This window comes from Sabethes cyaneus, chromosome 1 (assembly GCF_943734655.1).
Source record: "Sabethes cyaneus chromosome 1, idSabCyanKW18_F2, whole genome shotgun sequence".
Lineage (NCBI taxonomy): Eukaryota > Metazoa > Arthropoda > Insecta > Diptera > Culicidae > Sabethes > Sabethes cyaneus.
In genome coordinates, this window is record NC_071353.1 from 117330793 (window position 1) to 117390058 (window position 59266).

At 41.4% G+C, this 59266-nt stretch overlaps 3 protein-coding genes across 3 annotated transcripts; 1 reads left to right on the forward strand and 2 right to left on the reverse strand.

Annotated features, from left to right (window-relative positions):
- The first annotated feature begins 9391 nt into the window (after positions 1-9391).
- LOC128737529 (syndetin) lies at positions 9392-19558 on the forward strand. Its single transcript, XM_053832198.1, has 5 exons — positions 9392-9811; positions 9883-10179; positions 10244-12448; positions 12514-12629; positions 19079-19558. The coding sequence occupies exons 1-5, from the start codon at positions 9758-9760 to the stop codon at positions 19422-19424; spliced, it is 3018 nt and encodes a 1005-aa protein (XP_053688173.1). The 5' UTR covers positions 9392-9757; the 3' UTR covers positions 19425-19558.
- Positions 19559-19675: 117 nt separating this feature from the next.
- On the reverse strand, positions 19676-38772 carry LOC128746152 (doublesex- and mab-3-related transcription factor 2). Its single transcript, XM_053843197.1, has 2 exons — positions 38343-38772; positions 19676-19998 (listed from the first exon to the last, which is right to left on the reverse strand). The coding sequence occupies exons 1-2, from the start codon at positions 38770-38772 to the stop codon at positions 19676-19678; spliced, it is 753 nt and encodes a 250-aa protein (XP_053699172.1).
- A 901-nt stretch (positions 38773-39673) lies between these two features.
- Positions 39674-44238, reverse strand: LOC128746153 (uncharacterized). Its single transcript, XM_053843198.1, has 8 exons — positions 44068-44238; positions 43789-44015; positions 43512-43731; positions 42496-43478; positions 42291-42432; positions 40585-40711; positions 40217-40518; positions 39674-40159 (listed from the first exon to the last, which is right to left on the reverse strand). The coding sequence occupies exons 1-8, from the start codon at positions 44236-44238 to the stop codon at positions 39674-39676; spliced, it is 2658 nt and encodes an 885-aa protein (XP_053699173.1).
- Between the last annotated feature and the right edge of the window lie 15028 nt (positions 44239-59266).

A 59266-nucleotide genomic window follows, 5' to 3' on the forward strand; every position in this document is an offset into this window, starting at 1 on the left:
CGTCAACGCGAATAGACCAAATCAAGGTGACGTCATCTGGCAGATACTGGCGCCCTTGTTTACAAACAGACCACAGAGTCCAAAAAAGTTTCAGCTGGTAAACGGCAAGTTTGTTGTTTTAAACAGCATTAGGATAAATTTAAAACGCCATTATGCCTTTAAAGTGTTAAAACACGCGCTACATTCGCTATAAACCAAAAGGAAAATTTTCCAAAATGTAAACAAGGGCGCCAGTATCTGTCAATTGACGGTATGATGATTGGTCTTGGAGACCAAAAATCATCATACCGTCAATTGACAGATACTGGCGCCCTTGTTTACATTTTGGAAAACTTTCTTTTCCGTTTATAGCGAATGTAGCTTGTGTTTTAACATTTTACAGGCATAATAGCTTTTAAATTTAGTCCTAATGCTGTTTAAACTCGGTTTAAACAACAAACTTGCCGTTTAAACAGCTGAAACTTTTTTGGGCTCTGCGGTCTGTTTGTAAACAAGGGCGCCAGTATCTGCCAGATGACGTCACCTTGATTTGGTCTATAGACCAAATCATCATACCGTCAATTGACAGATACTGGCGCCCTTGTTTACATTTTGGAAAATTTTCCTTTTGGTTTATAGCGAATGTAGCGCGTGTTTTAACACTTTAAAGGCATAATGGCGTTTTAAATTTATCCTAATGCTGTTTAAAACAACAAACTTGCCGTTTACCAGCTGAAACTTTTTTGGACTCTGTGGTCTGTTTGTAAACAAGGGCGCCAGTATCTGCCAGATGACGTCACCTTGATTTGGTCTATAGACCAAATCATAATACCGTCAATTGACTGATACTGACGCCTTTGTTTACATTTTGGAGTATTTTCTTTTTCGTTTATATCGAATGTAGCATGTGTATTTCGTATTTTATAGGCATAATGGCTTTTATAATTTAGTCATATTGCTATTTAAACAACAAACTTGCCGTTTAAACAACTGAATCTTTGATGGATGCTGCGTTTGTTATGTAAACAAGGGCGCCAGTATCTGCCAAATGACGTCACCTTGATTTGGTCTATTGCAAAATATCGATACCATTGGCATCCCTATATGAATTGTCAATGCCATATTCCCAGCGGGGTGCTATCCGTTTCTTAACGAACGGTGTTTGACAGTCCACTTAACGAAGGGCGCTATCAAGGTTTGTCAAGAGAGGTTTTCTGATGTTCAAATTTGTTTTTCACCCCCGCTGGTTACCCTTGACGATCACCGAAATTTTCAATGCGAAAACTGTTGAATGTATAAACAACGTCGATGGTTGCTAACCAATCGTTCCGCGCACTTCTGCTCTACAAACTGTGAAAACTAGATCACCTATTTTAACTCACCTTGGGCGCTATTTCAAAAAATGCAAGAAATAGCGCCCGTCTGACAGGTAGATTTGCTGCCAACCTTTGTCGAGATTAGAGTGACTATATACAGAGTGGCGACAATGTCAAAATTGGAATGATAATTATCTGTCAGTGTCATTCCAATCGAGCAGACGACCTATCCGACGCGTATGCAGGAAAGAGAAAGAAAAACCTTGGAAAACCGCATTGCATACATTTGGGATGACTTGACGCCACTCTGTATATAGTCACTCTAGTCGAGATGTGCTGAGATCACGGGAATGACACTTCCAATACCAACCTATACAAAAAAAACGTAGCCAACATACACGCTTAGCCAGGGCTACTCAGTGACTGAGTTGAAACTACTCATTTTTTAATCGTTGTATGGGGCTGTCAAAAAATGAGTAGAATTGCATATTGTCACTGTGCAAAAACTACTCAAAATTGAGTGTTGCCGCAATCAGATTTTTTCGCGAAAATTTGTTGTTGATTTAACGCTTGTTCGCTCTCGTTTGTTTTTTTTTTAAATTTTTTAAAGTAGTTACTGGTTTATTTTTGTGAACAAAAGTGAACGCAAGATGCACGAGTCATCAAACTTTTTAAATACTGCTGGTGGATGTTCGGTGCAAATCGCGAGTTGGAGCGGTTAGAGCTGACTGTTTAATTACTGTTGGAGATGACCTTGACCTGCTTTGGACTGCAGCAAATTCATAGATGTGCTGCTGCTGATGAAACGGACAAGAGAACATATTGTAAGTGCCGGTGAGATTGTTTTGAACTTAATTATTTCACATAACTACGATGTTCTGCGTGCTAAACGCAGAATCGTAAATTGTATAGTTTTAAATTTGACTTTTTATGTTTTACTAATTTAATTTTGCAGAGGTGTGCACCGCTAATCAGCTAACCGCGAATTAGCTAACGAATAGTGTGTTCACTAGGTTTTAAATGGGTTAACGCTTCCAATTAGCTTCCACTAAATAAACTTTAGTTAAATAAGTACAGCAAAGTTTCGTTAATTGGTGGTTCGTTAATTGGGCGGTTCGTTAATTGGGTGTTCGCTAATTGGGCTATGTGACAACCTGAATGTCAAAATTGTATGGAATTTTCGAGTTTAGAAATTTCTAACAACTGTCAGTCGGCCCAATTAGCGAATCAGCTGGAGTGCAGTCGTGGCCCAATTAACGAATTCAGGCTGTATAGGATTTTTTTTGGAAATAATGCAACTATCTATTTATATCAATTATATTTACTCGCATCGCGACCGCCAATGGTCAATTTTATCATTTTTTCCATCTCATGCTTATTTTTGTTATTATTTTGAAAATATTTAATTTATCGGAGGCTTCCAGAACTTTCTTTTTTCTTTACCAGCCGAGAGCCGCGGTGGCACTTGCCGCATCAAGAATTCCTCTCCATTGTACTTAATCCTGCGCTACTCGTAGCCAATTAATTGTGCGTCTCGACACACGCAAGTCGGCTTCAGCCTGGCCAATTCACATTTCCGTTACTCATTTGACTTTCGGCAATGAATTTACCCAAGCGATATAAATGTAACAAGTTGCCTAACGGGAAGCTGACAAGATCGTTTCATAATCGAGAATGCCGAACAGAAGAAGAAAGCCGCTGTCGTATCGGTGGAGGGGAATGCTGAAGCAGCGAATTTTTTTGGCTAAATTGGCGATGACGGTTTTGTAGAAATGCGAAGAATTGAGGCTGCAGAGGATATCGCGAGGTGTTGCCTATATGCCAGTCGGCCAAACGACACTGCTTAATTTGACCCAGAACAGTGACGTCAGAGAGGAACCAGATGGAAAGCAATTCAGTTTTTGATTGATTTAAATGTTTTAAGATCTGTTTTGTCAAATTATCTCTTGTTTATTTAAGCGGTTTTCTTATTATCGTATCTATTTTATAATGATTACTAAAAACAGTTTTACTTATTTGGGTGTCTGGCAAACGATATTCGCTTACAAAGCCAATTAAACCGTGAAGGCTGCGCTTTGATTTTTGAGTGGCTTCTACGATAAAAATTAAATATGCATTTGTTGGTAATCTATACCTATAAAAATGGGTTTCTGTCTGCCCGTATGTTCCTTATAGAATCGGAAACTACTGAACCGATCGGAGTGAAAATTTGCATGTAAAGGTTTTTGGTGCCAGGGAAGGTTCTTATGATGGTTAGAGATCTCTTACCCCACTAAGAGGGGAGGGGGGGCTCCCATACAAATCTATACCTATAAAAATGGATTTCTGTCTGTCTGGCCGTATGTTCCTTATAGAATCGAAAACTACTGAATCGATCGACGTGAAAATTTGCATATAGGGGTTTTTGGGGCCGGGGAAGATTCTTATGATGGTTAGAGATCCCTCCCCCCATTAAGAGGAGTATCTGCTCCTAGACAAATGAAACACAAATTTCTGCATAACTCGAGAACTAATCAAGCAAATGGAACAAAATTTGACATGTGGGTGTTTTTGGAGACAAGGATATTTTCTATGGTGAATTGAGACCCCTCCCCTCTTTAGAAGGGGAATTATGACCTCTCTCCCCTTTAAGAGGGGGGGCTTCCATACAAATGAAATACAAATTTGCTCATAACTCGAGAGCTAATCAAGCAAATGGAACCAAATTTGGCATGTGAAGATTTTTGGAGGCAAGAATTTTTCCTATGGTGAATTGGGACCCCTCCCAACTTGAGGAGGGGTGGGGCTCCTATATAAATGAAATACAAATTTCCTCATAACTCAAGAACTAATCAAGCAAATGGAACCAAATTTGGCATTTGGGGGGTTTTGGAGGCAGGATTTTTTTATGATTGTTTGAGACCCCTTACCCCTGTGGTAGGGAGATAAGGACTCTCATACAAATAAAACAGAAATTTTTGCGTAACTCAACAACCAATCGAACTCGAGTAATTTTAGACTCTTTCAAATTTTTCGGGAATTCTCGGACAAAATTTCAAATTAAAACACCTAATATGCTACACGCTATGTCCGAAGGTACTTATTATTTAACCGGCATGCCCCACAGATTTCTCTTCACAGGATGTTAGTATTAGTCAAAACAATTAATTCAATGAAGGTCTTAAAATATTTTATCTTAGGTTTTTTGCAAAATTCAATTTTTAAGGTCATTTAGGGGTCACCCCCTCTCTAGTGATCATATCCGTTGTATTCCACCACCTCCGATTTCAACCAAATTTGGGATAATTGCTCATTTCGACCCCACATTCATTTTCTCAAAGTTTTGTACGGATTGATCAATCCCCCTTGCAGTGACGCTGCTCCATTTTTCTCAGATTTTCGAAAATACTCATTTTTCACTGCATGTCACTGCAAGGGGGATTGTGAATCCTGTGAAGAGAAATCTGAAGTGTATGTAAATTAAATAATAAGTACCTTCGGACATAGCGTGTGCTAACGTCACCACCACTATAGCACAGAGACTATAGTTTCCCAACTAAATGACTCTTTTGATTTGCACACTGATAACCTTTGGCTCCTCAGGCGCTAGTATATATAAGCGTGACAATAGCGCCAGAAGCTAGTTGTTGTGAGTTTATTGTAGAATTTTATGCGTCTTTAGCGACAAAATCTCTATAGTTTCTCAACTAATTTGACATAAGCTTTATCCTAGTGGGGATCTTTTGCTTGAATGTCTATTCTCTGTGTCTAAACATTGCTTCCTTGCCGACCTGGGCGTTCATATCCCCGATGACGATCTTGATGTCCCGTGGTGAGCAGCTCTCGTACGTTGCCTAGAGGTGCGTATAGAGCGCTTCCTTCTCGTCGTCGGGTCTACCTTCGTGTGGACAATACATGTTTATGATCCTCCATTTTGCCCATCACTACGAAGCCCGTTCCCAGCTCGTTGGTCGCTCCGACGCTCTGGTAAAATTGTACGTTGCCGCCACGGACCCTGCATACCTTTTCGCCTTTGCGACAGTCCTGCAGTGCCACGATGCTAAAATATCGGGGTTCTAACTGATCGAGTAGCACTCTGTCGCCACCGAACGAAATTTAGCGATCTGCAGTTCCAGTTGCAGTTGCAGTACCAAGATTCCATTGCATGTCCTTATTTCGTCGCCTTTGTCTATGCCGAATGTTCTGAGTACAATTTTCTTGACTCTTAGTTTTTTAGATTTAGACACTACTAGACGGTACTAAGGCCTACGCTACCAAGTCTCGTGATGGGGTTGCCATCTTAAAGTGTCGAGACAACACTGTGCCTCCTTCCCTGTTGGTATACGACCTCTGTTTCTACCGGGGTTGGTTACCGGATCTCCGCTGAGGTAGCTCGTATTTCGGCTGGTATCACGTGGACGTAGGGATAGGAGGCTAAGCACAAGTATGGGATCTGTTTTGCGCTTTATCCAACCATTTACCATCTTTTACCATTTACCTTATGCGTTCATAAGATTATAAAAACCTATTATACCAAGCTAACAAAACTACTAACCCATTTGAAACCTGACGAACGCACTATGCGCTAGCTAGTTCGCTGTTAGCTGATTAGTAGTGCCCACCTCTGTAATCTTGCATCAATTTCGAATACATCAATTATTGCACACGAATATCAATAATAATTTATATGCATTATTTATTAACCAAGCTTTGCAATGAATGCACTCTCATCATTTCTTTATGTATGTATTGGTTTATTAAGCAACTACTTTACTACTTTTGTTTTTTTATTCTTACACATCTTTAGTAGTTGGTACGTCTTTCTATTTTCAGGGAGCAGAATAAGATATTGTATCCTTGGCCTATTGCAGCCTGACCTTGGTTATTACCACAAATTTTGCCCGGAATTGTTTGGAATTGATCATTGGCGGAATTTGCGCTCATTTCTAGGGTCAGCAGCAGTCGAACCGATCGCCCTTTTTGTAGATGGAACAAACCATTCCTTCCATCCAGTCCTCTGGTAGCTTCTACTTCTCAAAAATCTTGGAATTTATCCAATCTATAGCCATTGCCAGCGTTTCTCCATGTTTATACGACACTACCGGTAGGTGGTCCTCATGTTCATGAGCATTATTCATTGGGGTGAAAACGACCCAAGTTTTGAGCTGGCTCTCATTCATCCATTTTCAATCCGAATTTTGTTTTACTTGCCTCGTTTAAAATATATGACCCAAAACTGGCGTCTAAAGTAAGTTGGGGAATATTTTGTTGATGTTGACTAATGGCGACTTCAGCGTCGATCCCGGAACAAATGATGAAATGAGACTGATGTACAATAGGAACATTTTGGAGTCGTATAATATACGGTTCCCGACGAGGGGCAAGACACTGTCGAAAATATATTACTTTTCCCTACGGAAATATTTTTCCAACCTTAATACCTTTCCCACCCATAATATAACCGAAAACCCTATAAAGTTACATTTATTTATACATTTATAGGGTTTTAATAGAGCCTAATATATTAATATTATGATAATATTATGAAGTGTCTTGCCCCTCGGTTCCCGAGTTTGGGATGATTTTAGGCTACATAAGTTATTTAATTTATTAATTTATTAATGAATCGTAAAACAACTGCTTGTTTCCAGGCATGATGGGGGGAGGGAGTTTAATCATTTCTTACGTAAGATTTTCATGCACGAAAAAATAATGAAATCACATCACATTTTTTAATAGCAACTCATACTCATACTTGTTGCAAAAATTATTAAATTGATAAGTTAAGTTGTGAAGTGACGAAATCCTCCATGCTGCAAGGAAATGCCTATAGCAACCTGCTGAGTATTTTAGCCTGGCCCTCTCAGGGAAAAGGCAGTCAGCCTACATGTTGCAGAGCCAGCTGATATCTTCGGTTTACGCTATCATTCCAACATATTTTGTTGCAATTGCTTATCCCATTCCCGCACGGCAGCCGCAAAATCACGTCACGAGAAACATTTTTGTTTACAAGTAGTTACAAGTAGTAGTAGTAGTTTACAAGTTCAACTAATGTATAGCATCTGACTACCAGTGCTACCAGTATAGTAAACAAAGACGTAGTCCTACGTCAAAAAGTATTGCCTCCTAAACCCCCCACAGGACAAATTTGTTTCCATTTGCTTGATTAGTCCTCAAGTTAAGAGCACAGACAAACAGACATAACACTCGTTTTCCATTCTTCGTACCGATTAAACCGTTATTTCAAATTTAGGTTAATTGGGAATGTCTCCGTTTTGGTCAAATTGGTGCTTTTTGACGAAAGAAGTGGAATTCCCCATAAAAAATACTTGCTACTTCGATGGATACCCATGTTGCTATTTGATATTTGGGAATGTCGATCATAGATGGTGCTAGTGTTCAGGCTATATGTTAGGTACGATAATTATTGTTGATTTTTCTTATAAGAGTTATGTCTGTGTTAAGAGGAAATTTGTATTTTATTAGTATGGGAGCCCCCTCTTAAAAAGATGAGGGGTCTCAATTCACCATAGAAAAATTTCTTGCCTCCAAAACCCCGCACATGTCATAGTTGGATCCATTTGCTTGATAAGTTCCCTAGTTATGCAAAAATTTGTGTTTCATTTGTATGAGAGCACCCCGGATTAGGAGAGATACGGTTCTCTAATTATCATAAGAACCTTTCTTGGCCCCAAGAACCCCTAAATGCAAATTTTCACGCCGAACGGCTTAGTAGTTTCCGAGTATATAAGGAACATACGAACAGACAGACAGATAGACAGAAATCCCGGTTCGGTTTCATTCAGTAGTTTAGTAGTTATTATTGTCAATTGCAAGGAAAATTGTACCATCTAAAGTGCGATATCGCTCATAAAAGTGCTATTTTAGCTTAAATCGTTTCGGTGTCTTCGGCGCACTTTTTCGTTATCTTCCAAGCAATAAGTGCGCCTAAGAGACTGAAACGATTTAAGCTAAAATAGCACTTTTATGAGCGATTGCGCACTGATTAATTGGACAATTTTCCTTGCAATTGACAATATCATTTGAAAGATTCATTAAAACGTTACACTTCTATTTTCGTTTTCACAAATTGCTACCCAGTATATGTAAACAAAGACGTAGTCCTACGTCAAAAATGTCACCCGAAACAGTTACCGGATGTTCCGAAACCGACGCTGAAGTGGCCATTAGTCAACAAAATATTCCTCAACTTACTTTAGGTGCCAGTTTTGGGTCATATCTTTGAAACGAGATAAAGAAAACGAAATTCGGATTGAAAACGGTAGAATGAGGGCAAACTCAAAACTTAAGTTCAAATAATGTGAAACTTTTTCCGATGTTCGTAATGCATTACATTAATTTACAAATTAATTACAAATAAATATTCATAATAATACATCATACTAAATTAGATATTTTAATTGAAATAACATATTCGAAATGAGTATTTTCTAACCATTTCCTTCAATAAAATGAGTAGTTTCCACCCATTATTCTAGTTAATTAAACTGAGTAGAAACTACTCTGTTTTGACAAAATGCCCGGTTACTCAAAAATGAGTAGTTTCCACCCATTTATCCAAGTAAATAAAACTGAGCAAAAACTACTCATTTTGGAGAAAATGTATGCCTACTCATTTTTGAGTGACAGCACCTTTACTCATTTTTGCGTACCCACGGTTTTTCCGAAACTGAGTAGTTTTTTACTCAATTTTGAGTAGCCGAGGTTGAGCGTGTAGAGCGGGCCCAAGCTGACAGCTTCATAGATGGGCTCAAGCTGACAACCGAGTCGGATGTATAAATTGTTAAATTTTGTTAGTTTTAGTTCGATTTTAGTCAAGGTTTTAGCATCACATAGCCAATTTCAGGCAGACAATTAATGCGAAATACGTGAAACTGTGAAAATGGTTAGATAAATTCGTTTTGTGAAATCGCTTTGCGTTTGCCGCCTTTTTCATGTGAGCAACGAAAATGTGACGTCATATCAGCCCCCTGGCTGAGATGTTGGCAACAAAAACATGGCACCCATCGCAAGCCCCTGCACATTCCAGTCCAGGGTCCAGCTGTAAATGTCAAATTGTCAACAAAGTCAGCTTCGCCCTTTAGCTTCATTCTGCGGTCCAAGAGCAGCATTGTGCAAAATAGTTTATTATATTCATTTTTTTCCTTGTGCATTCGTGGATTTGAAGTGAAGAATTTCCGTCAACATTGCCAATCCATGCGCGCTCGATGACGATGACGATGGTGTTATTTATTGGACTGTCTTGAAGCGACGTCAGACAAGCGCGACCTCGAAACTACTTCGTCAATCAGTCATCAGTGGTTAAAGTGCCAGAGGAAAGCTAGTCAGTGGTAGTGATTTATTCCAACAGAGCGTGAAAAATGTCTTTGTAACCGCAGGAGTTGCAGCAGTAGACACAAGTGTGATTCATTTTTGACTTTCTCCCCATTCCATTGGCCTACTCATCGAAGGGATTAGGAGCGATGGATAAAATGGAAGAGATTAAGTACAAGGTGCTTGATCTAATCAATAAAAAAGTAAGTTTGTTTTGTATTTTTCTGCGAGGGAATGAAAATAAAAATAATCGATTTGTTTATCCACAACGTAGAAAGACGTGAAAATTCCCAAGATGGGCTTCACCGATTATTATTCGCAACAGCAGCATCATCAGACACCACAACAAAAACATTCCTCTCTGTCAGGCAGAACAGCTGGTTCGTCCGGACGCAATTCGACGGCGTCTGCTTCCCAGCTAGAACTATACTGTCCGTTTGATGATGATGCGGATGATCGATCGAGCCGCGATGTTACCGATAAAAACAAACTGTCGGACCAGGAAGTTCTCGAGTCTACTGAGGCGATTTACTTCGATGGCGGCAGTAATACTGGCCTTCACGAGCTAAAGGTGAAAGTTTGCTGTTTTGCAACCTTTCTAAGGCAGTGCTTATGCTAATTCTTGTTTCTTTTAGAAATTATCTGAAGCGGATCAGTTGCTTAACTGTTCAAGCATTGAAGGAACAATGGGTGTATTGAAACAACAGCACAAGGTTATCTCGAAAAAGGTTTTGCAGTTGATCCTGGAACAACGACCGGCTTGTAATGCTGAATTCCAAAGAATACAAGAAACGGAAACTATGTTGCGTGATACGATTGATGTGTGCCGTACTACGAGGACATATTTGAACGGTTCAAGGAAGCTATTGACGGCAACTAACCTGGAGATATTGGCGGCCTACAAAAAACGCCAAACTCTTCAAAATCTCCTCAAAACTTTGAATGCTCTAAAAAGTATGCGTTCGATTGACCAGCGATTACAAAAGCGACTTTCCGATGCGGACTACGGAGGAGCGATCGCAATATTGCTGGAGAACAAAAATCTATCGGAGCGATTCCAGCAATATAAATGTGTTGAGTCGCTTGCGGCAAAGTTGCATGATACGCTTATGACCAGTGAAATTCAGTTGGAAGGTGTGCTGAGCGAAATTCCTACTGCATTCGATGCCAAACGTTACGCCAAGCTACAGGAAGCGTACAAATTACTGGAAAAGCAACTGTTGGCGATGGATCAGCTGCACATGAATTTTATCTCATCGATTCACACGGCTGCCTTTACCGTGCTTAAGCAGCACATGGAGGCGAGTCTGGAGCAGACGAAACTAACATTCGAACAAATGTGTGAGACCGTGCCAAGCGAAAAGTACATCCACTGCCTGACGGATTTATGTCGGGCATTTTGGAAGATTCTAGTTTCCTACTATCAGGTTCGAAGCTGGCATCAGAATCAAAAACTTTGCGAAAAAGCGCAACAGCCGGTGAATCCAGATGGAAACTTTCACGAAGAGTATATTCAGCAAAAGCTGGAGAGCGGACAATTTCGGTTATGGAATGATATCCAAGCTAAGATTTGCATGTTTATTGGTACAGCCAAGCTGAGCACGCTGAAGTACGAGTATTTTATTCAAATTTTGGCAATTGTTCAAAGGCTTAAAAAGGTTGGCATTGAGTTTTGTGACGATCCGTCTGCTAAACTGATGGAGCATATGCAGCGACAGAGTGTGGATTTTTTTCGTCGTTATCATACCACTTGTTTGGAGGAGATAGGCCTGTTTCTTGATCACGAAGTGTGGGTCCCTATTAACAGCTTCACAGACGTTAGTCAGCTACAGGAATACAAAAATTTTAAACACGCATTGCACAAAGGACAAAATGGTCACCCAACTTATCGCAGTGGTGGCAGATTGTCGAGTCAAGATAATAAACCTATTGATTCGCTCGCACTTACCAACGTCCAACCGGCCATAACTAGTACTTCTTCGTTGCACTCGCAGGACGAGAGTTCTCTGTATGGATCATGTGGGTACTTTTTGCGTTTCACCGAAATGAGTTCCCCGTTTGATGGTGGATTCGATTGTACAATGCTGGAAGAGGACATTCTCGCTGGGATTGCCGATGAATCGTCCTATTACTACTCGGAGGATAGCAGCGATAACAACGAGACAGAATTCGATGGCAGTCCGGAAGCCAAGAAAGTCGCCAAATCATCGCCCACGAGTTCGCCCAGCAATAGTTTAACCGTCACTAACTCCTCTCTGACCGTGCTCCGTTGTATTGGTCGCTATTTATATTTCTGCAAACTGCTGCATGCGATCGCTCCCCACATTGTTCTTTCCATGACCGAACTGATCGACTTCTACGTATACGCGGTACATGAGATTTTTTCCCGTGATCTACCCGTCCCGAGGGATAACCTGTATTCTTCAATGCTAAAATGTATTCTGTCCCGCATTCAATTAACAATCGTTCCCAAGCTTCGCAAGTGGCCCCCATCAGACGAAATGATTGCTGCAGATTTATCCGATCCGGACGCTATGTTCGGGCTACAGAAACGAATAGTCGCTGCTGAGAGCTGTCTCGGTCTGGTCGGACAGTTCCGGCTACTGGAGGAGTACTTGGGTGGATTGTTGCAGGTTACCGATCCGGCGGCATATGGACAATTGCGGCAGTATTTAACGGAAATGGTGCAAGCGGTGCCCGACATTAGGAAGCCGATTTTCATGTGCGTTACGGCACGTGTCGTCGATTTGCAGCTGGTTTTGCAGGCGATGAGTAAAGTCAAGTGGGACATTAATCACGTAAATGTGCAGCACAGTTCGTATGTCGATACGATGAACAGGGTAGGCCGTCCAGGCATATTATGATAGGACAAAACATTAAATTCAAGTGATTGTTTCGGTTTTAGGGAGTACAACACTTTGCTATGCGTATGGAGGACCTGTCTGCTCAGCAGATGAGCCTTCCGAAGGAGGCACTGTGGGATTGCTTTGCGCATGTACTTACGCATCTGCTTGTGGAAGGGTGAGTATTTTATAGTAAAAAATTTATAGAAATATTCCACCACATTTAGCTAACATTCATTGCTCAAAAGATAGGCGCGTTCGTCCTCCAGGAAGGGTGACTCAAATAGCGCCTGTATTGCAAAAAAATGTTAAAGAATGAGAGAACGGTTTCTCGCGCTGTTATATTTTCTACAACGCCTGTGCAATGTTGACTTTATCTCGGTATATCTCAGGATTCAGGCTGTCAGCTTATCTTGGCGCACATGTATATTGCATATAATTTCACTTGCAGAACGGTGGACCATTTTCCCAGTGAAATAGCTTCCTTTATTGCGCGACCGTAGACTCCGGAACCTGTGCACAGGGATGGTTCGATCACTTTGACTCAATTTTGATTCATTTGATATTACCGCCTTAACGGGGCTAAATTTGACAAAGTTATATATGGGACATTTGTAGAATAGCTTATTATCTATAATTTTGCTGCATCAAGTTTTACTGTATCTTTTGTAATTACAGCACTACAATGCTAGTATCTTATTAGTGACTAAATGAACGTTCATTTAGTCACTGATGAGTTACTAACGTTGTAGCACCGTAACTACAAAAGATACAGCAAAACTTTGTTCAGAAAAATTGTAGACCAGAACTAGTTCTACAAATGTTCTGTATATGACATTGTCATATTTGGCTCGGCTGAGACGGTACTGTTAAATGAATCAAAATTGAGTCAAAGTGATCGAACCATCCCTGCCTGTGCAAGCCCCAATTTTTGATCCATTTGTAAAAAATCAGATGGTATCGGATGGAAGAACGGGCCCTCCATTGTTCCATATAGCGCGATCTGTTTTAATTACACTGTATGGAACATCCATGTTAGGCTGTGCCAGACTGCCATCCAGTCAGAGATTGTCGCTACTAGGGGGACTGCCTTAGTACGCAAAGGTGGCCAATTCGCTCCCCTACAGCTACCGCTACCAATAGTAGCTACTATTCCCCTACCGTCCCTTCATCAATTGTAGAACCTTCGTTCCGAAAAAGTAGTATAAAGAGCAATTGTAGCAATTTATCTACAATATTATTGAAAAAAGTATAGTTTTAGCTTTTGTATTTACGGCGCTATGGGGATGCTACCCTGTTGGCAGTAAAAAGCAATTAAATAAATTAAATTAAATGTTAAAAAGAGCACTCCTTTGCACTTGATTCAAATTATACACCACCTTATCTCACTGTTTCTTCATCACTCGCGAATATTGAAGCGTTAGAACTATAAAAAAATACGAAAAATAGTGGGAGTCTTCGAATTACTTGTGCGCATCTACAGGGTGCGTGACAAATTTTTGCAGTAAATTTCAAATAGCAATTTTTCATGTTTGCGAAGTAATATTCAGATATATCTGGCAGCACTGAATAGCTTATATTGCTGGGTGTTAGTAAACGAAGTAAACGAAGAGTGTTGAGTAAACTGAAAGATATCGAAGCAAGAAAATAATCGTCGTTTTATTGCGCGCCCGAGCAAGCGTAAAGGAGATAGTTCGGTCGGTAAAAGTGTAGGAAAGAACAGTGTACTATAAGAAGAAGGCTTGGGAAAATGATAAGTTTTCCTACACATCTGCCTGGCAGGCATACAAGTGCCGCTCCATTACCGCTGAACGGAACAGAGTCAAAAAAGTGGAACGAATGATCAATGAGGTCCATGGCTCGGGAAATCGGGTGTTCGGACTTATCAATTCGGCGAGTAATGGCCAAAAACCTTGGTTATAAGCAGTGTTGGGCACCGCAAATTCGCTAATTCGCTAACCGATACAATTTGCTCGATAATCGTGGAAATTTCGCTAATCACTAATCGCAAACTGCAAATTAACAGTTACTGTTTATTTCTGAACATATCGCAATAACTTGCATTGTAATCTATCGGTGTACAAATTATTTGTAATTTACATTTATTACATGGCTTTTCTTAATTTACCTAAGATCAAAACCTATTATAATGGATAAAATGCTTTACAGTTTATTAATTTTAAAATAGACAGCGGCATTTTATTTGGAATCATGGCCCAGTAACATTTCGGCTAGTGTGAGTATAAATTATAAAGCATAACTAGCGTTTCTCGATTGGTCGGTTAGCGAATTAGCGGTGCCCAACACTGGTTATAAGTCGTATGCGCTACGCAGAAGACAATTTATGAATGCTACGACCAAATCACGGCGATTCGAGAAAGCTAAAAAACTTCTGAGTCAGTGGAAGCATCCTCATCATAATGATTCTGTCATCTTTTTCTCTGATGAAAAAAACTTTAATCAGAATCAAAAAGTGATTCGAAAGAATGACAGGTGACTTGCCTCGTTTCCTGCCATCAGAGTCGTTCTGGTGCTAGGGTTGAGTCTGGCGAAGGGCTTTCCCAAATTTCGTCTCCAGGCAAGTATACACATACTGACAACAATCATCTGCCTAAGCAGATTCCGTGACCCAGTACACCGCTCTCCAATCCGCCACTGTCCATCCGAGATCAGCAACCGTTCCCATGGCCTACTGAGGCTGCTCATTACCGTTTTTCTACTGGCCGATTCCTGCCGACGAGCGTTTCTGACTACCTATCTCACCGCTTGAGTAATCTTTTTTCATCTCCGGGACGCCCATCTGACTCCATTTTGGAAGCCCCTGGTTCCTCTAGTCCAGTCGTGCCGTTTCCTGCTAGTTTCCAGCTAAAAATCGTCCCAGACCCGTGGCTAGATGTGGACTAGGGGTCTTTCAACTAGCCTCCTCAGGCCAGTATATCAAAAACTTCGAGCATTCGCTGCCTGATCTTGATTTGATTCACAGCGCTGTGGACTATGTTAACGTGCCATTCGAATGTCCTTCTCCACATGCCAAATTTGGTTCCATTTGCTTGATTAGTTCTCGAGTTATGAGAAAATTTGCATTTCATTTGTATGGGAGCCCCCCCCCTCTTAGAAGGGGAAGGGGGTTCAGTACACCATAGAGAAAATTCTTACCTCCAAAAACCCTCACATGCCAAATTTGGTTCCTTTTACTTGATTAGTTCTCGAGTTATGAGGAAATTAGAGGGGAGTCATAATCCACCATAGAAAAAAAAATTGCCTCTAAAAAATTCCACATGCCAAATTTGGTTCCATTTGCTTGATAAGTTCTAGAGTTATGAGGAAATCTGTGTTTCATTTGTATGGGAGCCCCCCCCCCCTCTTAGAAGGTTAAGATGTCCCAGTACACTACAGAAAAAAATCATGCCTTCTGAAACCCCCACATGCCAAATTTGGTTCTATTTGCTTGATTAGTTTTCGAGTTTTGAAGAAATTTGTGTTACATTTGTATAGAAGGCCCCCCTCTTACGCCCTCCTTAAAATTGCTCATCTCCCCCATAAAATTGCTGGTCATTTTTATCTATCAAACGACATATAAATTGTTCAGTTTCACTCAGTAGTTCAGTAGTTATTAGCATTTGAAATTTTCATTCCAACGTTACACTTCTATTTTCGTTTTCATAAAGTGCTACCCAGTCCCAGTATAGTAAACAAAGACGTAGTCCTACGTCAAAAATCTTCAATGACACTTCCAAAATGATCGTAAATCACAGCCGGTATTGATTTTTTATGCAACATATGCCGATTGGCGACCATTTTACGAGTTTTACGCTGTATTGGGACTAACCGGAAATGTTCAGGATTAAGTTATCGCTGTGGGAAATGGCCAGTATCGAACATGTACAATGACTTATCATGTGACACCTCAAATTACGCCAGAATTTAAAAACTAGATCAATCAAAGTTAGATCACGGGTACGGGTAGATATATCTGGACAAATTTTGTGGACTTCCGAGAACTCCCAGACAAGTGGCCAGTTTCGTCCAATTTTTGTAGGAGCCTTGAAACTCTAAAAATCACTTAAAACATTCAAAATATTCGTTTTTTTATGTTTTCATTATACTTTCAATGGCAAGCTAGTTGTTTACATAAGATATGAAAAAACAGATATGTGACATTTTTAGTTTTTGAGACACTCTTTTTTTAAGAAATAAGGTTGCGAAAATGCAATGGACTCGCAAGGTGTTTTATTTTAGAGACGCATTTCTTTGTCAAAAATACCCCTTTTATTATCAAGTAAAAACAAAAACCATGCCTCTCCATTGTATTCTCGACACTTTGTAAAAACTTAGAGTTTCTTTGGTCTACACACCATGAAAACACAAAAAGCGAATGTTTTCAATGTTTTTGTGATAATAAAAAAAACTTTAAGCTTCAGTCCAATTTTTTCCCTGAAAAGCTCATTAAAATACTTTCCATTTGGTATTAACATTAAAATCGGTTCAGTGGTTCAAAAGTTATGAATTTTAAAAGTTTTGAATTTAAAGAAACAAAGGTTGATAAACTATAGTTCCTAGCGGAGTCGGGATGTGCCCGTAAGCGTTAGTCGAAAAATTGGTAATTTTTGGGACCCCTCTGAACCAGAAAAGAGCACCCTAAATCTATACCTATAAAAATGGATTTCTGTCCGTCTGTCTATCTGTCTGTGGGGGGGGGGGGGGTGAGGAGGGGGGGTTGGTCACAACACAGTGTAATTTGTGGCAATACGAAGTTTGTCGGGTCAGCTAGTGTCAAATTAAAATACGAGTATAAAATTTACTGTAAAGAAATAAGTACACAAAATTTAAATCAAATCGGAGTAATTTTGAATTTCAATATGTCTTTTTTCATAAAATTGCTGGTTGATATGATTAATTACACAAATTGATATGAAAATTACACTGAAATAAGACATAACTAATTGAAGAAAATGATCAATATTAACAATATATTTTGTTCCTTTAAATTATTTTAGAGCAATTTATTTTTTCCCAAATTTGTCTATTTTCCAAATATATCAGCCAAAAATTTTCTGATGGGTAGATAAAATTGGTAAACCACTGTATTGGTAAATCACTGTTTTAGAGTAGAGTGACAACTACTTGCTTCTGGCGCTAGTGGACAATTTAATGTATATTACTGCCAGAAGCGAAGTATAGAGCTTTCCAGTTACGTGTGTATTGGCGCTTGAAAATGAGGCAAACAACAACAGTAAACAAAAGAGATGCCTTCCTTTGTCACCAAGGTACAGAATGGATTTCGTCTTCCCCTGGCTCAAATATCAGCAAATTTACAAAATATGTGCTTGAATTTGGAACAGGATGTAAAATTTGACTGAAATATGGGAAATATGTACTCTGCAGTGTGACAAACGGAGAAACACAACTAGTAATCGCTATTTTTCGGTTTGTTTCTCCAGCATCAGCTGTTCCCCAAAATGAGGTAATCATCATGTATATACACGCGTATTTCGTGTTCGCTAGTGTGAGTGCTTGAGCTGTCAGAAAGCTCTATTGTTACTGCAAAATTGGCTATCTTCAATCTTCAATACTCAGGATTGCTAATAAATTTATCAGAAAATTTAACAAATCCGGCTTCATATGTCGGAAAACCGACCTTTTTGCCTTGGAAATGAAAAACCGGTCGGGCCGGCCAAAAAACGGCCACTTGGCAGCCCTAGCCCCGCTAGTGGGGTAAAAGTGCGATTCGGCACTTGATCAGAAAAATGAAGTTTTCGTCAACACAAACTTACATTAAACATCTATTCTCACTGCGTCGTCTTCTATAACTATTACTAACTAAGCTATTGTTTTTTCCTGTCGCAGTTTAGTCATTAGACCGTCGTATGCGTTGCATGTGTCATTAAAATTATGCGTTTTGTTTATGCGGGAAACGGAGACACTAAAAATAAATTTAAATGTTTCATTTAATACCCTGAAAATTTGATGGCCATCAGATAAACAATTTGATGGCAATCGGAAGAAACAATCGCTTAATACGCTGAAAAAACCCTCCGTACCTTACTGAATTTTTCGTTTCAAAATGTTGAACTCAAAAAAACCAGCATTTTCGGAATATATCATTGAGTTTGTTAATCATATTTTTGCTGAAAGTCATCATTTTCTAGTGGTTCTATCGGAGTTACGGTGAGTGAATTTGAGTCAAGCAAGGATAGAAATATGCTAAAAAGCGCAAAGAACAAATAAAAATGCATCCAGACGTCATATGGGGAGTTTTATCAATGTAAATACAACGGATCGTGGAACTCTGTCAAGACTAATTGAAGCCGAAGATTTAAAACCCCTTTTCAGCCGGATCAACCGGAAACATCGGGGGCACAACCGAATAGGTGAGGACCCAGAGCTTTACGCATCTTTTTTTGGGGAATGAAAAAAATGTGCTTCAAAACCATTCTGCACAATATTCAATCATGCCTAAATGTGTAATTTATACATTGTGAAAAACAAAAGACGACGAATGATTGTATGGCTGCTAAAAGCCCAATCACAACAAGTTATTACTGAATAGAAAAAATAGTAATCCTGTATTTAAGTACCTATCCGCTTGAATCCATAATTTGAGCCGTAAACTTTGTTCGCTTGCAGCTTTTCCAGCGCTAAGAAGTGCACCCCGGGTGGGCGAGCTCTGATGCAGCTGGACTACACCCATTTTATATCGATTCTGGAAATTATCTCCGCCGGTAAGTATCCGGAACACCGAGCCTACGTCGAACAGTACATCAAAGCGTACTACCAACCGAAGGACGTACTGGAGGAATGGCTGAAGGAGGGCCACTCCCGGGGCTACTCGACGAAACATCTGACCGCGTTGGTGCAGTGTGCCTGCAGCGGCGATAAAAAAGTACGCCAAAAGCTACTGGCAATGTTGGAAGCTGCCGGTAGCAGCGAATGCAATGGCGTTCCACGCGATGATCTGAACAAAGAATCTTAAGTATTATTTTGTATTATTTCTCAGTCATCTCTCTATCTGTTCTGTGTTATGACTCTAATTCTAACTTCAATTAGGTGTAATTTATTATCTCTTTAGCGGGAATCTGAAAGCAACATGAAAGACATAATCTTTAGCGTAATATTTGTTTTATTTGAAACATATTTTCTGAGTTTATTTTATTTAACAGAACAAAACTATGTACATTACAAAGATAGTAAAGAAATCAGTGAATAACAAAGTGGCGAAGTGTTTCATTTCACTCCGATGATTGATTCTATCGAAAATGACAGCTTAGGTTTTCTGCTCGCTACGGCTCCTATCTCAGGTGGCATAAGCTCGGCCAATCGCAGGCTTTGCTGAACAAAATCTAGTGGAGGTAGCACCAGTGGTTTCAAAGGAACAAATGAAGAACCAGCACTGGCGGTCGACGCCATCATGGTCATCAATGGGGGAGTACTGTGCGGAGTGGGCATCAAAATTGGCGCATTCATTAAGCCGCTGTCAGCGAATGCCCGCCGCTTGCGGATTCGTTCCATCATCGGTGACTCGAAGTAGGAGGCAAATTTGCGGCAATCTGGAAGTCAGATGAAAAGAAACATGTTAAGTGATAATTAATACGGTTAATTGGGGAGAGGTTCACAGCAAGTGGATGCTGTTTTAGTAACGACGAGAAAAAAAGGAGATAAGATGTCTTTCAAATTGAGAAATGAAACAAACCGCAGTCAGAAGACAGAATGAGGCGTTTGTTTGAACAAACATGTCTCAATTACGCTGTTGTTAGTAGATCTGAGAATTATGGTTCTTAGCTGAATAGGTTTGCTATTTTGTATGGCTGCTAATACGGTCTGTATGGTAGAATTCTTCACACACTGCAAGGTGGACCGACTGCCGTTTGTTTATTGTCGATTTAAAAATAAAGAACATCTCTGACGTATGTCAGTCATTCGGAGCTCCCCAACTAGTGCAACGCGGATAGCACAGTGGCTGATTTGGGACCGCGAGTAGAACCAGGTGGTCCTCCTCAACAACGGGCCAGTGAGTTACACTGCTGCTACTGCTTCTCTCTTTTCAGCAGCAGCAGACGGCAGTGTATAAATGTCCAACCGTCAGTCAAACAAATATGTATACACAATAATTTGGAAATTATTTTCTATCCAAGCACGGGTGCGATTATGCTTGGGACTCTCGCTTCAAGTTCGTACACTTTTTTCTTTCTGTGTCCTTTCTCCGCACAGCGTGAGATCTGTATCTGTGCCGTGCTGGCTGGGTGCTTGTTTTAACAGTTTTATTACCGTTAAGTAGTTGTATTTCATTTGACGATCAAATTTCGAGCCCTCGTTTACTGTTTGTTGCGTTTTTTTTACTTTGGACCCACTTGCTATGACGTTGGTGTTTTGTTTTAGAACGCCAGCTGGTTTGGCTTCGGTCTTTCCTGACATTATTCCGTTTTTTTTGTAACATAATTCAATAATCGGAGAAGATAATTGGCAAGTGCATTATTTTTTACTTTAAGACATTTTGCTTAATATACAATAACCTGCAATATAAAATGCCAGATATGACAATTAACGATTGATTTACTGCTAATTTTAATGCTTATTGCCAAACCAAACATTACTCTGCGATCAAGATGGCTTCCAAACAAGAAATGCTTCTATAAAAAATTAGGGGTGCGGTCGTGGAAAATCCAGGCCAGTCCCACAGGTAGATCGCGCACCAGTTGGGAATCGAACATTCGATCGTATCGTGTGTGGTAAAATCGTTCAAGGAGGCTTAGACGACCCAGAGGCTGACAGCGGAAGAAAAGCAAAGACGACTGGCCCCGTGAAGGCAAGGAAAGTGAGGGATTACTTCAAGCACAATCCAAACCTTTCGATTCGGGGGGTGGCAAAGAAGGTCAATTTTTCCGTCTGATTCGTCCAGCAGACGCCAGGAAGCTGTACCGCAAGTAGTTGGTGCAGCTGAAGTGCATCATAATGGTCGACGAGACCATTTTTTCCTCGGCAAGTGCCGCCTGGATCTTTCGGAGAAGTTCCGAAGAAAAGGTCGACAAATTTGCCACATTTGCCAGACTTACCAGAAATCTCAAGGAGCTGCTTTCGTAACCGATTTAGACGGTTAAAACTTTTCCCGGATGCGCGTTAGCTGCTTGGCTCGACACGGGACCATTACGTTGTGGGAAGGTGATCCTCGATAGCGGCAGCAGTCTTTCTCTCTTCTATCTTCCGTATAGGATATCGCAGAACGAGATTATGGATATAGCCCGGAATCAAAATTTTGTTTAATCGATCTGAAAGCGTGCGATCATTTCGACTCGTACGCGGATATTTAGCGGGAATAGAAGCTTAATAGGCGGAATTCTTCTCAGGCCACGTACAGCACTTTACGACACAGCGATGATGGTTGAATTTTCAGTTGAACTTTATGGCTACATGGACGCAGTGCGGGATCATGATTCGAGCTTAAACTAGAACACACGTCCGATTACTTTGACCGTCACACAAAAAAGCCCCGATCCGCTTGCCGTTCGCAAGCAACTCCCTCTTGCAGGCTTAAGCGCGTTACGCAGCAGCAGCAGAACTCCTCTGCTCTCGGTCGGATCAAGCGATTGAGCCGATGGTAACCGCGGCGGCTCAATAAGGGGATTTTATTTGAAACTTTTACAATATTTTGTACTCAACTCCTAACATGTTACACAAAATACAATTTTTTTAACAATAGTTTATCTACATTTTCCATTGGATATGGTGACATGTATGTTATAGCGTAGCAGGCGATTTGTGAGATGCTGCCAATTCAGCAAGCCGTACATAACGACCGGCACCTTCAACGGCCAAACATTCTTCTTCATGCCTCCAGAAGCGTCTGCTGTCCTTCCTTGGGTCCCACAAAATTTTTGACCGGATCTGGCATTGTGCCATTACGCGAAATCGGTGATGGAGTGGTTCAAAGCCAACGATGTTGTTTTGGGCGCTAGAAAAATTTTGGGTTCCGGAAAACAGGAAAGACCTGGAAACTACCAGAATTTGTAAAAAGAGTAGATGAAAGTATGTAAGAAAGATGGCGCAAGTGTTGCACATGGTTTGAAGGGTAGCGTTAGGTCCCAGGTGCGGGCATGTAGCCATGTCGTCGATGTCATCAACGGCCGATAGCAACATAAATTTGTGAACGTAGGTGACAGTGGATCGGAACCTTGAAAAACGGAGCGAACGAGCTCTGTAGAGAAGCACTCGACAGCGATCCGCAAGGACCGCGTAGAAGAGGCAGACGCAGAGGCTCATGGCAACGCAGCTTGGCCAACGATATCCAAGCTGTAGACGAGAACCTGTCCTGGCGACAGGTAAAAGCCATGGCGAGCAACCGTCGGCAGTGGAGATCTCTGATTTCATCCCTTTGTTCTGCCGAACCGGCGAACATGGACACGTCCCAAGTAACAATTCCAAATTTTATTACGTTCGTATAGTGGTTTTCATGACCAATTTCATAAAACCGCTAATAAAACTATGAGCTCCACCAGAACTTTCTGATGACCGCTATAAAACTGCTCTCTGACCAAGTGGTCCACTCCTGTTCAATAAGTTCGAATACAACTTTTCATCGTTGTATAAGTGCGTATCATGTGCATTCTGTGTATTGGTATTGGTGTCAGCTTTAACCTTATATATAGGCTAACCAACGCGCACGGTGTCGACTTGATGTCATTTGCTATTTGTTTACCGCGCGTGATGAAGGAGTACCGCAACGTCGTAGTAAAGTTGTTTGCGAGAGGTGAGCGACGCGGCGACATATTTCGACGGTTGAAATCCCACGGGGTGAAGCGGAATTTCATCTATAACACCATTCGTCGGTATCGGGAGACGGGCTCGGCCAAGGACCGTGCTAGATCCGAGCGGCCGCGTTCGGCGATGACGCCAGCAGCCATCAAGGTGATGCGGGAGCGGGTTCGTGGAAAAATGAACCGCTCGATCCGGAAGACCACTGTTGACCTGGATGTGTCGATCGGGACTGCCCACACCATCATGGCGAAGGACCTGGGATGCAAGCCGTACAAGAAACGCAAGGTTCACGGGGTAACGGAGGCTACAACGAAGAAGAGGCTGGGCAGAGCAAAACTGATACTTTCACGGCACGCTGGTTAGGAGTTCGTATTTTCTGATGAGAAGCTCTTCATCTTGTAACAGCCGCACCATGTGCAAAATGATCGGCTGTGGGCATCGACGTTGACCAGCATCCCCTCGCCCCACGTAAACATCCCGCGGTTCCAGAGCGCCGCGTCAGTGATGGTTTGGCGGGCCGTATCCAAGCGTGGGAAGCTTCCACAGGTATTTATCGAGAAAAACGTGAAAATCAACGCCGCGTACTATAAGACCGAGGTTCTGGAGAAGGTAGTGGCCCCGGCACTTCGTGACCTCTACGGGAAAGATCATTACGTCTTTCAACAGGACGGCGCACCGGCCCTCACGGCGAATATCGTCCAACCGTGGTGTCCGGAGAAGTTGACAGATTTTCTCGATAAGATTTTGTGGCATCCCAACTTCCCGGATCCTACACGGAGCGAAAAAGCTCCAGTTTGTTTCAATGATGATTTTGTAATGATTGTTGTTTTAAGCCTCAATAAAATATTTTTATAACAACCTGAAAATATTGTTGTTTCCAAACGAGATTCTGTTTGAATCAAGTAAATAACAGTTTTGAATTAAAAGTAAAGTATATTCAAATTTGAAGTTGACATTGATGTAACAATAAATATTTTCATTTCAATCATACATTTCAGTTTGAAACAAAACGAAATTTTTGTTTGTGCGTAAAACAACCATAAATATGGTTGAAACTACATTTTTATTCTCCGTGTAATCCTCTGGACTTTTTTGTATGGTTGTACATGCTGATGAAGCAGGGCGCACATAAAGTGAGCACAATGGACAAATTTAAGACAAATTTAACACCCTGTAGATTACAAAACTTAGTCTTCCCTGCCTATACGAAACACAGGTTTGTTTACTTTGCTCATTTGGAGCCTCGATTTGACGGTTCGATTGGTTTTATGCTACGCTCTTTGCGCGTCTGTATTTTATATACCGGCTTTAATTAAAAGGGCCCTGGAGAGCTAACGGGTGACAACTAAAATTTTGGAATTTTTTCGAGGCCCCAATGCACAACGACAGACGAGCTAAGAGAAAAATGAGAGTGTGTATGTGTTAGCTTTCTTTCTCCTCTTTCTGATAGTATTTTTTGTTTTGGTTATGTTTGCCAAGTTTTGCTGAAAATGGCGTCAAAACAAGAAGCATTTCACGAGCGCGTTGTAGCGTCTACGAATTGCACAAAGATCTCGGCAAAAAGTATTCGGTATAACATTTTAAAAGCTAAAATGTTTCGACTATTTAACATATCTTAGATACCATGCTGCATCAATATCCGGACACTTAAGCAGGTCATATTTTTAATATGCTCCGTAAACAATAATTTCGCAACATTCTAGTAGTTGCTTCGTACCATAATCAAATATAAAGCTTATATTTGCAATAACACATCAATTTTACAATAAAAACTCAATAAAATACATTAAAATAAGAAAAATAAATAGGCTTGTCTTGTTCATAAATCCGGACACCTCACATCTCAGTGAATCAATATCCGGACACTTTTGAATCATTTTCCGGACAGGCAAAACTTCTCATATTTTGTCTAAGAAATGTATGCCTAAAAGTAAACAATTTATCACTTGTTACATGTAGTATTAAGCAATCATCTCACTGCACAATTTTTTACTTTTAATTGCACTTTTGTGTCATTAACGGCACGATTCTAGTCTAGTACGACACTGGCTCACTTACCTAACCAGAGAATGCAAGTGATTAAGTACTTCTACATTAAATGCCTTAAAGTACTTTGGATTTCCAAATATTTTGCCGGTTCCATGAATCGAGGCTCCTTCTTGTACCACACCTTCTACCTGGTTCAACGAGTCCTTTCGCATTTTCTAAGAAAAACATGAGGCAGCTGCCATTAATAGTCAAACATGCCCGGTTTTAAAAACATGGTTCTGAGTCCGGACAGCGTAATTATTTACAAAAATACACCTTATTTTAACACATTAGTGAATGACACCGTCTCTATTAATTAAAATTTACCCTCTTTGTCGACGCTAAGTTAAAAAAAATTGGTTTCTTTGAATAATAAGTTCCCAAAACTTTAAATCGCGAACGCACTACTTTTTAGTTTCTAAAAAACTCGTTATTATTTCGCTCAGCCTACTTAACCACCGATTATGTTTAAACGATTTTAGATATATTTGCAAAGTAAACCACATAGCTACACCTCATAAATTGGATATATTACTACTTAATAAGGATAAATTAGTGAAGGTGTCCGGATATTGGTCCGGATATTACCGTCCGGATTTTGATGCACCATGGTACCCCACAAATAATCGCAAACAAGGTACAGTCAAATTTCGTTAATTGCACTAAGCTTATCACCGATTTGGACAAAAACCTTAATTAAGCTGAGCTGTTTTCACTACCAGTTCATGTGTCGTCCATTTCATCTTTTGATTTTGGCTCAATCAGATCAGCCCGACTAACGAAAGTTTTTTCTCAAAATCGACGATAAGCTTAGTGCAATTAACAAAATTTGACTGTAGTGGAAGACCAGCCAACATTATGGCCGCAGAAGGACTTCGTTTTCATTCTCGTGTCTTCAACAACAAGGATTCCGTGAGCCAACGGGATGCCATGCCACAAAAAAGTTCAACTGTTCATCTGCTAAACATTGAAAAGAGTCGGAATAAAGTGCCGAAAAAAGATAAGAGTCCCAGAATACACTTGGGAAAAGATTTCGACGCTGAAATCCCAATTCCGCTGGCGGATAAAAAATCATTTCGGAAAATGTTTTGTTTTGGACGATGAAAGTTATTTCCCTCTTTAGAAGACGCACATTCCCGGAAATGATCGATACTATTCCATGGAGTAGTTCTACTGCATCTCCGAACATAAAATACAAATTTAAACATAAGTTTGAAGGCATCATCAGATTACGCCAAAAAACACAATCGTTCCTGAATACCCATTCGATCCCATTTGTACCCAGAAACCACAACCCGACAAATCTGCCTCAGTGTCCCACCATCGAAGATTTCTTCGGGATTTGAGCTTCTTGGTGTACAAAAATAGGGTAAAGAAGCGGTCTTAAGCAGTTTAAGCGGGTCACTGATAGTTTTACCTTATTACAAGCGATGTGTTGACTAAGTGGGGGATATCAACATACCAATCTTCTTGCTACCGTTAGTTCTTCAAGCTGTTACCATTGGAAGACACTATTGTTGAGCTAAACTTTTGATATTTCGCTTTAAAAGTTGGAGCGAGGGAACTAATTTTGATCAGACCGAACATATTTTCACCCTCAAGGTGCTATTTTAAGCAGTCCTGAAATCTGAATTTTTATACGCCCCCATAAAAAATTCCTTTTCCCCCTATTCAGCAAGTTCGCGTTCTTATCCGCGATCTACTAATCGGCATTAATAGATTTGATATTTTTGGTCGATAGATGCGTAAAATGCATTCTGTCTAAATTGTTTATCGGGGCACACTCACCGCACCGTTCGGCAAACGGTATTCGTCGTCTCACTCGCTGTTTATAAGGATGGTGGGAGAACAAAAGAGGCAAACATAGCAGTGCACACGGTCCGACTAGAGAACAGTGTTGTCAAAGCAAATAACAATGAAACACATCGTTGCTTCATTAAATCACTGAGAAAATCTTCGAAAATTATTGAAAAAGCTGTCTTTTCTGTTGTTTTTTATAAAGAAAAATTAATTATGAACATACATTTCTTCATACATTTCAGTATTGAACCACGTTTTCACCATTGGAGGTTTCAGTAAATTTCAAACCTATAATTCTTATTTCCAGAACCGAAATAGTGTCTTGGCAACACGATAGTTCAACAGTTATGCTGCAGCTGCTGCTACTGGTGAACAGGTTCCGTCAATTCAGAATTTATTTTCAGTTTTGTTACACGCAGAAAAATAAATTGTAAATGCAAAAGAATTCTGTATAAATTCAACAGAAAATATTGTTGACTGAAGGCTAACCCAGATATTTTTTTGATTCTAAAGGCGTACGTACATGTTGGCCGAAAATGTTGGTGAATTCATGTTCGTCCAACACGCTCGCCGGTGTGTGAGTGCCACGAACCAAACTGACAGAACAAAATGTTCGGCTCGCCGCTCGACCGGAATGACCCTCCAACATTTTGTTCATTTCCAACCCAACATATGCGTACGTGTATGGGGGCCTTAACTGTTTGACCTTTTAGTTCAACAATAAGTTTTGTTATTACGAATAATAGCTAGTTTCTATCAAAGAAAAAATTGTAGAATCAAAAATAAGTATTTTTGAGTTTATAAACGATCTAGTAGAAGCAAAAGCAGTGTGAATTAAGTTTAAACAATTTTTTTTTGATTCAAAAATATGATACAAGTTGAACTCAACAACAGGGGATTGTTGTTTCAAACTATCATCATTTTTCTGCGTGTATAGAATAATAAAACTTTCGGCTAGTAACAAAGCTTTAGATAATAGAAAAAAAAGATAGTGAATAATATGGTATGTGACAATTGAGTGCTTGACTTTTAGAGTTGTTGTAATCAGTGCTGAAAAATGTGATGGATTGGTTAGTAGCGAGGTAAAGCAGCTGCTGAAAAATGTACGTTTTTGGACAACAATTTTTAATTCATCATATTTCTCGTCGGAAACCCAGTAAATTGTGTGTGTGTGTGTGAATTAAATCGATGGTTAAGTGATTTGTGAAGATGTTCCTATCAAAAGATTTTGAAAATTTGAATAAAAAAGCGCATTTTCGGCTCATTTATTTTCAACTGATTAAAATAAATGACACCGCTTAACTCGTTCCTTACTCTAACTGGCGAGCCACAAATTGCAAATAGTTGATTAGTAAATTCAAGAGATGCATTTGTAAAGTTGACATGACGGTCGTACAACGGTTCTGTTACAACATCAAACGGAAGCTTCGCCGAATAGCCCATTAGGAACCGTTTTCAAATGTTCACTTTTTTTTTCAACAATGGACAATGTAACTTTAATTTCAGTGAATCAGATCTTCTTCAAGTATCCTTGTCTCTTTTTGATAGCTTGAGAAAATAAATTCCAAAATTTTAGTTGCCACCCGTTAGTAAAAAAAATTCTGATTACCACGTGTTTGCCAAGCAAAGCTCTTAGTAAGCTAACCAACGAGCAAAAATTTGTCTAAATATTTACGCACTGCGGTAAAAAAATTAAGAATGAAAATTTAGCTGGCAGTGAATCAAAACAATAATAAATGTCAAATAAACATAACACATGATATCGATCACCTGGATATAGTAATACCTACTTCCACCACTAATCCTCCCATATTCGATCAAACTTCAAAAGCGGATATAAATACAAACAACTTTATTCTTCAGCACTTCATAACAATACAGCTTAATCTGCACCAAGCAGGTTCGAATCAATTGGCGTGCATTATCCAAAGCATAAAAAATCAAAAATATCATTTCTCCGATTGATTGCCTATAGCCTGTTTAGCCTTACTTAGATCATCATAACACCGGCCCAGAAGCAAAATAATCAGATTGATTTACCAAATAGCGTTCGTCTGGAGCAACATTATCGGGCCTACAACGTCCGGGGGCGAAGACGATGACGAGCAGGCGAGCCGTTAATTAAAAAGAAAGCAGATTGAAACAAATGTTACCATATTGCCATCCCGCGGAAGATTACGACCCGGTATCAAATGTTACACTTTTATTGGCGCTTGGTTCCCACTAATCAAGTAGCGCGTGATGGAACGATCCGATGTTTACATCAATCTTTGGAAGATTTTGAAGAACCTAACTAGGTCAGATTGAAAATATCAACACATTGCATTGCGTCGAATCATAACAATATCAGTCAATATTTTATGTGCGTTCTCCAAAAAAGAAAAGATCCAGCCGCTAAGTCTATTTCACAGTAATTATCTCAATTAGTCGCCAGTTTCAACCAGGAGTCTTCTGCCGCCGCCACACTGTCTGGCATGAAATGAATGTCGCGTGAAAATCCTCCCATCCAATGCGTTTGGTCCTGAAATCTGAGCCTCGATCCTGTAGCGGAAAACGAAAATTTTCATAGTTTCACGTTACATACCGAACCGAGGAAAAACAACAATCCAGCCGCCGTCTTGTCAATCGGGTCCAGATGCAATCACCGTGCAGAAGCTAGAGAAGTCACAAATTACTGACTCGCTGTCTCTTCGCTGCTGGCAATCGGTTCATCTTGTCGGTCCAGTAGGAAACCCGATCTAATCCATATGCGCGGTTTTGTCCTTCGTAACATGACTCGACTACATGGCGACGATCGTCGTGTAAAGGATGACACATCAGCGGAGAGGAGACAAACTGTCTGGCAGAACTTTCACCGGTTTTGGTTTTACGACTGAAGAAATTTTCTTCGAGTTTGTTTTTGCATGCATAGTTTGAATGTAGGATAAGTAAACAATGACTCTGCCTGACTCTAATATAAGCCGTTGTTTCAAGGGTAAAACTACAGTAAACGCCACTTTCCACGGGATGCCACTTTAATGATAGCTGCAGCTGAGTGCGCTGCCATTCGTATGAAAAGGATCGTTTCAGTTCAAAAACATGACGAAGAATTTTAGCAACTTTGACAAAAGATGAAAGGGATGTATGAATTTCTACATTTACAGATTAGTGATCCTCGATGCTGGTCGATCAAACTTGGCAAACCAGCCACGGCAGCCTTTCCAAGCTAAATAACCGATTTGTTATGCAGATGCAGTTACAGTTCTGATGTATTTGAAATTTCGAAAGCATGTTTTTAAAAGAATATGTGTCCCGTCATGCTATTTTATCAGTGCTATTATATATTATAATAGCACCTAATGAGTAACGAAGAAAAATGAATGAATCATTCTTAACTCACATTTATCATAGAATGTTACAAATTGAACATTTCAGATGAACTAACAGAGCTGCTGCTTAAAAAAAATCATCACAAGGTATAAGTTGTATTTAGCAAATTTTAAGGAATTCAACGGTTGGTGCAGTCGATTAAGTACTGGATTTTCAGAGAACAACTTCATCTTACAATTCTGACAAACTTTCAAAATTTGACGTCCGTTCACGTTGGACACAAAAGTTGGTTTGTCATTTCTGAATTTCTTAACAGTCGTGTTCGGAGGCGGGCTGGGAGCCGAAGGACCCACCGATCCTTTGGGATTAGAGGCCCCATCCTGCCCCTTTTTCAGTCAAAAATGCTATAAGGAACATTCATAACATTACATGTGTAGTGGCATTAAATAAACGAAACAATTAATTATTTGTATCAAGGTTTACGAATCACATACAAGGAATATTTTGCTACGGAAAATTAATTGTTTTATTTAGTTAATGCCATTGCACACCTAGCTTGATGAATGTTTCTTATAGAATTTTTTCTCAGCTTTTTGATGGTGAGTTTGAAAATAAAATCGGTTGGGGGGATCATGGCGGAAACGGCGATTTTTTGATAAAATCCTACATGGCAACCAAATCCAAAATGGCTGCCAATTTATTTCACTTTGTTTATAAGCCCTATCTCTCCTCTTCACATAACCGTGTCGTATGTAGTTTGTTTCATAGCAAATTTTGGAAATATCACAATAATTACATGAAAATTGTGAACCTTGCTACTAACAATTGGTTGTTTTATTCAGTTAATGCCATTGCACACCTAATTTTATGAATGTTTCTTGTAGCATTTTTTTTCAGCTTTCCAATGATGGTCTTAAAATGAAATTCGGCTGGAGGCTCATGGGAAAAACGGCGATTTTTTTGGTAAAATCCAAGATGGCCGCCGAAAATTTTTTTACTCCATTTGAAAGCTCTGTTCTTCTTTACAGAACCGGGCCATTTGTTAGTTGTTTCATGGCAAATTTATGAAATATCACATGATGTAGATCTCAAGGTTTGCTCAAAATTCAACTTTTTTTTTAACCTGTTAGGCCCCTTGGCGAACAAGGGGTTCACTATTTCGAGGTATCAAAAGCGTAATTCTTATTTTTTAACCATTTTCAACCAATTAAGCGCAAAAGTTCCATTATTTGAACACCTCGTGTCACTAGTGGCCCCGTTTCAGCGAGAATTACCGTATGGTCGCCATCTATCGCTCATTTAAAAACGATTCTAGCTTAGTTTGTTCATAGTAAATCTAAATTGAGGTCCATCGAAACCCAATTTGCGTCATAAGATACAGAAAACAATTGTGTTTACAAGAAAAATTTACTTGGTTTCTAAATATTTCATAATAGTAGCTTTTTTTTAATAAAAAGTAATGCAATCTTATGACCCCTTTAACGCTCATTTGAAATATGATGATCCATTCACCGCTCATATGGGTGCCATTTACCGCTCATATTTTTTACTGTTGCCAAATAAATAAAACCCCCGTCTTGACCCTTGTTTTTGGTTTGGCATTTATAGCAGAATAGAACGCTAATATAAATACTGTTGACTTACTTCGCATTATGTGAAAGAATAGTTTCTAAAAAACCAAAGCAACAAGTTCGCTTGAGCTAATAATTCATTTAGTCATTTGCACTTGGCCCTAATAAAAAGCGATCAAACTGGCATTGTTCGCTCCTCACTATAAAGATTATTTATTTTGGAAATGGGCTTTTATGAATATAGTAGAAATTTATGTTTAATTCGTATCATTAAACATACAAAATTATTGTTTGTCAATAGTTTTTACAATAATGAACCATTTTAAAAAAGATATAAGCATTTTTTGTTTGAAATGAGCGGTAAATGGAGCTGAGCGGTGAATGGCGACTTTATGGTACTCATTTGTTATTGACGAAACATTGTTTCTTAGTTAGGTTTTAGAGCGGTTTTCATGTAATATTTCGTTATACGACAAATACGATATCAACAAGAGGTTATTAATTTTTGAATAATTGTAGCAGCGTTTCATATCACACAAACATCTGTTTTGGAAATTGCGGTGAAAAAAATTTACAAAATATATTTCTATTTTCCATAATTTGATCAAATCCCGCCAAACGCATAGCGGGGCAAAACGCGTAGATAATTATACGCAACTGTAAGCACTTTATTACAGATACTAGAAATACTAGGTCTTATAGATCTTCCAGATGCTGGAAGAAGCTAAATAGTGTCCAACCGTAAGTCTCTTTGTAGTAATAGTAGCATGTATCCATGCCTGTAATCATTCGATTCTTCATGTTTACATGCTATATGCAGTATATATACAAGCTACATTGTATGTAATATTTATCAAAGTAGCAGGATTGTATATGTTCAATCCTCAACGTCAATAGATTTTAGAGCGCATTTCTATGTGCATTTGGAAACAATTTAATAAAATCAAGAATTGCTTTCTTGCTACTTTACAAAAATTAAAGCTTGTTTCTATTGCCAACTAGCTGAGTACCCGATCTTACGCGGGGCGCCTTTATCTCACAGCCACTTGTACATCCGTTATTGTAACCGAAATGCTTAAAATGCAAAAATATAACACTTGTTCCTCTTTTAGACGTTCCTCCCAATTTGTTAGCTCCCCCTCTTTTGTCTACAGGGCAAGTTACACATCTGTTTTCTTTATAGGGAAATCCCTATAAAACCCTATAAAGAAAGAGAAACAAATATATTTATCCTATTTGTTCTTTGTTGTTATTGTTACTTGTTATTTGTTATTTATGTTTTGTTATTGTACTTTTCAAAAAAAGTAGAAGGCGCAACAGTGTTTCTTCCATGGATACAAAAAACCTCTTATTCCTTTCATCTCACTTTAAGACAAAACTTGTTCGTAAACAATGTTTTTAGTTTCACCGCCAGGAGCAAGTATGCACAAATTATTGGCCGAGCCCACTCTGGAACATGCCACATAAAGTTGACCATGGGAAAAACATTGTGTTCTCAGATCAACTCCACACTGTTTGAATGATTGCCCCTGTGACTCCAATAGAGTCGGCCAGCAACACTTAGAACCAGGGCCCGACAACGTCACCGTCAATTGCATAGCGTCACTCAATAATGAACTTTTCATTTGTACTTTTCTACCAAATATTCAGAAGAAGGCCAGCAACTTTGAATGCAAATAAATTGAGTTTAAGTAACATTTCCTACTATGCAACGCAAATTAAAGATAACCTAGCCAATTCGACAAATCGTGGATGACTTTCTGCCGTCATAAATTGAAACAACCACCAACTTCAACTGAAGCTTGCTTGAAACGTTCTGTTCAACAAATGAAGCAAGTCATTTCATGTATGAAGCGAAGGTATAAGAAAGTCAGTTTCATTTATTTGTTTCGACGATGCCGGGCCCTGCTTAGAACTATTGGTCGAATACGGGTCACTTTGATGGCGCATAATTACACTTGATCTACAAATCTACAGCTGCGAGCATTGCCGTTTAGTGTTTCGTGTTTTGATTTTTTCTGTTGTACGGATAAATTGTTATAGTCATGTGGGCGTTACTCCCCTCTTCCTGTCAGAAACCTCTTGTCATTAGCTCCCTCTTTTGTCCCACCGTCACCTTAGGAAGAACCTTGTAAACATTTCGGAGTCTTCCCCCTGTTACCTCCTCTTTTATCAACCTCTTCAGTTTTGATTCCCTTATATCAAGGAACATGTATGAAAGGTTGATATAGAACGGTCAAGGCGTTTCGGAGTTATCGTCTCCCCTCCCCTATATTAGTCCCATCCTCCTTTGTCAACCCCCGGTGCTGACTCCCTGATGTTAAGGGACATGTGTGCCAAGTTTGATAAAGAACGGTCAGGGCGTTTCGGAGTTATGCCTTCCCCCCCTATTAGAGACCCTCCCCTCTATCAGGGAACCTCCCTCCCTCGTTTTTGTTAACCCTCCAGTGCTGATTCTCTTATGCCAAGGAACAATTGTACCAAGTTTGAATAACCGTCCGGGCATTTCGGAGTTATGGCCTCCTCCCTGTTACGAACCCCTTCCCACTTTTATTTCGGGGGTATGGTCCCCCCTCTATTAGTTCCCCTCCCCCCTATGTCAACCCCTGTGCTAATTCCCTGATGTCAAGGAACATCTGTGCCAAGTTTGATAAAGAACGGTCAAGGCGTTTCGGAGTGATGCCTCCCACCCTATCAGGGACCATCCCCCCTATCAGGGACCATCCCCCCTATCAGGGAACCTCCTTCCCTCGTTTTTGTTAACTCCTCAGTGCTGAATCTCTTATGTCAAGGAACATGTGTGCCAAGTTTGATGAATCACCGTCCAGGTATTTCGGAGTTATGGCCTCCCCCCTGTTACGAATCCCCCCTTTTGTCAACCCCCCAGTGCTAATTCTCTTATATCAAGGAACATGTGTGCCAAGTTTGGTGGAGATCGGTCAAAGCGTTCTGGAGTTATGGTGGAACATACAAACATACACACGCTCACTTTTATATATATAGATACTAGCTGACCCGACAAACTTCGTACTGCCACAAATTAAACTGTGTTGTACATAAATCGTGAATTTTGGATGACCTTTGTCACAATCTCGAGTTTTGCAAGTTTCTGGGGAGTTCATGGGTGTTTTAATATACAAATTTTCCTCTCAGTAAAGTAGAAAACAACTCCCCCCATTACTTAGCCTGATAAAATAAAGCGGATAGCATTTAAATATTCGCCATCATTACAAACCATTTCACCGAATACCATTTTGCGGAACACCAATTCTCGGTTGACCATAACGCGGAATATAGAGTTTCGCAGAATACCATTTCGCGAAAAACCTTACGTGGGATGTACCATTTCACGGAAAATCTTTTCGTAGAAAGTATCATTTCGCACGGGTAACCCGACTGAAGGAAAGTAATAGTGGTCAGTAGATCTAGGAAAATAAATAAACTTAGAGGTGATCTCTACGGGGGGCTGCTCCCCATCGCAGGGGCGAGGGGTCTCAAACCATCATTAAAAAAAATCCTATCTCCAAAACCCCCCACATGCCAAATTTAGTTCCATTTGCTTGATTACTTCTCGAGTTATGAGGAAATTTGTATTTCATTTGTATGGGAGCACCCCCTCTTAAAAGGGAGAGGGGTCCCAGTTCACCATAGAAAAAATTCATGCCTCCAAAAAACATGCCAAATATGGTTCCATTTGATTAATTAGTTCTCGAGCTATGAGGTAATTTGCATTTCATTTGTATAGAAGCCCCCTCCTAAAACGGGGAGGGGTCTCAATTCACCATAGAAAAAATTCTTGTCTCCAAAAACACCCACATGTAAAATGTTGTTCCATTTGCTTGATTAGTTCTCGAGTTATGCAGAAATTTGTGTTTCATTTGTATGGGAGCCCCCCTCTCAGTGGGGGGAGGGGTCTCTAACCATCATAAGAACCTTCCCTGGCCACAAAACCCCTACATGCAAATTTTCACTCCGATCGGTTCAGTAGTTTTCGATTCTATAAGGAACATAGGGCAGACAGAAATCCATTTTTATAGGCATAGATTTGTATTGTATAGATAGATGATTCCCCCACGATGAAGGGTTTTTAACAATTTAGTTCCATTTTATCAACAGCACATCTTTTCACTACACTTCCAATAAATCGGTAAACACGCGTATCCATACAGAATCATATTGTAACCGAACACTACAGCTATAGAAGACTTTTCCAACACAGATATCCAATTCGCCTAGGTTTAATCGTCTCGTACTCTCGTCGCAAAGAATTTGCAATCTGTTGAAACATTGGATTCTAGTCATTTTTTCTGGCACACTTCCCTAACACAGACATTAAACTAGGTTTAATCGCTTTCGAGAGAAATTTGTTGGCACGAGAGGGCTTTGCCACACTTTCTGGTGTACTTCCCAAGTAAGGACATCAAAATTGTCTAGGTTTAATCGCGGTGTTAAGAAATCTTGTTGAGACGAGGGGACTTTGTCATTTGTTTTGCCCTACTTCCCAAGTACAGATACTAAATTGGTATAGGTTTAAATCATCGTAAAGAATTTTCCAACCAATCACGAATCACAGTGCTTCATTATTTTCAATCTTTCAATAGTACGTACTTTGTAATCAATAGGTTTCATTATTGGTGTGGATGCGTAAAAGATTTACCGATCGATTGGCGCAAAAATGTTTGAAATCGATCTGGGAAGCGCTAAGCTATTAGGGCTTGAAATCTTTCATTTTTCGTGACGCTCGCATTTGCCGATTTTTTGGAATGACACCCTTTCCCAAACCTTACCGCAAGACGTAGTCCTACGTCAAAACAGAAAGTCAAGTTTCGATAATGGAATGTAGCACCTAGGCTTTGCTTTGCTTTGCTTAAAGCGGCACAACTCGCTTAACGAAATAGTTTCCAGATATTTTGGTATGTTAGAGGGGTTAGACAGGGTCCACTATCTAATCCCGCCACATGTTAGCAAGATCCCCGGGTGGATGTTCCGATACCGCCTGAGCGTGGAACGGGGCTCCTGGGTGTGATTCACCTGGACCGTCAATTATTTTCACACAATTTGTATAATATTTTTTACCTGCTCATACAGTTCTGCACAAAAAACTCTTTTATTTTTACTTGCTCACTAGAAAGTACAAAATAACTTGATCAGTATAAGTCGTTACAAAAAATAATAAAAGTTGTAAGACTTAAGTGTTACAAAATTTTATTTATTACCTGATCAAAACAATTTCTTTAGAGCAACTATTGATTTCATGTTGATGTTATACACTTAAAAAGATACCTTATTTTTCAGCATGGACATGAAAAAGTGTTTGTTAGAAAAACTATTTTCTCGGAAAATGGAATGGAATATACGTAAGATTAATAGGCAACATAATTATGTATCTATATTCAAAAAAAATTTAATCAATCCATTTTGAGTTTTAAAATGCCTTTTTCCAGTGTAGAATTTAGTTTTATTTATTTCACTATTTTTTATTAAAATTCAGGATATTTTGTGAAAGTCATCCATAGATTATTTTTTGTAGGTTCTATAATTTTCGAGTTTGCTATACTTTTTTGTAAAAAAAGAGAAAAAATTGAGATCTTTCCAAAAGTTAGTTTGGACCAATTTTGGAAATACTATGTATGCAGAGTTGCTTTTTACACGAACTCTTTACACACACAAAGTTACAAAAAGTATCTCGTTCCAGACACCAGGTAGTGGAACTAGTTATAATTTACTGTTGGACAAGAGGCTTCATTCGCACCTCGAGTAAGTACTATTAGAATTGAGAATTACTAAAACATAGATTTTAGGCCATTGGGATTTGAACCCACGATTCTCAACTGCTGGTCAAATGTGTTTTCATTTGATTAAATGGCAATATTTCAAACTCAATTTTTTTTCAGCTGAAAATTCATGTCAAAACATTTTTTTTCTAACTTTTTTGTGAAGCTTTCACCACCTTCAAAACTAATCTGGAATACTATTTCTTGGTAGTATTTTTCCTTAGATGCTAGGAACATTTACTGACATTTTATTAAAAAGTTTGTTGGTGTAACAGGTATAAATTTTTAAAATAAGCGACGGCAAATTTGCAAATGTTCTTAAATTGCTAAAACTGTTTAAAGGGTCCTTAATAAAAAGAAAAAAAAAACACACTTTTGACTACAGAAAACAATCATCGCCTCTATTCTACAAACCGATCGGAGCTGGATCCGATCAGAAATTGCTCTTCGATCACACTATAACATACGTCGATCGGGACGTTTCTGATCGGAAAGAGTCCGATCGGAATGCAGAATCGAGGCGCATGTTAATTCCTGAACCAATCGAATAAAGTAAACTCTTTGGGTTTGGGTAAATTTGGGATTCAGTGCGAGTTTATTATTAACTTGGTCGATAATGGCAGTTTTTATCACTTTCCCGGACGGACAGTTAACACTTACCATAAAGCATGTTTCTACTGGCCATTTTCGACTTTTGAACGCCCTTCAATTGCTGGCTGTAGATCTGTTTCTGAAGTATCAACTCCTCCATGTTGAAGGCTTTTCCTGTTCCGGGTGGCTCACTGGATGCACAGTTTGGTACCCCATTAAAAACTCCTACCGTTGACGACGACGAGGAGGAGGACTGTTGTTGCCTTCTTAAAGCCACCTGAGCGGCCATTATCCTCTGCCGTTGAACCACTAGCAAACAACTCTGACAGCAACACTCCCGCCATCGGCACATCTTTTTATGTCCTCGAAGACAGGAAATTACCCCATGATTCCGACAGCGGGCGCATTTTGGCGTCCGTAAATGCTGCCGAACCGCTAACGACGATCCGGATGACGGAGGCATCGGTTCACTGTCACTGGTCACAATCAGGTCGTCCATTTTTTCGTAATGCATGCACAAAATCACTCGCGGCCGCGGTTAGTATAGGTGAAAAACACGTCCTATCGGTGGAAAGACGAGATGCGGATTACACTTGCCGTTGATGCTGAGTGGTGCAACATTTTGCTGTCACTTTTGCGAACGCTGGTGCGGGAGAGAGTGCACATAAATGGCGAGAGTGAAAAAGTGCTGTCAGTTCTGATTGCTACCACCGTAGCAAGCTGATTGGTTGATCGCAGCTGGTTGCGCTCTCTGCTTACTGTTTGAGTAGGGAAAAAAGCGAAACAAATCGAAGTGGGTGGAGTTAGCGATAATTTGTTTAGTCGCCTCCGGCGACCCGTCAGTTTCGCCAAAAGGCTGTTGGTTTAATTATTATTTCTTCTATTATTAGCCATGATGGTGGTGAAACCTAGGGAATCGGATTACAACAGAGGTGCCTTACAAATGTAAACATTGACGGAGGAAAAGAATATCCGAGTACTTTATTTTATCAAATTGATAGGAAAAACTCTGTATAATGTTACGTGAGCTATCTGATAGTACTGCTTTTCCGAATCCGTTCGACAGTGGAAAATAACAATTTTATTATTAGAATAGTTTGTCATTGTGTTGTGTGATTTTGTTGTTTCGATTAGCTAAGAAGTGTTTTTTTTATCTCAATTGTGAGAAAATACCTACAATACAGTATATTTTTTCTTGTATATATATAATTTTGGCGGTCGACGATGAAAATGCAAGTATATATGAAATATTCTTGGTTTATCTAACGATTTTTTTATACAATTTGCTTCTTTAGTTTCAACTGACAATAGTAGCTAACGGTAAATGCTATATTATCATTATTATCATAACTGTTACACTTTCCATTTCCCTGCTCTCGATGCACAACAGCCCAGAAGTTTTAGTCACTGTCCTGTTCGGCTGGTTCGCCCAGTAGGTTGCGTTTTCGCTCGGAAGTGGTCTTCAGTGCGTGCCACATGGTCACCGGCTTCCGGAGCGTAGTCAGCATCTGATGCCAGTGGCGCAGTCCTTTTCCGGTCGTTCCACTACCGACGATAACGTGGCCAACTGAGACGAGCTTCACGCTTTGCCTCCGGTTCAAACTACTACTGCTGCTACTGGTGTTGCCATTGGCGATTGGTGTATTATCATTAGTTGAGGTTGCCATTGCGACAGCTAAAGGATGTGCGGGATTGTTGTTACTAATACTGTTTGGACCACCGTCACGATTGGTCATATGCACTACAGAACAGCGAATCTGAATAGTGTTTAGCATGTACGGAGGAACGCTGAAAATGATCGCCTCATTGTAGATTGGCGATCGCTCGCCTCGCTTGACGGAAGTTTTCTTCTTCGACACTTTCTTATCATTTTTCAATAGGTAAACCTGCAAGAGAGATCAACACTGAGATTTGTGGTTCACAAAATAACACAGAAGACTTACTTTAACAAAAATTCCTTCGCTGGAATCCATCTCATCGGTATTATCCGATAAAGATTCCGGTTGGTCATCAAATATGATCAATTGTTGTTGCTGCTGCTGCTGCTTCAAGCGATTCGCTCGACTTTTGAGAGTCAAGTTGCGAGCTTTCACTACTACTACTGTCAGCCGTTCCGCTGTGGGTAGGTAACTCAGCGAAAACATCAATTCTCCGAGTTGACTTTGCTTCAGACTTGAGTCTACCAGTTTCAACCAGGTGGTCATCGGCCGGTTGATGTTTTCGTTAATCTGCAACTCACATTCACCTGCCAAAAAGGAAAATTTTTGTTTTTATACATTCGTCTAATACTGACTAAGAGATCAGCACAAACCGATAAGTGTCTGCTCCTTGGAACTGGTTTGATACAAGTGAAACCAAAGTGATCTTCGAAGGTTTCTGTGGGTGATCCAGAAGTTAAACGTTTCCTGATAGCTGGGGTAGTTGCTATTTTTGAACACCTGAAAAGAAACCATTCCATGTCACTGGTGTTGAATTTAGTTTTACATAAGCACACGTATGTGCAGTTGACGAATGACTAGATCCAAGATTCAGTTCTCATTTATCAAACCTTAGTGATCCCTGATAGTGTTTGGGACTTGAAGTCCAGCTGGTCCAGCGCCTCTGTGTTTCAAAGGTACACGGGTACCAGTGAGCGACACGCCCTGGCAGGTGTTGTGGGTTCAAATTCGGTTATAATCTCTGATTACAGCTTGGTTCGACCCATGCACCTTCCAGCATTGGACAAAAGATAGGAGTCACAACGACAACTTGTTAAGCATAGCTACCTATTACCCCCCCCCCTTCCTTTCCACTCTTCCCCTTCATTCCCGGAAAAAAATCCTTCTTCATTACTTTCCCTTACCGTCCCTTCATCAATTGTAGAATCATCGTTTCAAAAAAATAGCTCTAGGTTAGTCTTCCTATGTTACAGTGGGGTTGGATGCGGTGCAAGGCCCTCTAAAAAGCGTAGTGCCGCAAGTTCCTCCAGTTGCCAGGATTCAATTGCGCCTTCCTACTAAAGACTCTCCTGGTCACTGTTAGTACAAATTCAGGAGGGAGGATGTGTCTAAGCACTCCGTCTGTGCTGGCTTCTTTATGCCTTAACTACTGCACCTGTCACTTAAGCAGCCCATACTTGGACTTCCCATACGACCCTATAATTGACCCTACATAGTTGTTGCACCTGTTTTAGATGTTGCAATTCAATCATTACGTCCGTCACGGCCTTATCAACCACGTGCGCTCCTCTGGACACGGTCTCTCCATGCACGATGTTGATGGCATTGGTGTCTTCTCCAACGATGGGAAGCATCTCGCGGACAGTGACATTGAAACCTCACCGGACAGCGGAACTTCACATGCTCTGGAGCATGCTTTCCTCAGCTACAGTACAAACGGGACAGAAGGGTGATCTGCCAACACCTATGTGAGTCCTTCTTAGAACATCCTAGGCCTGACAGAAATTGTGTCAGGTAAAAGTTTAACTGCCCAAACTTTCTGCCGACCCAATTTCTCTGCCTATATCACCGTTCAGCTGTTATCCTCGTTTAGGAAGCATACCTGCCAGAAGACTTAAGACGGCGATAGATCAGTACGCTAGACTAAACCGCAAATCAGTAAAGGTTGGGTTGAGGATAAATACGTCTAAGACAAAATATATGTAGCCAAGCACGACAGGGCTCGCTTGAGTAATATCGCAATAATCGACGGAGATGAATTTGAGATAGTCTTGTGGACCCCACAAGCAAACTGCTCAAAACGCTAATTATCCAATGTCCTCTATGAAATGTGGACATTTATCGAGGAGAACTTACGAAGGCTTGGAGTTTTCTAATTGCAGGTACCAAGAATCATCTTTGGTTGCATGCAAAAGAACGATGGTAGGAAAGGAAGAATGAACCACGAACTAGCGTGACTCTGCGACGAACCTAGTATGGGTTGCCCGCACTGGGTACCCGCTAAACTGAAGACTAGCGGTCATGGATCTAGTTAGACGTTAATTCAGTAGTAAGTAAGTAAGACATATGTTTGTACAACCTTGGTCTGCAGCACTTTGCTCTCATCGGGAACGATAAACACCTTCACAAAAGTGTCCATCTCGACACCGGGTGGACCAGCCAGTTGTTTGGCTTCCTGAACCGTAACTAGTAGCTCTGTACCTTCGATCGTAGTACTGGTCCTAAAAATACAAAAATAAATTCGATCAAATTTTATCACGATAAACGCCATTTTTTAAACCTACTTGTCATACTGTAGCCCTACGCACAGATAACCGGTGATCGGTCGCATCGGTTCCAGATCACTGAAAATGACCGACGACTGTGAAGCTACGGATTCGGTAGACGTTGAAGGCATCACCGATCGTAATCTTTCTGTGGTGATTGTGGTTGCTGAATTATTACTGGACATCGCACTCGCAAGACCGGTGCATTCTGTGCGACCAAGGGAAGAGTATTGCTCCAAAAATGACTCCGACAGAGTTTTGTGAAGAGATGTAGCAGAGTTACCGAATGGTGGCAACGAAGGTTGGGGTGAACCGCTATAGTATCGGCTTAAGTCTTTGTGTGAGGAGTTTTTGAGCAGCGGGGCAGGAACTGGTGGCTCTGTTTCGGATGCTAGTGCATAGCTTTTGAAGAGTTTCCGCTCGCTAAACTCTGTCTCCGAAAAAGAGCGGTTACGAAGGATGTGTTTAATGCTGCTGGATACGGTCGGGACCCGAATGCTGTCAAGGGCGTCCGTTCGCGGTGAGTCTTGATACTTAATGTTGTCCGTTCTGATCGCTGAAGGCGGAGGAAGAATCGGCGGAGGAAGGGTCGGTGGAGGAGAGAAGTTTAAAGGAGGAGAACAATTAACAAGTCTGGGAGAAGCTATTGGAGATGAGGAAGAGGACGATGATGGAGCAATGATTTGAGCTGGCGGAGGATGGCCTGAGAAAGGAGCAGGAGAGGTGGAATCACCTTCGCTACATCGATCCACGGTACCGTTGAATTGCTGATAGATGTTGAGCAGCATTTGATTGCTTTCGATTAGACGGGACATCTTGCGGAGGTTCTCCATCTTCGAGAGACGCTTTTCCGCACGACGCAGTGGGTCGTCTTCGGCGAATACGGATTTTACGGCAGTCGGTTCGAAGCTAAAAATACACTCGTCTTCCGGTTTCCGAGGATATGATATGAATGGATTGTTAGCTGACTTGATCAGGCGTTGAAGGAATGGCGGCTCTGGCTGCGGGTTAGGAGGAGGAGGAGGAGGCGGAGCAGGAGGAGAAACCGGACGAGGAGGATCAACTTCTTCTTTCAGCGGTGGCTCGTTGAGAAATGGATTGGTGCAGAAGTGAGATTCTTGCTGGAAGCGCTTCTCCCTTGGTGAACTGAGCACTGGCAGTGGAAAAGAAATTGGAGCAGAGTGCTGCTTGCGAGGAACCGGACGTGGGATAGGGGATATCATTATTACCCCAGTAGATGGTTTCGGTTCAGAACTGAAAAAAATTCTCATTAAAGAAATCAAGTGACTGATAATTGATGTGCAAAATTACGTCTGTCTCTGAATGGCTCTGTCCCTGACCAGCTTGGGCTCTTTGGGCGAAGGTGCTGGTCTTAAGGGTTGCGGAGGTATTTCGGACTCCTCGACGGAGGTAGTTCTCCAAGGAGGCACAGTGAGACCTTGACCTTGTCCATACTGAGGTTTATAATCCCGATCAACGGAGTCGAAACGCTGGAAGCTTCCCGTGGAACCTAGCAGGATGTCCGAGCCAGAATGCATCTGCGTACAATTGAATTCGTTATTCGAAAAATACTTGTCCTAGTATACTTACCAAATAGCCGTTGGGGTTATAAAGTTGCATCTTTGACAGCTTGATTTTGTCTTCTCGGTTGGACAAAAACCAAGCTATATCGTATGGTTGAATCAACCGACACAGCAGCAGCAGAACAATGAGCAATGTCCCTACCAGGGCAAGACAAGCTATCAGCACCGAAGCATCCATTGTGTGGCTATCTAGGCTAAAGAAGAATTCGATACGTAGTACACAAAAACTATTTAACTCCGACCGTAGCGAATCGCCCCAAGCCAATGCTTGGAAATTCCATGGACTTCATCAAATCTGCATAACGATACAGTGAAAAAAGAAAACAGTACACCGCCATACAACCGACAGAAAAGAAGAAAAGATTACATTACAAAAACATTGCTACAGGTGGTTACTCTCGCGCGAATGGGGCAGGTTTCCCATTCCTTTGCGTTCAACACACACACATACACACACGCGCGCGGTCAGGAAGAAAGCGGAAGGAGAATTTAATTCTGTGTCTTGATTGACACATTGAAAAGAGGCTAATCAAGTCACCCTCTTTCATCACTCCATTCAAACGGACAGGTGGCCATCCTCAAGGTTAACCCCTCCCACCATACACTCACATACACACATACATCGCTGAATTAACGACTATCAACCATTAACATTGAAAACGACCAGTCGAGGAAAGTTGGAAGACTTTTTCATCATCATCATCCGAAAAGTTTTGATATAGGGGATGGGAAAGGAGTGAATACCATCAAACGGCATGCCTAATTGGACGCACGAAGAGGAGCGGGGAGTCGAGTGTATGAATGGTGGATAAAAGAGGATTTTTTTCTTTTTCTTCTTTCAAAGCCTTTTGTTACCTGTGAATTTCCATCCTAGGGCAGGGGCACGTTTGTGAAACAACAAGGCGAATCGATTTTCGTTCGCTGCTACTGTTTTTCGGGCAGTATTTTGTCGAATAATATTTAATAATACTGGTAAATGTTTCTGCAAAAGACAGAAAATTCGATTTTTTCACCAGCCAGACGAGCCTCTTCAATTCCTGGAAAACTTCACCCCTCGGAAAAATCACTTTCTTTCGCTAAACTTTATATCTATTCGTCAAGAGCTCTTTTCACAGCGAATATGTGCGCGATTAAACTACTTGTCACTTGGTTAAATGAGCGGTGCTTGTTTTATAGTCTACTAACTAGTGTAAATCTCTTTTTAACTGCAAAAATTTAGAAGAAACTTTGTGTGATTTGTTTAAGAAGAACAACAGCCATCGTTTGGTGGAAAACTGATGCCCGAAGAGTGCACGAGTGGGGCAGGTTGTTCGGTTTGACTCTGCTCGATGCTCGGCGGTTGCCGATATGCAACAAATCGTTCAGATTCTAGTGCAAAAGTGGCACTCCTGCGCAGTAGGTACCTCGTCCAAAGGAGCCGGTCTACCGGAAAAGCCTTGAAATCGGTGTAGGTTTTGTTTCATATGTTCAAATACTTATGAAACGTTTGAACTTGAGCAAGCTTAAAAGAGTAAACATCTGTGGTCTAATCAATCAAGTGGAAATGATGCCAGGAAACGTGGAAGTCTTTGTCGGTTCCTAGTTTTGTTTTGGTTTTTTATGCCCACAGAACGAGCAGCGTTACGCAGGGGTTACTACTAACGGGAAAGTCGGAAAAACAAGATTACTCCGAACAGACGTTTTGCCGAAAAAACTCGGTTCGGTATATTGGATCAACGAGGGATTCCTTAAAGCGGAAATATCAAAATCAACGAATACATCCATACACGGAAAGGAATCAGTCTTCGTTGTCATTAGTAAAAAATCGTGGAATTGTGAAGTTTGAAAATAGGGCTTATAAAATCTCAGCGACTACTGAAAATTATATCGTCAGTGATCAACTGTACATATTCAGTCTCATTTGGAACAAGAGCAACTCGGAAGCACCAGCAGTTTTTGTGTGATATGGTGATTACTACCTCCATCTTCAGCTTCCATCACCGCCCAATACTTGTCTATGTATTGGATGAAACGGGAAACAATTTCGTAGATTCTGCTCTTTTTGAATGAACTGGACTCCAATGTCCTTCCTTGCTGTAACTGGACCATTATGGAACAGAATAAAGAGTTCATCCCGTTTATTGAGGCACTTTTGTATTCTTCCGAATTTATCTTAACTTTTACAAACGTGCTAGTTTTCTTGCCACAGGAACAGATCTTACTTTACTTACTTATGTGTCCATGTGCCGAACAAAGGAATGAACTCGGAGACCTCCATGGTTTTCATCTTGATGAGGACCTGTCGCCAGAACAGGTTGTCGGCTACAGCGCGGATGTCGTTGGCTGAGTTGCATCGCCATGAGTCGCTGGGTCTGCCTTTCTATGCTATCCTTGCGGATTCCAATCAAATGTTTCACTGCAGATCGTTCGTTTTGATTTTAATTTAGGGACGTCTACGACAACGCACCATCGCTTCTAAGAAGGAACTTTGTTTTCAACAAGGCATCGAAGGGAGCATCGTCAGCGATCGACCATAAAATTTTTCGGATCGTGGGAAATGATCTCAAGATAAACACAAGGCAAATTTCGGGACAGTCCCATTTTACCCAGGAGGCGTGGAGCGTGCTGAATCGGGTAAAAATGCATCCTTTCCACACTACAATTTCAAGAGCTGCTGCCTGTGAATAAACCGAACCCTACATTTATGAAAAACCTTGTTGCTGTTTTTGTTTTTCATATGTGTCAGGTTGTGTTTGTTGCACGCAGTAATCTAGTGTACTATGCGCGATGTAAGAGTTCGTGTAGTTTTCAAAAACTAATTGAATGCACAAAATCATACATTTAAAATGCAATTGCAATGAAACTAGAAGGGATAGGCGTTTCTCGTAAAAAAAAACGAGTTGTAGAACGGTACCAGAGCTTCATTTATATTTAAAAGTGAGTGTGAGTATGTTTGTATGTTCCACCATAACTAGAGAACGCTTTAACCGTTCTCCACCAAACTTGTCACACATATTCCTTGACATAAGAGAATCAGCACTAGGGGGTTAACAAGAGGGGCTTCAAATGGTGAGTTGACAACCTGGAAGGAGCGTCAAACACAGCTCTGGTCCTCACAAGCTCCCGCCTCACGCCTCCACGAGTCATATGATACCAAATGCGGCGTAGCCTGGGCAATGTTGTCAATCTGACAATAGCGAAGTGAGGAGGTGCGACGCGAATACTGGCGCGGTAACCATAGCATGGCGGTAGAGGAAATGCTTCGTCAAACACGAGCGTCTGTTCACCAAGGAGGTGCGGCTCAAACAGCGTCTGTTCTCCATGTTAGGGGCGGCTGATTATTATACTCGTCCTTATGCCAGCAGGGACTCTAAACAGTGTTGTGCACGATGGTCCTCCGGCGAGACAGGGGATTAGGGGCAGGCCCAACAAGCCGCCCTGGAAAACTAAAAGTTACCAACAACGAAGAAGAAAATAGGGATCGGAACAATCGGCGTCGACCCACGCGACGAAATAAGGACTACGATTGGAAACTCGGGACATGGAATTGCAAATCGCTCGGCTTCCCGGGTTGCGATAGGATAATATATGATGAATTACATCCCCGAAACTTCGAAGTCGTTGCACTGCAGGAACTTTGCTGGACAGGACAGAAGGTATGGAAAAGCGGGCATCGAGCGGCTACTTTCTACCAGAGCTGTGGCACCACCAACGAGCTGGGAACCGGCTTTATAGTACTGGGAAAGATGCGCCAGCGTGTGATTGGTTGGCAACCGATCAACGCAAGGATGTGCAAGTTGAGGATTAAGGGCCGTTTCTTCAATTACAGTATCATCAATGTGCATTGCCCACACGAAGGGAGACCCGATGACGAGAAGGAGGCGTTCTACGCGCAGCTGGAGCAGGTGTATGATGGCTGTCCGCGACGGGACGTGAAAATCGTTATCGGTGACATGAACGCGCAGGTAGGGCGGGAAGCTATATATAGACCGGTAATCGGGCCAAACAGCCTGCATGCCGCAACGAACGACAACGGCCAACGATGCGTAAATTTTGCAGCTTCCCGCGGAATGGTAGTCCGAAGTACCTTCTTCCCCCGCAAAGATATCCACAAGGCCACCTGGAGATCACCAGACCAACGAATAGAAAACCAAATTGACCATATTCTAATCGACGGTAAATTCTTCTCTGATGTTATAAACGTTCGCACCTACCGCAGTGCGAATATAGATTCGGATCATTTCCTAGTTGCAGTCTGCATGCGCTCAAAACTCTCGACGGTGCATAACACGCGTCGAAGTCGTACGCCGCGACCCAACATCGAGCAGCTACGAGTCACCGGAGTTGCCCAGGAATACGCGCGGCAGCTGGAAGCTGCGCTACCAACGGAAGAGCAACTTGGCGCAGCAACTCTTGAAGATGGTTGGAAAGGCATTAAGACCGCCATCGGTAGCACTGCTCTAGCGGCACTAGGTACAATGAATCCGAACCGAAGAAACGATTGGTTCGACGGCGAATGCGAGCAATTAGTGCAGGAGAAGAATGCAGCACGTGCGAGGATGCTGCAACACCGTACGAGGGCGAATGTGGATCGATATAAACAAGCAAGGAACAGGCAAAACTCGGTCTTCCGGAGGAAAAAGCGCCAACAGGAAGATGGGGATCGCGAGGCGATGGAAGAACTGTACCGTGCTAACGATAAACGGAGGTTCTACGAGAAGTTAAACCGTTCGCGCAAAGGCTATGTGCCGCAGGCCGATATGTGTCGAGACTTAGACGGTAATCTTCTCACGAACGAACGTGAGGTAATCGAGAGGTGGAAGCAGTATTATGACGAGCACCTTAACAGCGATGTAGCTGAACATGGAGGTGACGATATGGCAATAGATCTTGGAGCACGTGCAGAAGACGACAGAATACCAGCCCCTGACCTCCAGGAGGTAGCAGAAGAGATCGGTCGGCTGAAGAACAATAAAGCGGCTGGGGCTGATCAGCTACCCGGCGAGCTGCTGAAATACGGTGGTGACGCACTGGCTAGAGCGCTGCACTGGGTCATTGTCAAGATTTGGGAGAATGAGCTACTACCGGAGGAGTGGACGGAAGGCATCGTGTGTCCGATCTACAAAAAGGGCGACAAGTTGGATTGTTGCAATTACCGCGCAATCACACTGTTGAACGCCGCCTACAAGGTACTCTCCCAACTTTTATGTCGTCGACTATCACCATTTGCAAAGGAGTTCGTGGGGCAATATCAAGCGGGATTCATGGGTGCCCGTGCCACCACGGACCAGATTTTCGCGCTTCGGCAAGTGTTGCAGAAATGTCGCGAATACAACGTGCCCACGCATCATTTATTCATCGACTTCAAATCGGCGTACGACACGATCGATCGAGATCAGCTATGGCAGATTATGCACTACTACGGATTTCCGGATAAACTAACGCGATTGGTCAAGGCGACGGTGGATCGAGTAATGTGTGTTGTTCGAGTATCAGGGGCAGTCTCGAGTCCCTTTGGATCTCGAAGAGGGTTACGGCAAGGTGATGGGCTTTCATGTTTGCTGTTTAACATCGCTTTGGAGGGTGTGATAAGAAGAGCGGGTATAGACACGAGTGGCACGATATTCACGAAGTTCGTCCAGATTCTTGGTTTCGCTGACGACGTTGACATCATTACACGTACCTTTGAGAAGATGGCGGAAACGTACATCGGACTGAAAGCTGAAGCCAAACGGATAGGACTTGTCATTAATGTATCGAAAATAAAATACATGAAAGGAAGAGGTTCTAAAGAAGTGAATGCTGACCTCCCTCCCCGGATTCATTTAGACGGTGATGAAATCGAGGTGGTAGAAGAGTTCGTGTATCTGGGCTCACTGGTTACCGCAGACAACGACACCAGCAGAGAAATACAAAGACGCATTATGGCAGGAAATCATGCCTACTTTGGACTCCGTAGGACGCTGCGATCGAACAAAATTCGCCACCGCACGAAGTTAACAATCTACAAGACGCTGATTAGACCGGTAGTCCTTTACGGCCATGAGACATGGACTATGCTCATGGAGGACCAACGCACCCTTAGTGTTTTCGAACGGAAGGTGTTGCACACCATCTACGGCGGGGTGCAGATGGAAGACGGAACGTGGAGGAGGCGAATGAACCATGAATTGCATCAGCTGCTTAGGGAACCACCCATCGCTCACACCGCAAAAATCGGTCGCCTGCGATGGGCTGGGCATGTCGTGAGGATGTCGGACGACTGCCCGGTTAAAAAAGTTCTCAATAACGATCCGACTGGAACGAGACGGCGGGGCGCGCAGCGAGCAAGATGGATCGATCAAGTGGAAGGCGACCTGCGGACCCTACGTAGACTACGTGGCTGGCGAATTGCGGCCATGGACCGAGTAGAATGGAGACGACTTCTTCGTACAGCAGAGGAAACCACGGCCTAGAGCTGATTAAGTAAGTAAGTAAGGGTTAACAAGAAGGGAGGGGGCGGTTACTAACAGGGGGAGGCCATAGCTCAGAAATGCCTGGACGGCTCTTAATCAAACTTGGCACACATGCTCACTGACATAAGGCAATCAGAACTGAATGGGTTGATAGAGGGGGTGGGTTAATACAGGGGGGAAAGCTCTAACTCCGAAACGCCTGGACAGTTCTGCATCAAACTTGGCACACATGTTTCTTGACATAAGCCAATCAGCACTGGGAGGTTGTCTAAAGGGGGAGCCCTAACAAGGGGCTAAGTAAAAGGGATTGCATTTCTCTCGCATTTAAACCGATTGCAGTTGTGCAAGCGATTTAGAGAAAAGAGGGGGGTTCCAGCTCCGTGACAGAAGAGGGAGCTGACTGGGAAAGAACCGACAAGTAGGGAGACCAGGAACGTGAGTATGAATGTAGATTTCGCCATAGCTCCGGAATTTCTGGACTGTTCTTCATTAAACGTCGTTTGTCAAAAACATGTATTGTGGCATAAAAGAATCAGTGCAAAAAAGCAAAACAAAGCTTTGGGCTTAAACGACTTTCATAGACTTGATCCTTCTTTAATTAGCTACGAGCCGATAGGGGGGAGGAACCTGGGCATGAATGTATGTTCCGCCACAACTCCGGAACGTCTGGACGGTTCTTCATCAAACTTTGTTTGCCAATCACATATTTTTTGACATAAAAGGATTAGCGCAGGGCGATTGACAAAAGAATGAGACGATCTCTGACAAGGGGAAGGAAGGTCCAAATGGGTAAAGGGTGCGTTTCTTTTGTATTTGGAATGATAGCAGTTTTACAAATGGCTAAATTTCTGAAAGGGAGAATAGGGTATCCATTAATAAGGGGGAGGTTCAAAAACGTAAAAAAAAGCTTTGTGTTGATTTATTCGAATTACCGAGAAAAAGACAGATTTACAAGTGGCTGGGGATAACATGAAGGGAACTGACAAAGAGGATAGACACACTTCAATGAAGAAAAAGGGACTTGCTCTTTCATTTTTGAGAGTTATCGTTACAATAACAGATGTACAAGTGACTAACAGACAAAAAGGTCCCGAGTAAGATCAGGCAAGCAGCTATTAGTGAATGTCAGCAATAATACAGGGTGTTAGGTAGCTTAGTGCAGATAATTCAGGGGATGATAAAGTAGCACATTTGACGAAAAAAATCCTTCTACATGATGTGTGAATTCTAGCAGTTTTCAGATACTAATTCAACACCCAAAACCATACGTTTAAAATGAAATTGCAACGAAACTAAAAGAGATAGAAGTTTTATGTCAAAGAACGAATTCGACAAAAATGTCTTAAAACACTTATTTCAAAGCTTTTTGCTTCTAAATAGTTACTAAATCTCATAAAGTGGAAGGTTTGAAAGCAATTTTCAATACGAAATTTTCTCAGCTTTCGAATGAAAGTAACCGAATTGAGCTAGCAATCATAGTTTTTATACCAGAGCTAATTTAAGGTAAACATAACCGAAAACTGAACATGTTCAATAACTCTGTAACGATTGAGATTTGGCCATATGCGCAGAAGGATTTTTTCGTTAAATATGATCCTCTATCACCCCCTGAAATATTTGCACTAAGCTACCTAACACCCTGTATATCCCGCTTTTTACGAGCCATAATATTTGATATTTTAGTAGGGTATGTTGCTACATCGTCGTAATTGCCTATTCCCGTCCTATCCAACACAAATTATTAAAAATATCAGTATTTTTATGACACACAATACAAAACTAGTTATTCCCTACTATTTTAGTTAGTTGTCTATCATACGCGATCAATCAAAGTGAGCTGAGATCTATTTAAATGCTTTTTATCATTAAAGAAGTCCTACCAGCCAAATTTCCTACGTTTTTTCGTGCGACGAAGAAGACAATGTCGACTAATCGTTTTAATTTCCGTCATTCATAAATGAAAATAACTCACGCAAGGCATTGTCGTTATTATACAGTCAGAAAAACTTGCCTGACCTGCAGAAATTTTGTAGAATAACATTTGTCATGCCGTCCTACACAAATACATGCGCGTTAGCTTCGTAAACATTGTTGTGATTTTTAGTTCGGACGATGAAAAATTTTGATAGACGGATTTTAAAACGGTACGACGAATTTTAGCAATGAAGTCAGTTGCGTAATTTCAAAAATATGCTTTAATAGTCGCTTTTCAGTGATTTCAAAGTTCACGGATCGGAAGGTAAGTGTGTTTTAGTCAAATCAGCACAAGAACTTTTGGAGTATTCATTAAATCCATCCAGCAAATGATGAAAATTAGAATGGCTTTCCTTATTACGACGGGAATTAGAAAAAGACCCTAATACATCGCACGTTTTGTTTCCGCACGTTCACGGTAAAACCAAAGGAACGTACGGAAAAAACGTGCGATGTATTACTGAAATCAAATCAAATTTATCAAATATTATGGCTCGTAAAAAGCTAGATAGTGCTGAAATGTACAATACTGAACGCATTTTTCGTATCTATACCTATAAAGAAGGATTTCTGTCTGTCTGTCTGTCTGTCTGTCTGTCTGTCTGTCTGTCTGTCTGTCTGTCTGTCTGTCTGTCTGTCTGTCTGTCTGTCTGTCTGTCCTGTGTTCCTTATAGAATCAAAAACTACTGAACCAATCGGCGTGAAAATTTGCATGTAGAGGTTTTTGGGGCCAGGAAAGGTTTTAGTGATGGTTAGAGACCCCTCCCCCCACTAAGAGGGGGGGCTCCCATACAAATGAAACACAAATTTCTGCATAACTCGAGAACTAATCAAGCAAATAGAACCAAATTTGGCATGTGGGTGTTTTCGGTGACAAGAATTTATTCTAGGGTAATTTGAGACCCCTCCCCTCTTTATAAGGGGAATTATAACTCCTCTCCCCTTTAAGAGGGGGGGTTTCCATACAAATTTCCTCATAACTCGAGAACTAATCAAGCAAATGGAACCAAATTTGGCATGTGAAGGTTTTCGAGGGCAAGAAAATTTTCTATGTTGAATTAGGACCCCTCCTCACTTTAAGAGGGGGGGCTCCTGTACAAATGAAATACCAATTTCCTCATAACTCGAGAACTAATCAAGCAAATGGAGCCAAATTTGGCATGTGTGTGTTTTTGAAGACAAAATTTTTTTCTATGATGAATTGGGACCCCTTCCCACTTTAAGAGGGGGGGGGGCTCCTATACAAACGAAATACAAATTTCCTTATAACTCGAGAACTAATCCAGCAAATGGAACCAAATTTGGCATGTAGGTGTTTTTGGAGGCAAGAATGTTTTCTATGATGAATAAGAACCTCTCCCCACTTTAGGAGGGGGGGCTCCTATACAAATGAAATACAAATTTCCTCATAACTCGAGAACTAATCAAGCAAATAGAACCAAATTTGGCATGTGGGTGTTTTCGGTGACAAGAATTTATTCTATGGTAAATTGAGACCCCTCCCTCTTTATAAGGGGAATTGTAACTCCTCTCCCCTTTAAGAGGGGGGACTTCCATACAAATTTCCTCATAACTCGAGAACTAATCAAGCAAATGCAACCAAATTTGGCATGTGAAGGTTTTCGAGAGCAAGAAAATTTTCTATGGTGAATTAGGACCCCTCCCCACTTTAAGAGGAGGGGCTCCTGTACAAATGAAATACAAATTTCCTCATTACTCGAGAACTAATCAAGCGAATTGAACCAAATTTGGCATGTGTGTGTTTTTGGAGACAATTTTTTTTTCAATGATGAATTGGGACCCCTCCCCACTTTAGGAGGGGGGTCCTATACAAACGAAATACAAATTTCCTCATAACTCGAGAACTAATCCAGCAAATGGAACCAAATTTGGCGTGTAGGTGTTTTTGGAGGCAAGAATTTTTTCTGTGATGAATTAGGACCTCTTCCCACATTAGGAGGGGGGGCTCCAATACAAATGAAATACAAATTTCCTCATAACTCGAGAACTAATCAAGCAAATGGAACCAAATTCGGCATGTGGAGGTTTTTGGAGGCAAAAATATTTTCTACGGTGAATTAGGATCCTTCCACACTTCAAGAGGGGGGGCTTCTACACAAATGAAATACAAATTTCCTCATAATTCGAGAACTAATCAAGCAAATGGAACCATATTTGGCATGTGGGTGTTTTTGGAGGCAACCATTTTTCCCATGATGAATTAGGACTTCTAACCTTTTTAGGAGGGGGGGGGGGCTCCCATTCAAACGAAATACAAATTTGCTCATAACTTTAGAACTAATCAAGCAAATGGAACCAAATTTGGCATGTGAGAGTTTTAGATGGCAGAATTTTTTTTCTGTGGTGTATTACGACCCCTTTCCCTTTTAAGAGGGTGGGCTCCCATACAAATGAAATACAAATTTCCTTATAATTTGAGTACTAATCAAGCAAATGGAACCAAATTTAGCATGTAGGAGATTTTTGAGTCTTGAATTTATTTTATGATAGTTAGAGACCTCTCACCCCTGTGGTAGGGGGATATGGACTCTCATACAAATAAAACAGAAATTTTTGCGAAACTCAAAAACTAATCGAACTCGAGAAATTCGAGACTCTTCCATAAAACAATTATCAATAACAAGACCACAAAAACTATCTATAGTAACACTAGATCATTCAGGACGAGCCGGTCGCGAGTGTTGCCGGTGACCCGCCGTCGGAAGCGCCGCCCACTGGGGGGCTTGCAAAACTCGAGAAGTGACAAAGATCATCCGAGATTCATGATTTATGTACAACACAGGTTAATTTGTGGCAATACGAAGTTTGTCGGGTCAGCTAGTTATTTATTAAAAACCTCTTTCGTATGATATGCTTTGAGGCACTGTATTCTGTAAGCTTTGACTTACCGATGATGAATGAAATCTTGCAGGGGCATGCGTGGAAGATTACCAAAACATTATAAGGAATTTCCGTCCAGTTCTTAATGTAACTTCTAAGCAACCTATCTAGATGGCCCGCTACCCATATCGCGTGCAGCGTTAGGGCGATCGTTCCCCAACTAACGCTGTTAAAGGCGTTTTTGATATCAATCATGACTATGGTATAATATCTGTTCCCCGCCTCTTATGCCTAATCGGTTTCCTACTAGTTTGATATCATCGACGGTGAACTTTCCTTTACGGAATCCAAACTGCTTCTTTACCAGTCCGATCTTGATTTCCATACCACGCGTTAGCCCGTTTAGGGTTACCTGCTCTACTATCTTGCCTAACGTGTCGATCAGGCAGATAGGCCTGTACGATGAGGAATCTCCTGGTGATTTCCCCGGTTTTGGTAGCCTTCAGTATCTCGTTCAGTATCCCGTCAGGTTCGGGAGTTTTCTTCGTCGCTAAACCCGCGGCAATCGCAATGAGCTCCTCATTCGTGATCGGAATGAGGGTCCCAGCAAATACCAACTCGTATATCAATGTACGAAAATTATCGTTACTGACTTTTGAGAAATTCAGGATCGTAAATATAGCCAAATGAAATGCACACAAGTTTATATTCTATCGTATTTGATGATAGCAAATGATTGACCTACGACTTCCAGTACAGAATTGTATAGCATTATAAAACTAATCACTTTGAGTCGGATCTTATCGCATACAAAGACTCATAAAATTGAATTGTTAATGTATATTTTGTAGTATGGCCTCCAAATTAGTACGCATATGCTAGTTTTGTGCATTAGATACGATTTTTCAGGGTATATATACTGCCGCTACTCGCATAACAGTCCCATTTTCTATGGAATTTCCTATATAAATGGGACTGTTATGCGAGTAGCGGTAGTATTGGTACATTTAACTCTTTTGTTACTCTGAAAATGTTTACTGGGGTGTCATTAGTTTGACCCCACGCGGTCGGGGGTCACGTAACTTAATCATGCGGCGGGAATAACCCTTCTACGATGGCTCTAAGCTTCCCTGGGTGGGTTTCCTGCGAAGTCAATGCTTTCATCTTTTTCATCACCACCTAGTAAGTACTGTCCCAAGGGTTTGAGTTCGCGGTATAGCTCCTGGGAACAGGATTCCATGCTATGTCTGTCCTCTTTGTTAAGCGCCAATCTGGTCACACAACCCCACGCGTTTCGATATCCGCGTCGGTACGGGCCTTATTGTTCAATGACACCACGAGCGAAGAAGACCAATGGTCTCGTTCCATCAATCAATATGCCAATCAATATATATCAAGATATCAATAAATCAATATACTGAGCGACGACCGTTAAGTGGCTGCACGTATTGCTTGATGGTCGATATGCGTGTAATCATCGGACACCCTCAAGCCTACGTTGGCCAACAATATAGCGTGCAGTAAGCAGCTTCTAGTTAGCTTTAGCTTTAGCAGTACCCAGGCAATAATGTAAGTTTTATTATACTCTCTTGGGGGTTTTAATAACCAATGTTGGTCTTAAGTGCCATCATAAGATTGTAATAAAACCCAAATTGTTACTTGGGTAGTATCTCTACTACCCCACTCGACTGCTCAGGTATTTCAGTCGTCTCCAATGACAAACGGCTTACGGCCCGTGGGCACACCCGTAAGCTTATCCAACATCTGGTCGAACGCGCGTCGTCGAAGGCGAAGCGTAGCAGCTTCAGATGTAGACGCTATCGACTACAGTAGTCACGAATCTTTCTCGGTCGGTCGATACCACCTATTGGACAGCAATCACTGCCATCACATCTTTGTCCGTTACCCTGGGGTACACGGCAGCAGTCTCATGCAGGCAGCAGTCGAAGCTCATGCGCTTGGAACAACGCTCCATACGCTGTTTGACCGTGAGTGCACACACGGACCAATCAACCTTGATATTACCAAACGCCAACAGTATGCTGGCGATTGCATCCGGAACATAAATGGTTGCGTTTCGAATATCACCGTATGCTTTCGCAACCTAATGTCTGAGGGCATCACCTCGATTTTGAGCTGGTCCCTCAAAGCATTTTGCAGGTCAACTACCGTAGTGATCTCGTCATGGTTTTTATAGTCGACGAGAGTGCGCTGCGACCGGGCCTTAATTTGGCCTGTCGCTCCTAGGAACCAAACTCTACTAGTTTTTAATATATATACAGCTGAAGAAACTCAATCATACACTTGCTGCTAACAGATAGATTTTGAATCGCGCAGAGTTGCGGCAAGGGGATAGACTATTCTGTATGTTATTTAATTTCGCTATTGAAGGTGTGATCTGATGAACAGGCATAAAAACGAGAGGAGCGATCTGCTCCTAGCTCCTAGCCTTCGTAAACAACTTCGACATCATTACTAGAAACATTTCACGACATCATTGCTAGGGACGGCGGAGACAATCTACGCTAGACTAAAAATTGAGGCTAGGAGAATTGGATTACGAATCAATGCGTCGAAAACCAAATAGGGTGGTAGGAAGAGGCTCCTGAGAATACAACGTTTGCCATCCATGGACAGTGACTATTGACATCGATAAACTGGAAGTGGTTGATGAGGAAGAGGTTCTAGAGAAGTGAATGCTTACCTCCCTCCCCGGATTCATTTAGACGGTGATGAAATCGAGGTGGTAGAAGAGTTCGTGTATCTGGGCTCACTGGTTACCGCAGACAACGACACCAGCAGAGAAATACAAAGACGCATTATGGCGGGAACTCGTGCCTACTTTGGACTCCGTAGGACGCTGCGATCGAACAAAATTCGCCACCGCACGAAGTTAATAATCTACAAGACGCTGATTAGATCGGTAGTCCTTTACGACCATGAGACATGGACTATGCTCGTGGAGGACCAAAGCGCCCTTAGTGTTTTTGAATGGAAGGTGTTGCGCACCATCTTCGGCGAAGTGCAGATGGAAGACGGAACGTGGAGGAGGCGAACGAACCATGAAATGCTTCAACTACTTAGGGAACCACCCATCGCTCACATCGCAAAAATCGGTCGACTGCGATGGGCTGGGCACGTCGTGAGGATGTCGGACGACTGCTCGGTTAAAAAAGTTCTCAATAACGATCCGACTGGAATGAGACGGCGGAGCGCGCAGCGAGCAAGATGGATCAATCAAGTGGAAGGTGACCTGCGGACCCTGCGCAGACTACGTGGCTGGCGAATTGCGGCCATGAACCGAATGGAATGGAGACGACTGCTTCGTACAGCAGAGGAAACCACGGCCTGGAGCTGATTAATGAATGAATGAATGAATGATGAGCTTGTATACTTGAGATCTCTTGTCACTGCCGACAATAATACGAGTAAAGAAATTCAACGACGCATTCAGGCTGGAAGTCGAGCCTACTTTTCCCTCCGCAAGACGCCTCGATCAAGGGGCATATGCCGCCGCGCAAAGCTGACCATGTACAAAACCCTAATCAGACCGGTAGTCCTCTACGGGCTTAAGGAAGTAACTTTGCTTACGGAAGACACACGTGCACTTGTCCTATTTTGAATGAAAGGTGTTGCGGACTATTTTCCGCGGAGTACAAAGGTATAGCCGAGAGTGGCGTAAGCGTGTTAACCACGAGTTGCAGGCACTACTTGGCGACTACTACACCTGGTGAAAGTTGGGAAACTTCGGTGGGCCGGTCATGTAGCAAGGATGCTGGACGACTGTGAAGTGAAATCCGTTCTCTTCAAGAATCCCACCGGCACCATGAAAAGAGGGGCCCAGCGTGCTAGATGGCTCGACCAAATTGTGTCGAGACGCGCAACGAATTGGCGACGAATTGTCACTCTCAATGACAAACACACACTGAATGAAAACAAGCAGCACTACAAAGATAC

Bases quoted from the DNA above. Each gene is read 5' to 3' on its own strand.
- LOC128737529 (XM_053832198.1), top strand. From the start codon at position 9,758: ATGGATAAAATGGAAGAGATTAAGTACAAGGTGCTTGATCTAATCAAT. The intron at 9,812-9,882 runs GTAAGTTTGTTT...TCCACAACGTAG, and splicing joins TTGATCTAATCAATAAAAAA to AAAGACGTGAAAATTCCCAA. The intron at 12,449-12,513 runs GTAGGCCGTCCA...TTTCGGTTTTAG, and splicing joins ATGTCGATACGATGAACAGG to GGAGTACAACACTTTGCTAT.
- LOC128746152 (XM_053843197.1), bottom strand. From the start codon at position 38,772: ATGGACGACCTGATTGTGACCAGTGACAGTGAACCGATGCCTCCGTCA. The intron at 19,999-38,342 runs GTAAGTGTTAAC...TCTGACTTCCAG, and splicing joins CAGTAGAAACATGCTTTATG to ATTGCCGCAAATTTGCCTCC.
- LOC128746153 (XM_053843198.1), bottom strand. From the start codon at position 44,238: ATGGATGCTTCGGTGCTGATAGCTTGTCTTGCCCTGGTAGGGACATTG. The intron at 43,732-43,788 runs GTAATTTTGCAC...AATTTTTTTCAG, and splicing joins AGAGCCATTCAGAGACAGAC to TTCTGAACCGAAACCATCTA. The intron at 40,160-40,216 runs GTAAGTCTTCTG...TCTCTCTTGCAG, and splicing joins GCGAAGGAATTTTTGTTAAA to GTTTACCTATTGAAAAATGA.